Source organism: Acartia tonsa, chromosome 14, assembly GCF_053477335.1.
Source record: "Acartia tonsa isolate MP-2025a chromosome 14, ASM5347733v1, whole genome shotgun sequence".
In the NCBI taxonomy this organism is placed as follows: domain Eukaryota; kingdom Metazoa; phylum Arthropoda; class Copepoda; order Calanoida; family Acartiidae; genus Acartia; species Acartia tonsa.
The window spans coordinates 26,756,980-26,828,045 of NC_137273.1; the positions used below are offsets into that span (position 1 = coordinate 26,756,980).

Below are 71,066 nucleotides of genomic sequence, written 5' to 3' on the forward strand. Positions count from 1 at the left end.
TCTAGGGGCGTAGCCGCCAGTTTAAATAAAAATCATAAAATAAATACCAGTTTTGTTAAAGCAGCCCTTCGGCCCTACGGGGGTACAAAACAGGTTTTAATCTTATAATATTTATATCCGCGGAAAACTGTCTATAATACGATGCGATAAATGACTATTACAGTATTTTTCATATGTTTGATGTTATTGACGCATATCTCAACAATATTTTAACACATTTTTGCCTCTTTTTCTATTATTGTAATATCTTATAACTGATTTTCTTTATAGTTAGACTAGGACAACCAAGTATAAGGAAAGGGAAGCTTAAAGAAATTAGAGACCTTCTTGTAAATCCTTTTTTTTTTGCTTATGTAGTTATTTATCACGTCGTATTATAGACAGCTTTCCACGGATATTGAAAGGAAAAATTGTAAGATTAAAACCGGTTTTGTTAGCCCGGGTCTACAAAACTGATATTAATATTTTAGATTTTACTATTCGTATATAAAATTGTCTATAATACGATAATGATTTTTCAGGATGGCTGAGAACCGTATATAATCTTTTGCGGATATTAATAGGTTTCGAAGCTATACTGGAAATTTCTAGCAAACTTTTATTTCTCTGATTCAATCTCATTATACGAGCAATCAATTTTTTGTCTCGTATTCATTTGAATCCGGTGGAAAGGAATCTCATCCATACGAAAAAAACTATGTCTAGCATCGTATTATATCCAGTTTTCTACGAATATAGAAATGTACAATCATAAGATTAAACTAGTTTTTTTTTAGCCGGTGCCTTCGGCACCACGGGGCTAAAAAAATAGTTTTAATCTTATAATTGTACATTCTATATCCGCGGAAAGCCGTTTATAATACGATACGAGAAATAACTATTCTAAGTTAAATATTTGAACTCGGAAATTTAACTAATTGTAGGTGGCTTTTTAAATGAATAATATGGAAAATCATCCCACAATATTCCTTCATCACTGTGATCCTAATGGTCCAAAAACTTTCTATAATACTAAAGGAGGGAGGGAACATTGAGCTGTTTAGTGTTTAATGCAATAGACCCCAAAGTGTCATAAAAACGTTTTCTTTTTTGCTGGCTTAACAACTCTGGGAACCTTTATTAAATTTTGATTAGTTGGTTCATTAGGTTGAGTTTCCTCACGTTTCGACCACTAATTGTAATCTACCGAAGGGGTAATTTTGTGGATGTGCATTGTCTTATCCCTTTAGATCCCTGATAATAAGTTAAGTAGCTTTGCTAATAAAATGCACAATACAAAATATATTAAAAATTTATTTTAAAGTACAATAAACATATGTATTTGTCAAAAAATAAAAAAATAAAAATAACATTTTTGGCTATAAATAAGTCTCGTAAAAATACATAAATTCTAAAAAAAATCTACTTAAATTAAAGCTATAATTTTTTAATATAATTAAAATTAGTCTGAAACAAAGAAATAACTATTGAGTTTTCTAACTAATATAGTCAAAATATAAAAAAAAATAGTCAGATTAATTAAACAAATCTTTAGGTTCTATACAATTTAAGTCATTTCCTTCTTTTTTTCTATTGAAATTGGTATCTATATAAAATTTGGGCACAGAACTGAATCTTTGATGTCTGAACCTAAAACAAAAAAAGAATAAATATAAAAATCTACAAATTGAAAATTATATTTACGTCCTTGTTGATATATGACAAATGTAGGAAGTTTAGATTGCAAAATATTTTAAAGTGGCTACCAACGTCATTCTAACAAGCTGTGAAAAACTTTCTGTTACAAAAATGGGAAGTTGCACGAAATGCATTTGAACTTGAATTTAGTGAACCACATATCTTTTCCACAAAATCATTTAACGGTTCTCTTCTACAAGAACCCCTAACTCGTTAAATGCACTTTGTGCAACTATCCCTTAATGTACAAAGATGTACTGACAGCCAGATGAGATCAAAGGACGTTCAGACAAAAACAATTTAAAGGCAGCTACGCTCACAATGTATGTATGTATGTAAGATAGGATTCAAATGCACGAGGAGATTGGAGGTGATAATACTTTGACCAATCCTAGATTGGTAAGCTTCGCGCACAGCTGAGTGTGTTCTATGTTACATTACAAGCTGACCCGCAATTCTCATGGAAACTACTCAATTATTACATCACCCTGGCCTAGAGTTTTGGCAGGTGTTCCATATTGAGCCACCCTAATTAATGACACCTCATATGAATGAGGAGCATGGACGAGAGAAAGCACGATTTCTCCCCCCTTACAACATAAGGGCATCACAGGGAAGGTTGCGTGTTTATATTCTGACAAATTGCAACAGCATTTGTCATCCAAGTGCAATATCTATGTGATGTGGGGACTTTTTTGGGGATTTTCCCAACCACAGCGTAGTGCGCTAACCACTACTCTATGGGACACCCACTCTCATGATATTATATGTATACGAACCTGTTGGTATATCTGCCTTCTTCACTAGAGCATGGGTGTATTGTCCTTCTTTTGGGAGATCCCCCTAAAACATATCATCTTTATTATTAACAAATTTTTACGATGCACAATGGGACAAAGACAGGACTACACTAAGTTTTTATCAAATTGAGGATATTTATTTATTTTTTAGATTAAAAGTCAAACTTCACCCAATTCTGCAAGGATATTAGTTTTTGCCAGTAAAAACAAAATAAAAAATGCATGAAGGGACAAAACAGTTTTAAGTAGATGTGTGTATACGTTCAACTAAAGTTTTTTAGTGTTTGGACCTAAGTACGAATGAAGTAGAAAGAATGAATATACAATAAAAGGATATTTAAGATTCTCATTTACATTTAATTTTTCTCCCAGTTTGATTATATAACCATAACATTCACAATTCCCCCCTCCCCCCACCCTAAAAATTTACCCAATCCCCTCCCCTTGCCATTCAGGAACAAATTGACCAATATCTGAGGACTTTATTAGCAACATAAATTCCCGACTCCAGTTCCTCTGTCACAATATCCACGTATTCAATATCCATTGTAGGAAGATATAATTTTATTAGCCACTAGGGCCAGTTCAAGCTCCACGTTCAAGAACATTGCAACTTGACACAATGTCACAAGGAAGCTGTTTCAAGAAGCTAAAAAGTCTTAGTTACCTCCGGCCCTTTCAAAGCATACTTTCTGATAAAATCTGTCACTGTAGAAGATTCAACCTATAAAATTAATACAAATTCATTACATAATCCAAAGTAGAATAACGTCTGTCTGTTAGAACATTAAAAACTCAGTAAACACTGAACTTACAGGGCTTTGCTTTTCAGGGAATAAACCACTGGTAATATCATGGTTTTAGGCTATTTTCCAAAAAGGTTTTGAGGCCCCCCCCCTTCCCTAACCACTACAAAATCCCAAGGCCAAAGATTAGGTCACTTATTATGCATATCTTAAATATACACAAAAAAAAATCTGTAATTTTATGACAGTTGAATCTTAAAAGAACGTTTGTCTGACTCTTGACACTCCCTAACTATATGGTAGCTGAGCTACTTAAATCCTACCTCTGATATAAGAAGACGACATCCCCAAGCAACTAGCGCCATTGGCTGAAAATAAAAATAGAAAATTAGGTTTATAACAACTTCTAAAATTGCACTAAATGCTGAAATATAAAATACCAAGGTTTTATTGCAAGAGCAAAATATCTAAGATGTTCTTATCAGGATAAAAAATCCATTATAGGTGGTTTTTGACTGTTTTTCTACTAAATCGATAGGTTATTACTTGGATGTTGTACCAGATTTTTATGGACACTGATAAAGTGATGCTCGCAGCTGGCTAAAATAACAATTTCCCCAACCACTCCCTTTACCCCATCCCCTCCCCTCCTACTGTATGAACGAACTGACCAATAAATGAGGTCAATATCAGAAAGCTTATTTGGTGATAAATTTTGCCTTGGCAATATATCCATGTGTATCCAATATCCATTTTCTCTCCCCTACCTCCAAGCTTTATTCTTTTAACATTGAAAAATATCAATTTTCTTTGTAATTTAGTACAATTTTTACACTTTGACCTTATAGAGATATTTAATAATGTTAACAATAAAAAAGTTTGGATCCGATCCGATGACAGACTTATTTTTAAATACCATAGCATTGGGGATCCTTTAGTCCAAACTTACAACCATAATTTTTTCATTGGTTGTAAGGGTTAAAAACATCACAGTACCTTTTCTTTAGTAAGACCATAGTGGGGAGTAATAACGTGTTTTCTTATACAACCAGTCACCAACTTCCTAAAAAATATGAACTTTATTTTAAATATAAGCATCCTATTACATAAAGTACCTAATAGGTTTTTGTTGTTGTCTGTAGTATATGATTTTGACAAAAAATCAACCGATTGAATGTTTCATTCTGGGAAAGTTTCACATAGATTCCTAATAGTTACAGGCTATTTTATGGTCTTTGAATACAAAGCCTATATATGCAAGGGGCACAGCCGTTAGATTAGTAAAAAATGTATGTCAGTTTATTGAAATTATTTTTATTCAACTACACATATTTTGCAGGATAAAACTTCACGGTTAAGTTATTCAAACAATTCTTTAAAATTGTTTTTTAAGTTGAGTTTTCTTTTGTAAAGAAATTATCACCCCCCACCCACCCCCGGCCCCCAATTTAAAAAAATAAATTGAAATAATAGGGATGGGGTTTCTTTTCTTTGTTTATTACTTTAAGTTATGTTATGTTGGGACATAGTCACCCCCCCCCCCCATTTTTTAATTCATTTAAAAAGTCGAATATAATTTTTTCCTTTAGATACATAATCCTTTATCCTATACTTTGACAATAAAAGAGACCACTTGTATATGATGCTCTTGTCAAATGAACATAAAATCAAAGAAACTATTTAAAGAAACCGAAAAATAAGCAGCTTATGATTACATCCAATACTAGCTAAGCTGTTAGAAAAGTTACAAGTTCAACATAAAACATGAATGAGAGTGTGATGGGAAGGAACAAAAAGAGAAGGGTAAAGGAAGGGAAAGTTAAGGGAAGTATAGTATTATGTGAGTAAAAGAATATTTATTTTCGCATCGAATTATAACCAGCTTTCCGCGGATAGTAAAATTTAAAAATTTAAGATTAATCCTAGTTTTATTTGTATTATCTCTAATTCGATACAATATATGATTTTTAAATATAGCTAAGAACCAGTTCTGATCAAGCGGGCGTTAATTTGATTCGAAGCCATACTTGCAAGTTAATTATCTACACTTCTAAAAAGACAGCATTTACATTCAACAACAAAAGGGCAAACAGACATAAGAACAGACACAAAACTTTATAGAGTAGCTTCACTACTAAAAATCAATTTACTGATACAGGTGAAATTGTAAATATACAAATAAATAATACAGCAAAACTAATGTACAAGTCTTCCGTATAAGTCTGTTTGTAATGTTCAAAACTAACTTAGAAGCCACGGCATTAGCATATAGTATTAGGTACCTAACTTGTCGGCTTCCTAAAGGTCAGAAAGGTATCAATTTCGAGTCAGGAGCACACTGTACGTGTCATGCTAACTAGAAAAAATAGTACCCATTTCTGCTTTGTCAGGTACGTGATATCGATGGTAAGAGTAAGTAAAATGCCTTACCTAGCCAATTGACAGACGCAACTCATAATCATTCACATAGTCAGAACTTCCTTTCAAAGGTCGTGCAATTAAAGGGTTGTTTGCTTGTTGGGTGTTACCTCAACCTACCTTAATTGTTGTTGTTTGTTGGGTGTTACCTCAATTTACCTTAATTGTTGTTGTTTGTTGGGTGTTACCTCAACCTACCTTAATTGTTGTTGTTAGTTTGGTGTTACCTCAACCTACCTTAATTGTTGTTGTTTGTTGGGTGTTACCTCAATTTACCTTAATTGTTGTTGTTTGTTGGGTGTTACCTCAACCTACCTTAATTGTTGTTGTTTGTTGGGTGTTACCTCAACCTACCTTAATTGTTGTTGTTTGTTTGGTGTTACCTCAACCTACCTTAATTGTTGTTGTTTGTTGGGTGTTACCCCAACCTACCTTAATTTAAGGGTAGTTTGTTTGTTGGGTGTTACCCCAACCTACTTTAATTTAAGGGTTGTTTGTTTGTTGGGTGTTACCTCAACTTACCTTAATTGTTTGGTGTTACCTCAACCTACCTTAATTGTTCAACAAGAGTGGGATGTGTGCAAGGGTGGTAAAGCATGACTACTGCTCCGTGTTCTATGTTGTGTAACCATCTCTGCGTCGGCACAAACTTATAAAAATAATATATAAATATTATTCAACCGTGTCTTATGTACTTTTTAAATTTGCTATGTCTTATTTCTATCCTGAAATTAGAGGTTTCGTGAATTTGTAGCTGTGATAATATTGAAGATTCTTCAAGATTTCAAAACAAATTTAATACAAAGTTGATTGTTGAACCCCATAACTTTTTATTTTTAAAACATGATTCTTGTCCTTGCAGAAATAGTCTAATACTAAGCCTAACCTAAAATAAACATATACATCCCTATAAAGATAAAAAATACCTATTCCTTAAGTAGGTTGAAAGGTTTAGAAACCTAATGATTGGAAGCTGTGTCGGTATGTAATTCTTGTATTCCCCGGCAAGTTCGAACCCATTAATCCCTTTTTTCCTTACACCAGAGTTCCCCAGAGAATGAGTGTGTTACGCGGCATTCCTAACTATCTCCGCGCATGGCTTGTAAACAAACAAAAAAGACGCGCACTTTTCCTTTGATGATTCCCATGTGAGGAGCTACGTGAATGAAAATAATGTATTGCTTGAATATACATGCGCTCTAATCCGTGGAAGATCTCAAATAAGCCTTCCTGCTTAGTTTGACATCATATGTGGTAAGAATTTATTTTTAATTCTTGAAAATAAGCGTAGAATGGTACAATTTTATGAAGAAATTTAAATCATTAATTTTTCAACAAATAGACCATTTAACTGCTAAGTTTTGATATATGAATATTTTCCTTTATATTATTGATTATTTTATTCTAAAATTATCAATTTCTGATGCGATTTAATATGTTTCGTGCCAATTTAAAGTTTTTTAGAAAATTCATATTTTTTATTAAATTGAAATCACGCAACCTTGATTTTACAAAAATAATAACCATTAATTTTATGTAATTAATTCTTATATTTTTGTTTTAGACTTACTGTTTTCATGGTAATAAATACACATTCGTAAACTTCACTATGTTGGTCATTCGGAGGGCTTCGAGATAAGATTTCGAGAACGGCTAGGCAATGCCTAACAATGAAAACAATGAAAACAAGACCGAACAGATGCAGCTAAGAAGAATCTGTGAAGTTTTGTGAATGTGTTGGTTGTGATACCTTACCACACATTATTATAGTCATAATCAGTACAGTTAACTCTAGTGACAATCATGGGTCCTAAAAAGAATAAAGGTGATCAATTGGCAAAGCGGCTGCGCCCAGCTGTTGAGGCCCTAACCAGTGAACTAAATAGAGTGATGAAGTTGGTCAGTGATTCTTCAGAACTTGATGTTAGACATTTCACTAAGGAATCAATCCTTGTCCATGACAAGTTCGAGACATTCGATAGCATCATGGTCGGTTTTAGCAAGCTTGGTTTGAGAATCCAAGAGCTTGATGAGTTTAGTGACATTTATTCTGATATAGTTACTGTGCAAAAAGACTATAGTGCTTTGAAGGATGCTCTTGATGCTATAGAAGAGCTTAGTGACATTCAAAGTGTTGTTGATTTAGTTGGTGATAATTTGCCTGACCATAAGGCTGAACTATATGATCGATGCTTAGCGATTGTTAAAGTTATTAAAGGGTCATACTTTCCCTTACCTGAACCAATTATAAACACTTTGTCTGCTTTGATGAAACGGCTGGCTGAGGTTAAGCTTGAACCTGTGAAGCCACCCACAACGACGGCGGGTGCCTCGACAGCATTGCCATTTGTGTCACCGTTTGGCACACCACAGTTCGGCGCCGGTTCTATGTTCACGCCAGGATATATGAATCGTGTCGACGAACGTTTACTTCCCTCCTTCGACGGCCAGGAAGCAGCCTACGTAAGTTTCAAAGACAATTTTAAAAAGCTTACTGTAGGACAGGACCCGTCATATTTACAGTTATTGTTGAGCAGTGAAAAGGTCTGTAAAAATAAAGAGCTGAGACTCCAGTTAATTCAGATTCAATCGCATGAATCTCAGTGGGCTTACCTTGATGCGAGTTTCAAGTCCAAGACACGTCAGATGCTCTGCCTTTTCAACCAATGGGAGAAGAAGTCTAAACCGTCGGACTCCAACCAGATTGTGACTGTGTTAGCAGAGTTTGGTGGTGCAGTTAGCCAGCTCGAGCAGCTGACTAAAGATGATGATGATGATGAGGTTACCACAAGCCAGTGGTTGACCGTGATCCTTCTGGAGATGTTATCCAAGAAGTTGCCCCGAGATTTTCAAGATAAGCTCAACCTAGCGTTGGGCTCGATGGATGTCCCAGATGTGCCAAAGCTGTTGAAGATTATTGAAGAACAGCGGGGCGCCATTTTGATGAGGTGCTCGACTGATGTAGACACCCCCTCCAAGAAGAAAGGTAATCCTGCGGCCGCAGCTACAGCCGTAGGTAAACCTGGGTCTCCAGCTAAGACCAAGAAGAAACAGCCTTGCCCGTCGGAAGGTTGTAGTTCTGAACATTTGTTGTTTAAGTGTTCCAAGTTTAGGGATCTGTCTGTTCCTGAACGTAAGAATTTCATCAAGAAGATAGGAGCCTGTTTGTTGTGCTTGCAAAAAGGGCATAGGGTTGCTGATTGCCCCAAGGCCGACAGACTTGGCAGCTGTACCATAGACAGCTGCAACCAGCCTCATAATAGTTTAATTCATGAGTCTGTTGCTAGTGGACAAGTTGCGGCAGTTTATGAATCACAGTTGTTCAGCAAGAACAATTATATGCTGATGTTGCAGCAGCTCCCAGCATTGGCGGCTGACAAACGTCAAGTCACCGTCAATGCTATGTGGGATTCTGGAGCAAATCTCACATTGATTTCTAGAAGTATCGCCAAGAAGTTAGAGTTGCCATCAACTGGTCGCACAGCTACTATTTCTTTGGCAGATGGAAAGAGCCAAGCATGTCCTACAGTTAAAATCTGCTTGGTTGACCGCAACCGGAATTGCCATATTCTGGAGGCAGCGGTAGTGCCCAGCATTGGTACTGAAGAAGGGTTACGTTCTATTGATCCTGCAGCCGCCGCCGAAATTTTTGATATGAAGCCTGATAATTTCTCTAAGGTTGACGGTAAGATTGACATTCTTATCGGTCATCTTACACCAGCTATGTTCCCGTGTGCAGATAAAATGGTTGGTGATTCTAGACTGTACAGAAGCTTATTTGGTACAGGTTATCTAGTTGTGTCTGCGGACGGCAGGACTGTTACTAATCCTGTCGCTTGTAAAGCTACTAAGTTGGAGGTCAGCAAGATAGAGTTCCTGTCTACAGAAAGTTTGGGGATACAGCCGCCATCAATGTGCAGCGGTTGTAAGAACTGCCGTCATTGCGCCGCCATTGCCGCCGGGCAGTCCGCCTTGGACGTGCGTAAGCGGCAGCTGATTGAAGAAGGTTTGACGTTGGATCTTGAGAGCCATATCTGGACGGCCTCATATCCTTACAAGCAGCCGCCAAGTGTGTTGTTTGATAATTCTGAGCAGGCGTACAAGATTTGCCTGCGTGACCGGCAGAGGATGGTCAAAAAAGGCGAATATGACACCTTCTGCCAAGTGTTCCAAGAAGCTGTTTCTCGTGGCGTGTATACAAGAGCGTCGCCAGAAGATCTGTCTTATACTGGGCCTGTGTATTATTCGAGCCTAGTCTGCGCATATAAAGAAAGTATTTCCACGCCGTTGAGGATATGCGCCAATTCTAGCCTCTGCTGCAAGGGGCTAAGCCTCAATAGTATTATGATGGAAGGGCCAGTTCCATTATATTCCCTGATGCACAATCTTATTCGGTTCAGAAGTTACAAGTGTGCATTCGTGGCTGACATTCAGAAGTTTTATAATAGTTTGTTAGCTACCTATGAAGATTCTCAGCTGAAACGTGTTTTTTTCGCTGATACAGTTGATGGAGAGCCGGAGGTTTATCTCACCAGAACCATCAATTTTGGTGAAGCCTTGGCCGGCGATATGGCCATGACCGCCCTCAGACTCACTGGTCGTATTTTTGGTGGAAGATCCCTGCAGGATGTCCAAGATGTTTATGGATCTGAGAAGATTAGAGGTTCTGATGTTGTAGCCAGCAAGATGTGTGGAGAGATGTTCAGCAGCCCCTCAGATCTGAATTTGTTTTGTATCAAGATCCTCCTTCGGTCAAATTGGAGACTTGTACTTACGTGGATGACTGTTTAAGCGGTCATAACAGTAAACCTGAAGCTGTCCAGCTGGTCCAAGAGCTGGAGCAGATGATTGAACCTGGAAATTTCAGATTTAAATCTGTTATTTATTCTGGAGATGATGTTGACAGTGTGAAAGTTTTGGGCATTGTTTGGGTCCCTAAACAGGATATATTGTTCTTACCTGTCAGAGCCAACCACGGCGCGAAGATTAAGGGTAGAAAGCTGCTGGAGGACCTGGATTTGGAGGATCTCTGGAGAAGTCTACCTGAGACGGTAACTAAACGAGAAGTTTGGAGAATCGTGCAACAATTATATGACCCAATGGGTCTTGCAGCACCATTGCTGCTTAAATCCAAGCTATGTCTGCGCTCAGTCTGCATACATGGCTGCGACTGGGATGATTCCATACCTGGAGAGTTGAGGTCAGAGTTCGTGAGCAGCCTCCAGGACCGAGCGGCACTTGGAAATGTGTCGTTCAGACGTTCGATGGTTCCTGATAAGCCATTGGGGCTTCCAATGGTTGTTGGTTTCTGTGATGCATCAAGCTCAGCCTATGCAGCCATCACCTACCTGAGATGGCCAGTTGCTGAAGGTTTTGATGTAGTTTTGTGTTGCGCCAAGTCACGTGTCGCACCAGTGAAGATAGAGTCTATACCAAGGTTAGAAATGCTTAGTTGTCTGATTTTGGCAAGGCTTGTGGATACAGTTGTCAGAGCTCTACCTTTCAGCATTTCTGGCAAAGTATTTTTTAGTGATAGCAGCTGTGCCCTGGCGCAGTTATCCAGTGACAGTGTTATGCTAAATGTTTTCAACAGTCATCGTGTTTCTGAGATACAACAGTTGACGAGCCCTGAAGATTGGAGATGGGTTCCAACCCAACACAACATCGCCGATTTGGCTACGCGAGGTTTGTGTACAATTGAGGATGTACAACCTGGATCTACATACCAGGAAGGTCCAAGCTGGTTGCGCCTGGAACAGGACCAGTGGCCCGTTAAAACGGCGGGTGAGGTTAATGCATCTATCCCCGAGAGTGAGCTAAATCCAAAGATGGCGAAGCTCAAGGTAATGTTCACACAAGCAGTGGACAATGATTTCTGGAGGTCCCTGGCTAAAAGGACCTACAGGCAGGCAAGGAGGACTGTAGCCGCAGTTCTTAAGGCTGCAAACTGCTTTAAAATGTTGCTTGTCAAGAAACGTGGTGTTGCAACAAATGAGGATGGTGTTAGCAACAATGATAGTTCTAGGTATTATGAGAACTATACTTTCACAAACACTTACATGGATTCTGTTTGTGACCTGTTTTTGACATCCTTCAACCAAGAGAAGGAGATGACCATGGATGCCAAGGGGAAATTCGACTCCCTTCAACCCTATCATCACAAGGTCCAGGTTTGTTGGCCCATAGTGGGTCATGATGGATGTTTTCCTATTCGGTCATTTACAATACTGAAAATGGCCGCCAGAGGAGATGAAGCTCTTGAGGCCGCAGCTGGAGGCCCCAGGAAAGTTATGAAGGACAGCCCTGGTGTTGTCTTGCTTAGCCGCCACAACAGGCTGGCGAAGCTCATCCTCCAACAGTCTCACGATGAGCTGGGACATGGAGGCCATCGTAAAACATTGGCGCAAAGCCGAAGGTATGCTTGGATCACACATGGCCGCATGGAGGCTATGAAAGTGGTCAAGAATTGTGCTGCATGTTCCATTGAATATGCCAAGCGTTCGAGTCCCGCAATGGCTAATATCCTGCCAGACCGTGTGGAGCCGTCAGTGCCCTTCCAAGAGGTGCACATGGACCTTGCGGGGCCCATAGAAGTTGTGAAACCTGGCGTTGGCACCAGGAATACCAAGACTAAGTACAAAGTCTGGTTGTTGATTGTAGCTTGTAGATTTACACAGGCTGTGTTTATTGATGTGTTGACCGATTATTCAACTGAAGCCGTGCTGGTCGGCTTGAGAAAACTTCAGGCGTTTTATAACATGCCTAGAAGAGTTACTACAGATCGTGGTACCAATATGGCTGGTACCAAACGCATTCTAGATGAACTTTTGAAGGATACCAGGATGCATTTTGAATGGCATCTTGTGCCCACCGCAGCACATTCGTTCGTTGGCACTGTGGAGAGGCAGGTTGGGCTGGTCAAGCGTGTGTTGAACAAGAAGTTGGCTGGTGCTACTGTAACCTTCAATGATTTATTGGTGTTGTGTGCTGAGACCGCTAGAGTGTTGAATTCGAAACCATTGACGTATGCCACTGCAGGAGAAGACGTCAATACCTGGAGGATAATTTCACCTGCTGATCTGTTAGGTGGCAGGACAAATGATGCAATCTGCACCTTCGAAACAGGTTGCAAGGAGCCCATTACCAGGAGGCTGGAGAACTTGGAGGAGTTGACCCGTCAGTTCCATCAGGTGTACAAGGAGCAGCTCATGCCCGAGCTACTCAAGTCCATCAAGTGGCGCCGCAACGAGGTGCTGCTCGAGCCAGGAGACGTGGTGCTGGTTGATGACAGCACAAGTTTGATGAAGAAGTTTAGATTGGGACGTGTTGAAGAAGTGCGCCCAGGTGGAAGGACCGTGGTTGCCAAGTATAAATTGTCAGATGACGCAGCCGCCACGAGTAACGAGACTTCCGCGAGACGACTGTTCAAGATCAATCTACCCAAAGCTTAGTATAAGTATCGTTCTTGTTTAACTTTGATTTTTTATTTTTACGGTAGATTTATCAGATTTTTTTCGAAAGACAAAAAACGCAATTTTTGATACAATTTCGTTTAAACTTTCAAATCGACGCAAGATTTTTTCATTTGAAATGCAAACTTAAGTTTTTTATACGTTTACGCAAGTTCTTTCAATTATTTAAGTCTTTCCGGGACCAGGGATTTTTTTCGCGGAAAATTTCCTAGGTACCTACGCAGATATAAACATTTTTATCCTTGTTGGATTGAAATTTGATATGATAAGAAATTAACAAAATGAGATTTTTTACATCATTTAAATATTTCTTTAAGATTTATTACAATCACATAAATAATTTAATATTACATGCATATTAAAATTATTACTATTTACCTTTGAACTGATGTACCTAAAGAAAAAATGCAGATTTTTTTTCGCCTTGAATTAAGTAGATTCTTTGAGTATCGTAGAATTAAGCTTAATAAGACCGCTTTATGCCGTACCTAAGCTCTGTTTCCTCGGCCAGGCATGACACAAAACGGCAAAACTAAAGCATAAGATAATTTGTTTTAATTTTGATTTGCTTTGATTGACGATTTTAAAAGTTTCTTTGAATTATTTCATGATTCTTTTTATTTTTTTATTTGAATTAAACATCACTAATTATGTTTGTTTCAGTTGATGCAGCCCTGCGCCAGAAATCCTGTTAGAAATTATGCAGTATCAAAAGTTGTGATGGAAAGTCATAACGTCCAACAGGATAGCTGGAACATGGCAATTATTAATATTTGATGGATATGTTAGTTTGTATCTTGAGGGATTCATTCTAACTGAGGCCCAAATTGCCTTTTATTATGACTGTATGAATATGTATATGTTGCTTTCTTCTTAAAACAGAGAGAAATTGCAGATTCAGCATTTAGAGAAGTTCTTTTCTTATATTGAGCTTTTGTTTTATTTTGGTAAACTTAATTTGCATATTTCAATTGCAATTTTAATTTTACGCAATTTTGATTCACGAAGATTTAAAATTATGAAATTTTAATTTTCCGAAGTTTGATGATTTTTTTGCAGTCATATTTTATTTAGATTTAAGTATCTATTTTATTAAAACATGTTTAGATTTAAGGATCTTACTTATCTTATCTGAAAAATGTTTAGATGTAAGCAAGTTATTTTTCTATCGGAGAAAAATTCTAATTATTGAGAAGTTTTTTATGCAATTTTACTTTTCTTTTCTAGCAAAAAGATTTAGTAGAAAAAATGTCATTATTTAATCTTTCTTTCTTTTGATGAAAAAAGTTTGAGTTGATTATTTAATTATCGATGCGATTTTTAGTATAAAAATCATTACCTATATCATTATTTAGGTACCTAATTGAAGTTTAGGTACTATTGATTATTAATTCATGTATTCGCAATTACATGGTCTGTAATTCTAATTTTATTGAGATTATGAGGCCATGATATAATGAGATGTGTGAGTGGTAAATGTGCAATTCATGAATGTTGAATGCTTTTCCCATTCCTTATTCCTGTCCTTATGTGGTAGCTGAGGCGGTTTGAGTTATTGTGGTATTCGTAAGTTACCATAATTAATTTTAGGCCTTATGGCCATAACATTTTAAACTCTTGTGGTTTATGTGTTGTGAGATTGTGATTTCGTGGACACTGTCTGCACGTATATTGCAAAGATGAGTATTGTGTTCGATTCCCAGTGAATAGACGGGTGTGTGTCGGTATGTAATTCTTGTATTCCCCGGCAAGTTCGAACCCATTAATCCCTTTTTTCCTTACACCAGAGTTCCCCAGAGAATGAGTGTGTTACGCGGCATTCCTAACTATCTCCGCGCGTGGCTTGTAAACAAACAAAAAAGACGCGCACTTTTCCTTTGATGATTCCCATGTGAGGAGCTACGTGAATGAAAATAATGTATTGCTTGAATATACATGCGCTCTAATCCGTGGAAGATCTCAAATAAGCCTTCCTGCTTAGTTTGACATCATATGTGGTAAGAATTTATTTTTAATTCTTGAAAATAAGCGTAGAATGGTACAATTTTATGAAGAAATTTAAATCATTAATTTTTCAACAAATAGACCATTTAACTGCTAAGTTTTGATATACGAATATTTTCCTTTATATTATTGATTATTTTATTCTAAAATTATCAATTTCTGATGCGATTTAATATGTTTCGTGCCAATTTAAAGTTTTTTAGAAAATTCATATTTTTTATTAAATTGAAATCACGCAACCTCGATGTTACAAAAATAATAACCATTAATTTTATGTAATTAATTCTTATATTTTTGTTTTAGACTTACTGTTTTCATGGTAATAAATACACATTCGTAAACTTCACTATGTTGGTCATTCGGAGGGAGTGGGGACAAAACACCTAATTTAAAAATACCTAATTTAAAAATGCCTAATTTTTATAAATGTCTAATGTGACAAAACACCTAATTTATAAATACCTAATTTAAAAATGTCTAATTTAAAAATACCTAATTTTAAAAATGCCTAATGTGACAAAACACCTAACTTTAAAAATGCCTAATTTTATAAACACCTAACTATAAATACCTAAGTTTAAAAATACCTAATTTTAAAATACCTAATCTAAAAAAACCTAATTTTAAGTATATCTTAAAACTGTTGTTAAATTTATTAAACCGGCGGTTACGCCCCCTAGAGGCCTCTAGGGGCAATTGCAGTGCGGAGGGGAATTCAATTACATCTTTGGGGGGAGGGGGGGGGGATTGAGGGTCCATGACCCCCCCCCCACTCCAGAATTTAAAAGGTTGAAGGACAAGGAAACAAATGAATTTTAATTTTTTTGGTTTCTTCCCTAACCTAAGTAGCCGTAGCATCCCTTTTTTTTCTTGGGGGGTGATAGTTAATCATCCCCCATTTTTGTTCTAGTTTGATAAAGAAAGATTGAAGAAATATTAAAAAACGGAGGGGGGGGGGGATTTTTTCAAAGGGTGATTTCTCATTGGAAGGTGTTGGTAACCTCCCCAAAACCTTCCCATGACATACGGGAAGCTTCATTGTAAAAATGCAGGGGCGGCAAAGCTTTTTTTTGGGGGGGGAATAAAATTTTTTTCAGGGGGGAGGTAATTTGTTTTTTTTTGGGGGGGGGGGTAAAAAATTGATTGTGTGGGGTAAATACCCCCTCCTAAATGGTTGGGGTAAATTTTAAATGGGGGGGGGGGGTAAAATGAAAAAAAATTTGGGGGTGCCTACGACACCCCCAAATTCGTTTGGGGGGTGGGGTAATCCCCACTTTATCCCCCCCCTTGGACGTCTATGTAAAAATGAACCATATTGGTTCATCGACTATCAAGATCCTTTAGCAATAACAATCAGCCAATTGGATTAATGTTATCAAAATATTAGGTATTTTAGTGAAAATATTTGATATTTTAGAATTAGGCATTTCTAAATTAGGCGTTTAGATAGTTTAAAATTAGGTATTTTTAAATTAGGCATTTTTAAAATTAGACATTTTTAAAATTAGGTATTTTTAGTTAGGCATTTTTAGTTAGGCGTTTTTAAATTAGGCATTTATAAATTAGGTGTTTTTAAATTAGGTGTTTTTAACGTAGGTGTTTTTAACATTAGGTATTTTTAAACTTAGGTGTTTTTAGTTAGGCATTTTTAGTTAGGCATTTTTAAATTAGGTGTTTTGTCCCCACTCCATTCGGAGGGCTTCGAGATAAGATTTCGAGAACGGCTAGGCAATGCGTTCCGAAACAGAAGCAACTAATTAGAATTCAATTAAAAGTACACAAAGTTTTTATGCAAATGAATAACATCAAGGGGGGGGGGGTGGTAATGCAACCATCTCGTAATTAATGATTAAATGGCACTTATAATTCGAATTTCGATCTGAAATTTTGCATGAATAATCCTTTGTAGGTCTATTTTCCCTAAATCGAACAAAAAGTTGGAAAAGTAACGGATAACGGCTCAGCCATTTTGCCATTTTTTTGTCTATCTTAGGAGCAAATTAGTCACGAAACCTATCTCCACATAATACTTTTTGTTGCTCAAAAACCTTATCAAACGGTTCTAGCCGGTAGCTGTTGGTACTGGAAATTTAAAAAATGGTTATTGCTATCATTTAACATGAATTAAACCAAAAATACTAGCCGTTACTTTCTTCAACTTTTTGTTCGATTTAGGGAAAATAGACCTACCAAGGATTACTCATGAAAAATTTCAGATCGAAATTCGAATTCTAAGTGCCATTTAATCATTGATTACGAGATGGTTGCATTAACCCCCCCCCCCCCCTTAATTAACTTTGGGTACCATTGTAATTTCAAGTACCTGGTATTCTCCAAACATTGGCCAGAGAGGTCTGTGGTCACCATGGGTTGGAATAGGATGGGAGTACTAAAAGTAAAAACATATCAATAACAGGAGGTTTTAGCCCATAATCCATACCCCCCCCCCCTCCCCCGGGACGTCCTTACACATTTATTTCAACCTTACTTGAGAATTATTTGACTAACAACTTATCTGTGACTTTAATAATTATTCAGTGTTTAATTGCACGACATTTTTCATTTTTGTTACCTATAAAAACAGGGTGTTTTTTTTAATGGAACAAAAGTATTGCTTGATTTAACCAACTTATCATTGATCATTGACAGAAATTAAAATTCTACTTATTTAATGTCTTCATTGACGTGGGCCATTTTTTACTTTAAATTGGTCATTGTCTCATAACCTTAAAAAAAATAGGCACTTTGGAAAAAACGGTTATTAAGGCATAATTTGTTGAAAACCATGAAATATTTTTCTCTGATAGAAAATGTCCCACGTCAATGAAGAAAATGAGATATTGATGAATAATTTCTGTCAATGGTAAGTGGGTTAAACAAAAAAATACTTCTAAAAAAACACTGTATAATAATAATATAATATAATAATATCGTTCCCATTAGGTATATAATTACAAAACCTTTTCTCTAGGTTCTATTTGTTTAACGTGAAAGATTCTTATTCCTTGATAAATCTATTTGAAATCCATCTCACTTTGGCCTTTTGATTTCAAAGCCTTTGTCTATGTTTTTGTATTTTTTACCTGTAATTGTTGATTCATACAGAAATGATTTGGATAATATTTGTCGGGAATTTTATCACATTCTAGTAATGGCCTAAAAATAAAGAATATTAATTCCAAACTTTTCATTTTATTCGTAAAATGTAGAAAGCGCAGCGCAGCATCTCTAAAATCATTACAAAAAGTAAGTATATTCAAGTTAAAAGGACTCTCCACAGAAAAATCAACTTTAGATTTTTGAAAATCTAACCTGAAATTATTATTCTCTGTTCAATTTTAGACATTTTTTGTTTTTGTGGCATCGCGATCGAAGCCCTTTGAAATTTTTTACCTCCTTTAAGTGAATCCTCCCGCCATTTAATTTGTGTTGCTTTAGTGATTTTTAGCTTCTATTTTTGCCGCCGTTGCCGCATTCATCGCCCTTCTCCGCCGCTACTCCGCTGTACGTCGCTTTTTAATACATGCTCCCCTCTCCCTTGTTCAGAAATTAAATGGAGGCTGGGGGTGTTGTGTATAGCTACGTACGCAATGTATAGCGGAGTAGCGGCGGAGAAGGGCGATGAATGCGGCAACTGCGGCAAAAGATGGTTATATTTGGCGGAGGCGAACACAAAATGGAGGCGGCAGGATTGTCCAGTCAAGGAAGAGGATAAATCGTAGAGCGGCCGGTTGCAATGGAGCAAATGTTCTTTAGCGGCGAACACATATTGAGTGGAGGAAAGTGTAGTATATATTGTTATAGCGGCAGTACAAATAGGCGGCGGACAAAATTTTCAAAGGGCTTCGATCACGATGCCACAAAAACAAAAAATGCCTAAAATTAAACAGAGAATAATAGTTTCAGGTTAGATTTTAAAAAATCCAAAGTTGATTTTTCTGTGGAGAGTCCTTTTAAACATACTATTTCTTTTCATATGTTTATCTAATTCAATGAATTGTTTTATTATTGTTTCATAGAACCATTAGGTATTAGGTAATAAAAGAAGCATCTCTAAAATTAAGTATGCTCAATTCCACATTAACATCCTGTATTCAAAAAAATTTAATTTTGGTTAAGACCTATAAATAATGTCTAGCATATGTTAATTGTGTTGTAACTCTACATTTATAAATGTTCGTTTGTCTGACCGTCGTATTTGCTACGATTGATGTAATATTGATTGCATACCTTGATTTTATTGGTAAAAATTTATTTCTTGGATGATAGCAGGTATAGTTTCTAGGGTCATCCAACCAATCTATTTCAAGATTATACCTTCCTAAATATAAACATTCCAATTATTTTTGTATCACCCAACTTTTCCACCAATAATTTTAGGCTACAGAAGCGTTAATCATAAATGGGGGAATATAAATCGATCTTTAATTGTCTTATCCCTTAAGATCATTAGGGTAGACATCATCCTACCCAGTGTTCATACAACACAGCACAAAAAAAACCTACCCAGTGTTTATACAACACAGCACAAAAAAAACCTACCCAGTGTTTATACAACACAGCACATAAAAACCTACCCAGTGTTTATACAACACAGCACAAAAAAAACCTACCCAGTGTTTATACAACACAGCACATAAAAACCTACCCAGTGTTTATACAACACAGCACAAAAAACCTACCCAGTGTTTATACAACACAGCACAAAAAACCTACCCAGTGTTTATACAACACAGCACAAAAAAAACTACCCAGTGTTTATACAACACAGCAAAAAAAATACCTACCATCATCGCACTGAGCATTCTGTACTCCCATCTGAACTCTTCCTTTATGGTCTTTCATTAGGTTTTGCGGATAACTAAAATTATTTAAAAAAATATTATTAGGTATTATAACATTGAAAAATACTTCTTTTTCTTACCCCCCCCCCCCCTTATATATTGCCTTTAGTATCTTCACCCTTCGCATATGGAACCGAAGTATTCGGTGGGTAGTGGAGAAGACATATAAAGAGTTTAAAACAAGACAAGCTTAATATAAGAGTAGATTTGTTACTTTTAAACAAAAAGTATTCATATACCTTGTTTCAATAAATATTGAAAGGAAAATAAGTGTCGCACATAATCTTAAAATCATTTTAAAATCTGAAAAATAGAGGTTTTGTTTACAATTATGTTAAATTAATGAGATTCGCCGGTTATAGATGTTGTCATTCTCGTCTAAATATAATCTAACTCTTCTATTAATGTTACCAAACGATACGCCGATCTAACAACCTTCATAGTTGATTGAGAATCTTCACTTAATTAAAGTAAAATGACTAAAACTGAATATGATTTTTTACATAACTGATTTAACCTATTTACATTGATAAATTTTCTAGATTGTACCTAATTGTTCTAGGAATTCCATCCAATGTTTGAAATTAATAGGCTAATTTTAACATTCCTAGATTAACGCTAAAAGATATCCGTTATATACGGACAGACAGACACTACACTTGAAAAGCTTTTATCATATCGTAAAAACATTTGTAAAACAAAAAATGTTTTATTGAAATCAAAATTACAGCTGGAAAACAAAAAATATAAAAACAATAACAGTTAAGTCCAAAAGTAGCTATAGTATATAAACGTGCAGAATGGAGATGTAAGGGGTGTATCCACCCACTGGAAAATAAGGGGTTTTGATGAAGCACCCCCCTACAACCCCCTAGGTGTCCACCCCCCTCAACCTTCTTTAACAAAGGTCTTAATTTTATTTCAAGGTATCAAAAATTGTAAGTGGATAGCAAAATTTTCTAGTTCGCTTCACGCATACTCAGGCAAAACACTCTGCACGCCACTGAAATCCATAAAAATGGTTCGACAAAAAAAACAATCATAGAAATTTAATTTAAGTAAATTATAAATATGTTATTTGTTTGAAAATTGTTAAATTGTAGTAAAATTGTTTTCACTCTGATTTCTCTGAATTAACTGTAAGTTAAACAGTGAGAGAGTATTAATAAACATTATGGCCAAAGACACAGATAATCATTACAAAAAACAGGATATATGTATATGTCTAAATGTACCAAATGATGTCACTGAAACCGATAAGGTTCTCCTTTACAGTGTAGCTTTTTACATGGCGCCAAGGAGGATTTATGAAAATTTTGACGGAGAGTACCGCGACGACACTTCAAAGAGATATCGCCCCAAGAAAAAATTAACTTATAAAAATTAAAAAAAAAAATATTTTTGTAAAAGTATAAAAATAGTTATGGATGGACAATTAAAAGGACAAAGTAAGATCTAAAGCAGATGTTCAGTTGTCATAAAAGAAGAATAAATATTTAATAATTCGTAAAAAAAATCTACATATTGTATCTATGTATTTTGAATTCAGACCGTCAGACCAAGTAAAATATATACTTTGCAGGAAACATCACCAAGAATTTAATAATTACAATACAGCAACCGAGAAAACAATATTAAGATATCATTACGGACGGACTGACACTTACATAGTTAGTAAATTAAAGAGTAGCATTTTCTAAATTGTACCAAGAATCGCCAATTAAAAGTTTATTTTTAAGTGATCCTAAAACTAAAAATAAAGAATAAAAAATAGGTAAAATTTAATAATTTGTTGAATAAATACAACATTTAAAGAAATAAACCAAATATTACTTGCAATATTACACGTATACGTTCACTTTCAAAAGAAACTGTAAATTTTGTTTTGGTATTATGGTTTCAACCATCTCAACAAAAAACAGCTGATTGTGAAATTTCTAAAGTCGTCTTTGTTTTATTATCACAGCAAAATTTAAGTCTAAATTGTAATGTGATTTTTGCAGTTTATTTCTCTAAGAACCAACCACCTTCTCTTTCATTTCTCCCCTCTCTCTCTCTCTCTCTCTCTATCTCTCTTTCAGTCTCATTATTATCTACAAGCAGATATGCCCATAGAGGCCTCTAAGGGCACTTAAGGAGGGGGAGTTGAATACTAAAACTAGTTTTTTTAAAGTGAAAAAAATTGTGGGGGGGGGGACGGGGTGTTTATTTTTTTAGGGCCGGTTTCTCTTGGGAGGGTGATGGTACCCTCCCCCAAAATAGTTATAGACCTTCCCGGGACCTATGAGAAGCTACCATATTAAGGTGAACCCGATCGGCTCAGTTCGGAACAAACTGTTAGAAACGGTCTAGAAAGCGTAGCAACTCTATAAACGTTACTGGAAAGTCCGTACGCCCATTAAAAGTAGAAATTTTTATCTTTTGTCAGCTTTTTTGGAATGATATAATTATTTTTTTCATCTGATTTTGGGAATAATGATTCCTAGGACAAAAAGGTACAATTTATTAACTTAACCAATTCCTGAAAATGTAAGGTTCCGAATTCATGCAATTTTGTAACAAATTTACATACAATTTAGTTTAGACTTATATATTTATATTGCTTTTTGAGCGCTGACACTCTACAATTGTTAATATTTGATTGTCCTACCTAGTTTCCAAAACTTTAACGAAGCATTAAAAATTTAATAATAGTTAGTTTTCCACTGGTTTAACAAAACTGGTGTTTATCATATAATTTTTAATTTTATTTTTTTTATTTTGTAATACGATGTTATACATGATTTTTAAGTATGGCTGAGAACCGGTTGTAATCCAGCATATATTAATCAATGTCGAAGCCATACTGGAAAATTTTGAGGGTCAAAGGTTACAAATTTTGTACATATTACATTAGAGGTCTTGAATTATTAATTTAAAAAGGATGATAACATCCATAAAAGCGAAGCTCTGAAATGGTAGGACAAATAGTGTCAAGAGCTGAATGTAAATTTGTTGCAAAACTTCTTAAATACAGAATACTGTTTAAGGACATACTGACATTATTAGAACTTGATTACACAGATGCTTTGCTTATAATATTGTACCTTAATGTATTAGGAATCAGATCAATCAGATGATTGTAAAACATAAAAAAATGTTATTAAAAAAGTTAGAAACAAACATGTTTAAAATTGACGTACGGACATTCTGGCAACGATTATAGAGTTGCTACGCTTTCTAAATCCTAACTAACTACTACAGGAAATCGATAGGACAATTCTAACAGGCCTAAATTAACGAAAAAAGCTAACCGTTATGGACGTACGGACGGACCGACCCTAATTATAGAAAAGCTTCGCTTTTAAAAATAATCCTTAATGGAGAGAAAGAACATTTAATTGATAGTATAAGTGTAGGTATAATTAGTATTCTTTTGTATTTTATACTATAATCATGAATATTTTGGTGTTAAGCATTTTACTCATTACAACATTTTTAAGGTATTCTGTCTGCCCAATTTTTACATATTTTTTTATAAGCGAAGATTTTTATAATTAGGGTCAGTCCGTCGGTGACGGATAGCTTTTTTCATTAGTTTAGGCATGTTAGAATTGTTCTATTGATTTCAAACTTTGCATGATGATCTGATTTTTGGAATACTGATTCCTGGGACCAGGGGCGTCCAAGCTTTTTTATTTTTTTTGGGGGGGGTAAAATTTTTTGAAGGGGGGGATAATTCGTTTTTTTTGTGGGGTTAAAATGTTTACCCCGGGGGTAAAATTTGCTTGGGGGGGGGGGGTAATTACCCCCCCCTGAAATCTGTTGGAAGGAGTAAATTTTGTTTGCCCCCCGCCCCTAAAATTTACCCCCGGGGTAAAATTTTTTGGGGGGTAATTTAAATTTTATCAAATATTTAGTATTAAAAATGTGCGAGATTTTTGTTAGAGATTTTTTATTTTGGGGGGGGGTATTTACCCCCCGAAAATTGTAAATACCCCCTCCTAAATGTTTGGGGGTGACCCCCAGGGAAGGGGTAAATTTAAAATGAGTAGGGGGGTAAAATGAAAATTTTTTTGGGCACCACCAAATTCGTAATCACCCCATTACCCCCCACCCCCCACCCCCCTTGGACGTCTTTGCCTGGGACGACAAAATACAATGTTATAAGTGAATGTAAAATGTAAGTATGTCCTTAAACATTATTCTGCATGTTAGCAGTTTTTCAACAAAAATTTTCGCTACTTATGTATGTTGTCATCCTTGTTGAAATATTTTTTAAAAATTTTTTTACTGAAGGTCCATAGAATGCACAGTTCAATTGTCAAGCAAAACTTTTAACAAAAAATCTATTGCTGCTGTAAATACTTTAACTATTATGTCAAAAGGTTAGTTTAGTATATCTTTAAAAGTAAAAGGATCACTGTTTGAATCGAAGGATCTCGCTAACCACTGAACCGAGATGGTTCTCCTTTACAGTGTAGCTTTCATAGGTCCTGTGAAGGTTTATAACTATTTTGGGGGAACGGGAAGATACCACCACCGTCACCATTTTTTTCTTTTTTAAAACTAAAATTTAAAGTATTGGGGGGGGGGGGGGGTTGGCAATCTCAAACTCAAGTGCCCCTAGAGAACGTAGTCGCTAGTCCTATTATAAGTATTTTTGTCTTGAGTTTAAGATATCAATAACATTAATAACTGAACCAACAGGTCTCTTTGATTCAGGTAAATTTCCCTTAGGTCCTGTGAAATAAGGTCTATTTACTTTCAGATTTAATGCTTAAGATTGTTCTAGGCTATTTTTCTATTCCCTCACTTGAATACAGAGCCCCTTAAAGCTGGGCGTAGCCTTTAGATCTTTAAAAAGTAGGGTTAATAAAAAAATCAGACCGAAAAACCGAAATTTATCATATTAGATCACATTCTTTAAACCATCCAAAACATTAAAACAGTTGAGGAACGGATTGGCAATATTAGAAAGTGTACATATTTTGGCACGAAAGGGTAGTTTGTTTTCATTTAATTCGCATAATGAGTCAATAATCGCATTTCTAAGGACAAGGCATAAATTAGTCAAACTTTATCGAGTAAAAGTATATTTCTCGTATAATGTGAAGCATTAGACAAAAAATATATAATTGGTAAGCTACGAATACTTGAATTTCTTAGAATAAAGCTAGCTTTCTAGAAATTATATTATTGAACAATTTTGTCGCTAGTATTATTGAAATGAATCGTATATAACTATAAATGAACAAAATTACTTGACGGATTATAAAACCGGATTGACCATCTCTAGGAGGAATAGATAGTGATGTATTCTGTGGAATTCAATGCATCAATCATCCAGGTTAGAAATTGGTTAGTTTGCTGGTTTCCTGGCATCCTGCAGCTACATCACAGTGTTAATAACATATTTAAACAATTGCAACAGTCAGTTATATAAAATCACAAGATTTTTTATATCTTTTAAACATAGATAATCTATAATACAAAGTAGAATGATGTCTGTCCGTCCGTCTGTCTGTCCGTCTGTCCCTTAAGATCTCGGTAACCACTGAACCGATCGAATTCTACTCTTTAGGGCATATACCTATTGGTCCTGTGGTGGTTTTAAGCTATTTTCTTGGGGGTGGGACAACCCCAAACCTCCCAAAAATGAAAATTCCCCCCCCCCATAAAAAAATTCACACATATATTATTAGCAGCACCAGAATTTTTTTAAATTTTTTTTAATAATTACAAAGCTACAAATTACTAGAGGCTAGGGGCGAAGCCGCTAGTGTTATTATATAACACTAGTTGTAAGGTTTTGATGTCTACACCTTCAGATTTCGCAAACAAACATATTGTGATCTGTGTTAGGTAAATTTCACATAGGTTATTTTTATGCTTTCTCCTTTCACCTTCAAATAGAGATACCCTAAATACTAGGGTTGCAACCGCTATTTATATATAAAAATACTACAGTGGGATGTGATTAACTCCTCCCCCTTTTCCCATTCCCGACCGTTAAGGGGTTATACATACGATTTTTTCATACATCAACAGTTTATCATAAACAGGTTGTGAATTGTTTGAGCATGATGTAACGAGACAATTATGTGTTTTGAAGACTTTAAAGTAAGTCTTTAATAGCAAAGCTACTCTTTAATTCACTTTGTCTGTTCGTCAGCCCGTAACGTATGGGTGAACGTGATTTTCCTGAGAACTATTGAAGATAGACAGAAGAAATTTTTGTTGAAGAATAAAATTTTTTTTAGATTAAGGAAGAATATTTCAACAAAATCACGACATCGTCCCTCAATGCTAAATTCAGAATACAAAAATGAAAAATCAATCAAAAAAGATTATATAATATTAATAAATATTACTATTTGATATTTCTACTCTGCCTTTTGTTATAAAATTTAAATTGTATCCATGATGTTAATCGATTTATATAATTACATGGATATTGCACCAGATTTTCGTTCGCTCCAATAAATCCAATACCCCTATACATTCCCTTTAACTAAACCCTTCCTAAACTGTAGAAACCTGCTAGCCAATATATGAACACTTTATCAGTAACCTAAATTGTCGATAAAATTTGCCCTGTCATATATACATTATGATGTTTCTGTATTATATTTAGTGACAAAGATTTGAGCTACAGAGACAGTACCACAAAAGATTATTGGAAGTTGACAGGTAAATAAATAAAAAAAGCTTGATTTATATTATGAAGGAAGAGCAGGTGTCCACCCGATACTCCCCCCTGACAATGATCTACATCCCACTGATAAACCCCCCTAATAGAACCAAGGGAGGTGTCGCAACCCTTTAATAAAAGTATATTTACCAATTGAGCAGCTAATACCAACAATGAAATTAATTCAAAAAAAGTTACGAAACCTATACCTGATTTCAGATATCGTTGGGGAACAACGCTTGAATTGACGACCTTTACATCTGACCCCCCAAAATATTTTAAATTTATTTCGCTTGTTGGTTATAACTTATTCCTGGATGCTTGTTTGACTTTTAATTGGTTGGGTGGACATTGACACCTAATGGGGTGTAACCACCCCCTGACACTAAAAAAACTCGATTTTATTTAAAGGGAGGTGTCAATATTTTCAGGTGCGCCCTTGACAAATCCTGTGCAGGTAGTAAGAATTTTACAATTTTATGCAATTTTGTTACAGGAATCGGATGTGCAAGGCCCTCAGATCCTCTAAATGGCCACTGGTATTGTCAAATGAATATTAAAACAGGTATTTTTGTAAAGAAAGTGTATAACAAAATTTTCTTAATGTATGGTAAAAATAAACTTTAAATTCCCCCAAAAAAGTTATTTAAGGGTCTATTTTTGAAAGGCTTAAAAACAGTTTAAAAGTTCAAAAAATGTACAATCTAAATAATAAAGTAACAGTAAATCTGTCTGTCTGTTTGTCTGTACCAAAGGATCTCGCTAACCGCTGAACCGATTGGGTCCTCCTTAACAGGGTGGCTTCTCATAGGTCCCAGGAAGGTTTATAACTATTTTGGGGGAGGGTACCACTACCCTCCCAAGAGAAATCGCCCCTAGAAAAAAATTCCCCCCCTAAAAATTTTTTTAAACTAAAATTAAAAATTGGGGGGCACCCTGTACCTTCCCCCCCCCCCATAAAAAAAAATGTTTTTTTACTTTTTCTTTCAAAATCTGAAAAAAGAAATTTGGTTATCAAATTCGACTCTCCCCTCCCCAACTGCCCTTAGCCGCTAGTAATATATTAATGTAATTATCCGACTATAAGGTAAATGGTGAAGGTCGCTCAAAAATTAGACATGTGACCTCAAATGAGTGATTATCCAACTCTTTTTTAGGGGGTTTCTTTCCCACTCCTCCTCTCATCTCCCTCATTTTTATAACGTCACATTTAACGACTTTTTCCATTTAAGTCTATAAGATCATTAACAATACATTATTGTACTTATACTTTATAATAAAGGAATCAGGGAGGGAGGAGACATTGACTGTTTATTACTCTAGTACCAAAGGTTTTATAGTAACGTTTTCTCATTTGTTGGCTTAACAACTTTGGGGACTTTTGTTGGAATTTTATTGGTTAGTTGATTAAGTAGAGTGTCCAGACCACTATTTGTCACCTACAGAAGGGGTAATTTTGTATATATTCTCATTGGATATGTACATCAATTTATTTACCATTGTCTTATCCCTTTAGACCCCTGTAAAGGAATACTTTATGAACTGTAAAACTTTAACCAATACAAAAGGAATGAAATATAAATTGTTCAATTATTGAATTAATTAATTTAATGATTTCTCAAATGGGCCCGCTTAACATAATTATATTTCTAAAGAAAAATTTTATTTTATATTAACCAGGGAGGGAGGGGACATTAATAACAACAGTCTCCAAAGTTTTATAATGTCGTCTTTTTATTCTTAACTTTGCGGACTTTTAGTTAACTTTGATTGGTTGGTTCATTAAAGTTGATTGTCTAAACGTTACAACCACTAGATGTAATCTACATCAGGGGTTATTTTGTGTACAATCATTGTACTTTATGTAATCTATTAGCAATTGTCTTATCCCATAAGTCCCTTACTGTATCTTTCAATTTTATTCTAACAAGAATGACAACATCCATAAAGGCGAAGCTCTGAAATGTAAGGACAAATTAACATTAACACTTGTAGAGTGTCAGAACTGAATAAGCAGAATATTAATGAAGAAGTCTAAACAAAGTTTTAAGTAAATTAGTTGCAAAATTGGTAAATACATGTTCTAACCTGTTTAAATTAACAAAAAGAGCTAACCGTAACGGACGGATTTACCCTAATTATAGAAAAGCCTCGCTTTTAATAATTATAAAAATTTATTAAATAATAATTTATATTTTTTTAATAATTAGAAAAATGTTATCTGAATTGTGATCCTGGCTATGGTACAAAGGAGTTTGGTAAGATTCTATTCCTTAATTGCTTCCAAACCGATTAATATCCAAAGGATTAGAACCGGTTCTCAGCCATACTGAAAAATAATGTATCGCATCTATGAATATAAACATGTACAATCATAAAAACCAATTTTGTAGCCCGTGCCTTTGGCATATCGTGGCTAACAAAACTGGTTTTAATCTTGTAATTGTACATTTTTATATTCACGGAAAGCTGTTTATAATACGATGCGATTAATAACTATTCTTGTTTAATAATTTATAATCCATTTTCAAAATTAATGATCTGTTAATCTATATCTAGGAATACATTGCCCACTAAATACAAAAACAGGTTAATCGCAGAATTTACTAAAATCCTTATATAAAAGTAGCAGATTGTCCGTCTGTATGTCTGTGCCGAAGATTTTTTTATTGACATGGTTCTCATTTCTTCTCATAGGTCCTTGGAAGGTTGATAACAACTATTTTGGGGGAGGTTACCAGGTTACTCCCTGAGGTTACCACCAAAAAATTGAGAAATTGCTCTCAGAAAAATACTTTACTTTACTTTTTCCTTAAATATGAAAATTAATAAAAATGGTGGGAGTGACTTTCTCCCCCCCCCCCCTCTGAAGTGCCACTAGAGGCCTATATAGTATATATTGTATATTATCAGGAACATATGCCTGGGATAGAGACTTGAGTTTGTTTACATGTAAACCAACAGTTGCAGTCACAATGGGCCCAGTAAGTACAAGCAGCTTATAGTACCTTATAGAAAAAATGACGTCATACAAAACAAATGATCAATGATAGACCAATACACAGACTAAATTACAAATGGCAGGCCAGTATACACTTTAATTTACTAATAGTAGGAGAGTATGACGTCATATTTTAAAGGTAAGCGTCCAGTAAGTACAAAATTAGTGCTTAATTTAACCCACTTACAACTGACAGTAAATAATTATCAATATCTTATTTTCTTTAGTTTGGAGAGTTTATTATCATAAAATATCAATATTGTTTTCAACATATTATGCCTTATAAAACAGAGGTGGATTCTTAAAAACTTTTTGGCTCACTGGCTCACTAAAATCAGTGAGGCTCGCTAAAAATATTTGAAATATTAATGGATTAAAACCAAATTGCAAGGTGATTATTTCCTCAACTTTGCAGGTTTAAAAACGCTTCCTCTGCATTTTACTAATTGTTTATTTAAGATTTCTTTCAGACCTTTAAAAGCCAGTTCTATTAAAGTTATTTTGTTTAAACAGTAACCTTGTAATTTGGTCCTGATTCATTAATATTTTTAAAATAAACAGGTTTTTAAGGCATAATTGGTTGAAAACCATATACTATTTTTTTTCTGATTCATAACTCCCCAAGCTAATGACAACAAAATAGTTTTTCAAGGGCAAGTGGGTTAAATTAATATTTATTCCTTAAAATAATGTTATATTATTAAATAATTTAATACAATTTTTTATACTTTTCATTTTACCTTTGAATAGTTAGCACAAGACATGTATAAGATATCCCTAGCAAGAGTTGAAGAATTAGATAAATATTTTTATCGTGATTCCCAACAAGCTGATGATGGAGTTATGCAATATTTCAGGTAATCAAATTACTATTAAAAATAATTTAAAAAGTGGGGGGGGGGGGGCCTGAAAACTGAATGATTGTGTAATTTCCATTTCGGGAGGAAATAATAGCATGTAAAGCTGACATTTTTTAACTATTCAATTTTTTTTACCCAATTGGGGTAATTACAGCAGATATGATTTATTTTATATTATTTTAGAGGCTATGGATATCTATTTTCTGAAATACATTTGTACCGATACAACATCTTAAAAGGAAATCAATAGTAATTTTTAATTATGTAATTTGATTTAATTAAATTTTTTTTGCTAATTTTTTAAAACTAAAAATAAAATTGCCTCTAGAGATCTCTAGGGAGAGTTGACCTAGTATGTTCTTGAGACAATGATTTATGAATTACTATTGCTTGTTTACAGACAATCATAATAATAGATCATATGTAAGTTCTTTATTAAAGCCCCTTAATTAGAATAATGTCTATTCATGTAATTGTATGTATAGTATAAGTCTTGATTATCTGCCTGAAATTAATTTTTCAACAAGAACAGAGGGAAGGTGGGGTGGGGGGGGGGGGGGGGCAAAGAAACCATGGCCCAAAAATCCTTATAGAAAAAATAACCACTCCTTTCTAAATTAATACATGGATAAAACTAATTCTGTTTTGATATTCAATTTTTTCAAGCATGTAATAAATTAGTTTTGAAAGTCTTCTAAAAGAAGGTTACTTATCAAAACAGCAGAAAAAATAAATTGTGATTTCACAATAATAATTTAAGATTGGTGGTATGACACAGCGAGGGTATGGACCAACAGGGGCTTTGGTTATGGACAGATGGTATATTATAGGTTAGTAAAATGCAGGCAAAAGGGAATGTGATTCTGACAAACAATTCTAAAGGAAAATTTCCCCACAACCCCCTTCCCTTTTTCCTACCCTTCTTACCCACCCCTGTTCAATTACATAAAAAAAATATACCCCCACAAAGGTTTTGTGATTTTTCGTAGAATTGATTGTTAGAATAGCTAGGCCTGGCCTGGTCTGTATTCGTACTCTCTAAATTTGCCATTAGAAAAGCGTTGGAGGAACAATCCGGCCATATTGTTGGTTGGAAAGTTTTTTTAGTAAGAAAAGCAGTTATTTTTTCATTTCAGTGGAATAATGCTTCGACTATAAATTATCGCATTTCTCAGGATAAAGCTTTGCTTGGCTAAATCATATCGTGTATTTCTTTAGATAAAGTTAGCTTTTGGGAAACAATATTGTCAAAAAATTTTGTTGCTCGTATTATTGAAATATAAAACTATAAACAAACAAAAGTTTTTATCTATTAATATAAAACTATAAATAAACAAAAGTTTTTATCTTATTCAATTTAAATTTAACTAAAGAATTGTTAATTTGAAGACAAATTTTGTGAAAATAAATATTGTTATAGGTGGCAAAGGTGGTGCTAATCCAGTAAAATACATGGATGAAAGAGGTCAGAGTTTTAATTTTAACCCGTGATCATAGCTCAATACGTAGCGCAACCACTCTAGGCTGGGGAGATGATAGGTTGGAATCTCGGGCCGACACCGCGTCGTAACTAAAGACGTTAAAAATGGTTACTACTGCTGCTATGACAGGTGCGCGACAAAAATAGTAAGAGTAGGGGAAATGCCTTGGCCCAAAAACAGGCGCAACTCACTACCATGCACAGTTAGGACTTCTCAGACAAAGATTATGCAATCAAAGGGTTGGTTGTCTGATGGATGTTACTTAACCTAATATCTTTGGGTGTCACATTACATCCATTACACGTGGATGATGCTTTGGATTCTCCAGGGAGAATCCCGCCCTTACAAGGTAATGGTAATAGGGGTTTTTATTTATTCCTTGATATATATCTGATATAACTTTAGCAAATTATTATTTTATTACTTTAAAAGTAAAAATGAAAATAAATGATTGTTTTTTTAATATACCAGCAAACTTTAGTATCCCTTACAGCTCATCCATAGAATGTTGGTTACTTTACAGTATGTCGCCGGTTCTAACCTTCCCCAGAGGGAGGAGGTGGTGTTTTGTAGTTGTTAAAATTGGGAGTTCCTGTGAAATAAATGTTGTCGCAAATATAGGTATGAAATAATATGTTTAGATAATAAACTCAGAGTTATTAAGCAGAAAGAGTTATCAGGTGTGTCTAACTCTAAATGGGGCTGTTCTGTCAGGTTAATATTCTAAATTTGAAAAGAAAGATGAACAGGAAAGAAAATCAAGCAGTGGCGTACAGAAGAGTTGCCATTGGGGTGTGAGCTTCAGGGGGTTTATTTCTAGAATTAGGGTGGGTGTTTTCAATCATTCACTCAAAAGTCAAATAGTGCTCTTCAATTAGGAAAGTTTTATTAGGATGTTGCAGACCCGTTTCCATAGAGTATGGGGGGTGTTTCCACCCCACTTAATTTTTCTAGGGGGATACGCCTTCTGCACGCCTTATCTTTAAAATCACTTTTGTAAATCCTTCCTTTAGTAGGTAACATTTACATAACATATTCTTAAACTATTTCTATTAAAAATCTATATACCCTAGTGTTTATTAGTTTTTAAAAGCAAAGCTTTTCTATAATTAGGATCGGTCCGTCCAAGACGGATAGCTTTTTTCGTTAATTTAGGCATGTTAGAATTGTCCTATCGATTTCAAACATTGTATGGTGATTTCTGTAGTAATTAGGTTCGATTTAGAAAGCAAAGCAACTCTATAATTATTACCAGAATGTCCGTACGTCCATTTTAAACATGTTGATTTTTTTAACTTTTTTTATCAATGCTTATGTTATTTAAATATCCGATTGATCTGATTTTTGGCATACTGATTCCTGGGACAACAAAGTACAATATTGTAAGCAAAGCAACTCTATAATCAAGTCCTAGAAATGTAAGTATGTCCAAAAAACATTATTCTGTATCAAGAAGTTTTTCAACAAATTTACTCACAATTTTGCTTTGACTCTTATAAATATTATATTCTGATTATTCAGTTCTGACACTATAAAAGTGTTAATGTCCGTTTGTCGTACCGTTTCAGAGCTTCGAATTAATGGATGTTGTCATCCTTGTTTTAAATACATTATAAATATATCATAATATTTATTTACAGATTAAAGGATACAAGTTTCATGTATATTGGCGTTCAGGGTGCTGTGGAATATAATGTTTTGTCCGGTACTTAAATCATCTAATTATTAACTTTTCAGTATTTGAAACAATTGAAATAATATTTTTGGATATTATGACAGGGGGAAAAAAAGTAGATGGGGGTATCATTATATAGAGTAGGCGAAAGCTTGGTCCAACATCCAAGTAATTATATATCTCATTTTTGAAAAACACACTGTTATTTTTACAATATTTTCTAAAATAATCATAATAACATAGTAATTACATTAAAAACACACGTAAAGTATTTAATTATATGACAGAAGAAACAATCCAACTAGCAACCCCTATCACTAAAAGAGAAGGATTTGGCTGTGCACTTTTTAAGGTATTTTTTCTACATAAATTTAACAAAAGGTAAAAAAATGTATAGGGTCATATCTCTTGGGAGGGAGGTGGTACCCTTCCCAAAAATAACTATAAAACTTCCCGTCACCTATGTTACCTGTATAGGAGAAACATATTGGTTCAGCGGTTAGCAAGATCCTTCTGTTGACACAGACTGACAAACAAAGAGACACCCTGTTACCATTATATTAGGATTGATTAATGATTTAATTTAGAACAAGGATGATAAAATGAAAGTTTTAATAGCTGGTGGTAAAATTCCCAATGGCCATGGTAATTTTTATACAGAATCAATTTTAAAAATTATTGTAAATTTAGATCTAAAAATTTGCTATGATTTTTTATATTCTAATTTGATGGAAGAACCTTTTTCATTTACAGTAGCGGAACTTTTCTTTAATTCACTTTGTATGTCTGTATCAATCTGCAAAGCTATGTGGGAAATGAGAAATTGGCAGTTGATATTTAAGATAGATGACTAGATTTTTAGTGAAGATTCCCAAGAAAAAAATACACATCTACTCTATACTACCCGTCTGTCTGTCGTTCATGCTTCGGTTCTTACGGATGTTGACATCCTTGTTTCTAGCTGTAGGAATGAAATCCAGTGAGGTTTATGATATATCATCAAACACTTGGAAATCTGCAAGTAAACTAAATGAGAAAAGGTACACACAATCTTTACTTTTTAAAAGCGAAGCTTTTCTATAATTAGGGTCAGTCCGTCCGTAACGGATAGCTTTTTTCGCTAATTTTGGCAAGTTAGAATTGTCCTATTGATTACAAACTTTGCATGGTGATTCCTCCAGTAGTTAGGTACGATTTAGAAAGCGTAGCAACTCTATAATTAATACCAGAATGTCCATACGTCCATTTTAAACATGTTGATTTTTTTTACTTTTTTAACAACTAATTTTTATGTGATCTAATAATCCGATTGATCTGATTTTTGGTATACTGATTCCTGGAACAACAAAGTACAATATTATAAGCGAAGCAACTCTATAATCAAGTCCTAAAAATTTAAGTAAGTCCATAAACATTATTCTGTATCAAGCAGTTTTTCAACAATTTTACTTACAATTTTGCTTCGACATTAAACATTTATATTCTGATTATTCAGTTCTGGCACTATACAAGTGTTAGTGTCCGTTTGTCCTACCGTTTCAGTGCTTCGCTTTTATGGATGTTGTCATCCTTGTTTTCATTTCATTTTTTATTACAAAGAAGTTGTATCAACTTTTTTTTTATAGCTAGCCGGTTCTTTTAGTAAGTAGTAGATGTAAAATTTTTCATAGAATTCAGATATGCAATCGGTTTTTTTTGTAGACCTCTTATTTTTTAAGTAATTTAAGTTTTTAAAAAAAATAATTAAGTCGGTTTTAAGGTACTAAAACGCAACAAAATAAAAGAAGAAAATGGTCAGTAAGAACAAAAATAGTAAGATCTTTAATTTGACACCTTACTTTTAAAATTCTGTTGAGTAATTATTGAAAAAATCTATTTTTTTAACCTCGGTATAATAAAAACTTTAGACCTAAATATTTTCTCAAACAGACATAAAAAACATGGGTTCATATATACCATTAGAATCAGAAAAATATTACGAATCCATTGTAAGCAAAATTGAAAAAAATTAAAAAATTACAGAAATGGCCAATTATTTTTTTTGTTCAGACAACACTATTGTCTTCCCTTTTTTACCCCCTCTTTACCCCCTCTTTACCCCCTTCCCATTTTTATACTCAATTGAAGAATTAAGACGTTGCCTGTACAACATAATATGATATTTTCATATAATTCCTTTTATTGTAGTTTATATACTATATTGTAAACTTTTTTTTTCAATTTTGCTTACAATGGATTCGTAATATTTTTCTGATTCTAATGGTATATATGAACCCATATTTTTTTATTTGTGAAATAATAAAATTAAGTTCAAAGTTTTTATTCTCGTGGGTTTAAAAAAATCGATTTTTTCAATAATTACCTGACAGAATTGAAAAAGTAAGGTGTCAAATTAAAGATCTTACTATTTTTGTTCATAATGACCATTTTCTTTCTTTTTTTTGTTGCATTTTAGTACCTTAAAATCGACTTAATTTTTTTTTTTTAAAACTTAAATTACTTAAAAAATAAGAGGTCTACAAAAAAACCGATTGCATATCTGAATTCTATGAAAAATTTTACATCTACTACTTACTAAAAGAACCGGCTAGCTATAAAAAAAATAGTTGATACACCTTCTTTGTGAGTAAACTGTATGTCACACTTATTATATACCTACTTATTACAAATGTTTTTAAAAAAACTAATAAATATAAGATGCTTTTTAAAATTCCTATAAAAAATTTTAGGTATAATCTTAAACTGGTGACAACATCTGAAGGTATATTTGCCATTGCAGGAGCTGGCTTAGATTCAGTAAGTTTACTTCATTAATTAGTCTAGCAAGCTTTTTTATTAGTAGCGGGAAATATGTGGGGTTTTAAAGATTGGATTAAAGCAGGGATGCGGAGCCGTAGACGCCACATTTTGCTGGAGCCGTTATCTTCGTTAAATAACTGCTCCGGGTTAGCTAAAAAAAAAGAGATTTTGTATTAATTATAATTTGGTAACTCTGCTATGTCGTGGGCAAATGCCCCTTTTAAGTTTTTTCAAGTCCATTTTTCTCAACCTTCAAGTAAACTTTTAAAACCTTCAAACGTAAAAAAAGACATAGAAATTTTTTTTGTTGAGTTATTCTTGATTGTAGGTCGGAGCCAAATTCGGAGTCGTTATTTTCAGAAGCTGCTCAGCATCCCTAAATTAAAGAATTGTAGTCTAATGTATTATTCTTAATTTTAAGAGGATGAAATAAGGAATTTAAAGGTTTGAGGGGAGTAGACACCCTTTTCAATACCCCCTGGACGTCTATGCCACGTTTTTAATATCAGGAAAAAGCGAAGGCTGAATTTAAAAAAAAAACTTATATAAAATGCACTATTCCTATTTATTTAGATTGAACGATTCAATATTGATGACTGGACTTGGGTAGACACAGGTGGGTTTTACCTAATAAAATCATTTTAATCAAAGCCTGAGGACCTGTTTAAAGCTTTCCATAGTAGAATTACTCAAACTTTTCAGTAGTTATTGAAATCTTAAGCTTCAGACATAATAAAACTTTCTACTTTATATAATAGGATTGAGCAATGTACATATATTAATTTATTTTTAAGTTGTTGTTACAGTCCTCATATATTGGTCAATACGTTCCTCCAATTTCGGGGGATGGGATAGTCATTGGATTTCGTTATATTAGCTATCTACGCTGAGAGAAACATTTTTTCGGGGGAGAATCTATCACGGTATGCACGTATTCTATATCCATTGCAATGCATGCATTGGTTGACCTACGGGGATCAAATAGATTTTTTCAGTGTTGAGTTGAGTTTAACCAATCTAAATAATATTTTTAAAAGCGAAACTTTTCTATAATTAGAGTCGGTTCGTCCGGAACGGATAGCTTGTTTCGTTTATTTAGGCATGTTAGAATTGTTCTATCGATTTCAAACTTTACATGGTGATTCCTGTAGTAGTTAGGTACGTAGCAACTCTAAAATTATAAACAGAATGTCCGTACGTTCATTTTAAACATGTTATTTTTTTATAACTTTTTTAACAACAAATTTTTATGTGATCTAATTATCCGATTGATCTGATTTTTGGTATACTGATTCCTGGGAAAACAAAGTACAATATTATTAGCGAAGCATCTCTGTAATCAAGTCCTAAAAATGTAAGTATGACCATAAACATTATCCTGTATCTCAAGCTGTTTTTTCAAATAATTTACTTATATATTTTGATTATTCAAGAGTTAATGTCCGTTTGTCTCACCGTTTCAGTGCTTCGCTTTAATGGATGTTGTCATCCTTGTTTGTTTAGGATTAACCCTACCAAAGGCAATAGCCAAGTTTGGAGCTGGGGCAATTCCAGTGAATGCTTTTCCATAGATATAAAACCCCTAGTGGTCCAAGTTATATGACGATTTAAAAAGTGTTAATTTTTCAAAAATACTCATACTTTTCTTAAAACAACTAAAATAAAAGTGCTATCATTAGTTTAATTTTAATATGGCAATAAATGTACATAAAATTGATGATATGTATTTGATTTAACAAAAAAATTCAAGTTTAGTTTTTGTTTGTTTTAAATTTTTTTTTTGCTATAGTCAAGTAGTTAGAAATTATCTACTATTAATATTTTTGTACATCCAGACTGGCCAGCCAATTTTGAAAATAAAAAACGTACATAACGTACACCAAAAAAATACGTTACGTACATAAAAAAAAGTAAAAAAACGTACAAAAACGTACATTCCTAATAAAAATAAGTTAAATAATTTCCTAGTTACCTATTATCAATACATTTAAGTCTACTAGCAGCTACCTGTAAAGGAGAACCATAGCGAACTGACAGACACAAGATATCCTCTTACTCTATTTAAAAAAACTAGCGTCTACGCTCCTAAAGGCCTCTAGGGGCACTTGAGGAGGGGAGAGTTGAATTCAATAAAAAAAACATGGATGACAACATACATAAGTAGCGAAGCTCAAAAGTTATTTATAGACATCTGGAAAAAAATTAACTTAAAATCAGTGAGCAATTAAAATTCATTTTTGGGGGGAGGAGGTAGTTTTTTTTCTAAAGTCAATTTCTCTTGGGAGGGTGGATGGTGACACTCTTCCCCAAAATAGTTATAAAACTTCCAAAAACATACGAGAAGCTATCCTGTTAAGGAGAACCATATCGGTTCCGTGGTTAGCGAGATTCTTTGGTACAAACAAACAGACATCCTGTTATTATGTACAAAGTATATCCTATTATAAGGACCAGCGACTACGCCCTTAGAGGCCTCTAGAGGAACTTGATTAGGGGGGGGGGGGGTAGTTGAATTTAAAACTCATTTTTTTTATTTAAAAATAAAAAGTAAAAAACAAGGATGACAACATCCTTAAGTAGCGAAGCTCAAAAGTTATGAATGGAAATCTGGGAACTATATAAACTACTAGCGGCTACGCCCCTAGAGGCCTCTAGTGGCCTTTAAATGTTTTTTTTATTTTAAATATCTAATTTAAGAAATAACTTGTCTATGTTTTCAATTGTTAAATTCATGCGTCTACGAAGCGAGACTACGTACGTATTGCGACAATGCTAGCGACACTATGCGGCGGAAATATTTATTATTTTTGATTTTATTGTGATTTCTCTTGGGAGGGTGGTGGTACCCTCCCCCAAAATAGTTATAAACCTTCCCTGGACCTATGAGAAGCTACCCTGTTACGGAGAACCCGATCGGTTCAGCGGTTAGCGAGATCCTTCGGTACAGACACACACACAGATACACACACAGACACACACTTGAATAGAAGTCGAGAAAACCATGAAAAAAAGAAAATCTAGGAATAGATCTTCTAGCACCCCAACCAAAAGGCAAATCTCAATGAAAATATGTAGAATGTGAACTTATTCAATCAAAAAACAGGAGCCGAGATGGTTTTAGGCTATTTTTCTACCATTTTGAATACAGGTTCTTGAAGGGATATGGAAAGACAGAGAAAATAGCCTACAACCTCACAATGATCATGTCGGTTCAGCAGTTAGCGAGATTCTTCGTTACAGAAAAAAAGGATTTATAGGATAAATATATAATAGGATATAGGGTTATTTTGTCTATTGCTAAAGATCTCAGAAAATACTAGTCTTTAATACAAAGTAAATCAGTGCCTGTCTGTCTAAAGCTTAAGATCTTGGTAACCACTGAACAGATTGGGTTCTAATCATCAGGGAATATATCTACTGGTCCTGTGGTAGTTTTAGGCTATTTTCTTAGAGTGTGGGAAACCCACCCTCCAAAAAAAATCAACCACCCCTCAATTTATTTTTATAAACTAATGCAAATCAGCGGGGTGGAGGAACCCCCACCGCACCCTGGGGCGAAGCCTAAATGAAAAAAATAATCACAATCTTTTTTTATATTTTTTTTGGACAAATTTCCAACAAACGATTCTATAAAAGAGGGGACGAAGCCTCTAGAGGCTAGGGGCGAAGCCTCTAATCCTAGTAGAAAGTAAAAAGCTTTAAGTGTCCCTCCCCCAAAGAAAAAAAAGAAAAAAAACATCACAGGACTATTAGCTATATTCCATGAAGAGTAGAGCCCAATAGGTTCAGTGGTGGTTACTGAGATATTAAGCTTCTGATATACAGACGGACAAGCAGACGGACAGACATCATTCTACTTTGTATTATAGATAATATACTATTTTTGTAAGACTTTTTGTACAAATACAAATAAATATACAAATACTTTTATACTTATATTTGATTCTTATTCTTTAAAAACTGAAGATACCAAAAAATAAGACTTCGTAATCCTAAACTGAGCACCATATGATATCTCGGAAAATTTACCCAAGTATATAAAGAATTTGAAAAAAATTATCGTAAAATCTATTAAAGGGGTAGTTGCATGAAATGCATTTAAACTTGAATTTAGTCAACTGCATATCTCTTTCTGTTCAATAGTTTAAACTAAATCTATAGGACATATATTTCAAATCCATAAATTTAAACTGTAAGTTTTAATAACATATATGCATAATTTACCTACATATTTTTGTTCTATGAAAATTTAAGATAATATTGAATTTATTTAATATAATACACCTATAGTTTTCGTACAAAACATACAAATTACTTTTCTGCTAATATTTGATTCTTATTATTTTAAAAAAAACGTAATACGTACAAAAATACAAATTTCAAAATACGTTACGTACACATATCAAAATAACGTCCAGAACGTACACAGATTCGATGCGTAACGTACAAAACGTACAAAACGTACACTCTGGCCAGTCTGTTAACATCTCTACTTTTAAATGTAGTTCCATGAATTTTATGCTACTTATCCCATAGAAGGCTTGGAAAACTATTTTGTTTATTTGATCATAAAACACGAAAAGTACTGATAAAAGTGACTTTTAGAGTAGCTTACTTTAATACTTAAAATGCAATAAAAACAGTATGCAAAAAAAATAATTTATTTCACGTTAGTTACATAGTAGTCCACAAAAATTAAAACAACGGTCTATACATAAAATTGAAAAACTTCAAATTATAATTTTCGTTATGCTATATAGGTAGATTTTTTTTCATAAAAATAAGTCAAACAAAAGTTAATAAAAAGTTGAAAACACGATAAAATGGTCTTTTTTGACGATTGCTTACAGCTGAGCTCCACTGATCCTTAAAACAGTTGTCTCTTACTCTTATAGCCTGAAAATATAAACATTTTATAAGTAAAAGGGGGAGGTAGGTTGGGCTAAAATTCCTTAAAGGTGTGAGAAAACAGTAGTAGAACGATAAAATTTATGTTAACTTTTTAAATTTTTTGTTGTTGTCTAGGTATAGTTCTTTTCAATAAGGAATACACAATACACATATTTAGTGAATATTATCGTTCTACTACTGTTTATAAGCCTTAAAAATCACACCTTTACGGAATTTTAGCACAACTAACCTCCCCCTTTCATCAATATCTGGATGGTCCATCTGACCCCATTTTCCGTCAAAATTTAAAAGGGATTTTTCCATACAAAAACCTTTATTTACTTTTTGTAAAATATATATCTATGTATGTCGTCTAAATGACGCCAGAGATCGATAGGCTGTTTAATGGATGGAAAACACTTTTATAATTATCAAACATTTTATTTATGTCGATGTGCTCTCAATATGGTCCTTGATATTCACTGGATTAGAACCGGATTTAGGCCACGCTGAAAAATCATATATAGTATTCTATTACATTCAATTTTCTACTAATATATATATGTGTAATCATAAGGTTAAAGCCAAATTTTTTAGCCTATACCTTCGGCATCTCAGAGCCAGCAAAACAAAATTTATATTTTTATATATTATACGATGCGATAAATGACTATAGGCTTGACAGACACTTTGTCGGAAAGCACTCGATATTTCTCTAGGGTACCTGGGAAACACAGTAATAGTGTCTGACTGATTATGACGTAACAAAAAAATTAGCCAATGAGAGGATACTATAAATTTTACCATTGGTCAATAACGGCCTCTCATTGGCTAATCTTTTTTTGTTACAACATAATCAGTTAGACACTATTACTGTGTTCGTACCTGGGGGTGAGGCACCCTCCATAGATTTCCTCTTTCTCACAGGTTGAATTCCTAACTCTTGCGGATTCTTGAAATCGCCTTCTATTAAAATTGTAATATTTAATAGAAAATAAAAACGATTATAGCCAATAGAAGCAAACAGAAGCGAAATTTGCTATCATCTTTTTTGTTGATATCCACTGCTGAAGAATATCTGCTAGACGCTGCCTTATCATATATTTATAAAAGATAATTAAAAACTTAATTAAAAGTCAGTACCTAATGAACAATGGTAGATAAAGGATCATCAATATATAAAAAATAATTCTTGTACCCTCAACTTTCTAAATTAAAAACCCCCGCCAATTATGCCATTTTCAAACAAGGCCATCTGTCAAACTTAGATAAAAATGTTATTATCATCAAAATAGAAAAAGTAAAAATAAATAACTTTAACTTCATACCTACTAAAATTTAAAGACTTCACTCCCCCCCCCCCCCCCCATAAATATGCAAACTAACCCTTGTTGCACGTATTATCAGAATCAAACTCCGAGAGAATATCACCCTCCGCTGATGGGATACAACCTGGACTCATGGATTAGTAACGATGTTTAAAAAATCATAATTTACATATAGATGATCAGCTAATAGTGCCTATATAAATTGACGTCTTAAAATACAAATTACCAATGATAGGTCAGTACATTTTACGCTAAGTCAATTACAATACAATGTATACTGTCCTATCGTTGGTCATTTATATTGTATGTCGTTATTTATTAGGTACTATGAGCACTTCATAAAGATCGAATTATAAATTAATCGAAAAAATCATTAAGGACGATTACGTCCATTATTAACATGGCTGTTTAAATGGTATGCTAGACAAACATACATTGAGCGAAAGAAGGATAGAGAGTACAAGATTAGTTTAAATGAAAACTGATGCATTTTTTTAAATGAAAAATTAACTGTTCGTTCATGAACATATGAACAAATATAGGATTATTTTCCAAAACTTACAAGCTATGAAAATTACTATTCTGCTGAAATAAAAGCCAAGATACAAAAATAAAAGTCATAAATAATATATTTCCAACTGTAATAATATTCCATGCCTTCATTGACACTTTCATTATCATCCCCGATTATCTCATCTTCTACTTCTTTAATCATAGCACCACAACCTACTTCTGAATTAAGGACAATAAGTAGCGAAGCATTAAGTTAATAATGACAAAACAAAGAACAAGAAACTGAGTCCTGGTGTGTATATTCTGCACAAGATTAATTTTTTCCCCAAGAAAATGTTTCATTACTCCTTATTTTACTCATTTTTTTACACCTCTTCCACCACATATTTTTTTATTTTTTCCCAAGGAAAGGGGAAAAATTGAAATAAATTCCCGGTAAAATTTATTCCCCTAATTTACTTTTTAAAAAAGCCTTTTAAAATATTGCTAGAATCCGGAATCCGTCAAAAAAAAACAAGAATCTGGAATCTGCGGGGAATCCGTTTTATTTCCGAATCCGGTCCAAAAATTGAATTTACCTGAGACAGTATTTTCAGTCATAGGAGTGATCTCAATTGAAGGATATAACTTATCTATACTAATGTCATCATTATTCTCAGTAGTAGCAGTAATTTCAATGGAAGTAAAGATGTTTTCCATATTATTGTCATCATCATTGTTGGTGTCACCAAAATCATTATTCTCAGTAGGTTTAATGATCTCTATGACAGGCATACACTTGGATGGGGCTACAAAATTTAGATCAATACAATTCTTTAACATACAAAGCGTGTTTTAAAAAGTTGTGCATCCCTTTATATGTTTGTATGTTTTTTTTTTATCTAGAAAACGCTTAGATTACTTTGTAAATAAGTTATTTATTCAGTCAAAACAGTTTTGAAATGCACATTAACCATAAGAGCTATCCTTTACGAATGAAAGGACCTATCCTCAATCATTATAGAAAATATTTAACAACTATGGAAAAGCAGAAATCTATGTTCTCTAATATTTTCGAATCAAGACTTCGAATATAATGCTTTTGCTTAAGTAATATTTTAAAAAGGTAAAAATTGTATTATTTTCCTTTCGCATTAGTAATTCTTGGATCCAGCAAAAACCTTTTTTCCTCCTCTAGATCCAGAGTATCACAAGTCCCTAAAAAAAGGGCTAATCTATACGGTAGTAAGCTTTATTTTGTCTGTAGCGAAGGTTCTAGCTATCCGCTGAACCGATATTGTTCTCCTATATTACTACTGAACAGTTGGTGTTTTCAATTTTAAGGAAGTCTCAGGTTGGTATTAGTCAATTTTTTATATTTTTATAATATAGTTTTTAAAGCTATTTTGATGCTTTTGATCCCTTGCCCTTCAAACCGCTAAGTCATTTTATTTTACTTTATATTTTTACCTACCTATTTCACTAAAAAAAGTTATAAAAAAGCTCTTTGAAAAGTCTAAAAATAAGAAAAATATTTTGAAAAATAGTAATCATTCCAGAGGAATAATCCATTTTTACGGAATTCAACCAAATGTTATTCTAAAAGCCATAAACAACATGCAAATGATAAATTTAGTCTTTACCACTTGATCTGCTGGATGTTTCATCTGTGCTATCTCTTGGAGCCTAAATTAAATAAAAACACATATGATGTTTAATCGTCAACCAAATATTAACAATTAAATAGTGACAGAGTTTTTATTATTAAAGTAACAAAATTATGAGAAAAATGATTTAATTTAAAAACTATTTGAGGAAGGATACCGTCATGATTCAAACATAAATCACCCCTAGAGGCGTAGCCACAATCTTAGTATAAATAATTTAAAGAACTTTGTTGTTACAAATTCAAATTGATTTTGGTAAGTAGTACCACCTAATTGTTATAGAAATCCCCGAACAGGACTTTCACTAAGTTAACAATTACCTGATTCCTTACATAGTTGTTGATAATATCTGACATGATATCCTGATAAAGCAACAAAATATACATCAGGGATCAAAAGGGATAAGACAATGAACGATAAATTGATGTAGATCCTCAATAATATAATATAAATTAACCCTTCTATACATTGAAATTATTGGTTTAAACGTTTGTACACTGATAATTACCTAATGAACCAATAATTAAAAATTTAATAAAAGTAACCTAAACAAACTAAAAAGATAACTTCATTACAAAACTTAACTGGTGTTTAAAGTCCAATGTCCTCTCCCTCCCTAAATATAGTTAACGGATTTATTTTAAGGCAATTTGACCTTTAAGAGCATTTGAGAGACAAATAAAATCCTTTTCTAAAAAACCCTAATTTTGCTACATAGAACTTAACAAAAGGGCTTTACATAGGTAATTATTTTTTTTATTTGCCCTACTGAACAAAGAGAACCGAATAGAAGGCAGCATAACAGACAAGTGGAAGAACACACATAGAAGATCTCATGTCGAAAAATAATGTGCTTCTACTAAACTCTACATAGCAAAATTAACTCTTAATATATTTACTGTATATTTAATTTCCTGTTGACTGATATCAGCATCCTCAATGTCATCATAATCCAGAGTAGCACTAAGAGACTCATCAACAGTATCTGCTAGAGCTTCATCATTAACCATATCGTCAAGATCCAGCTGTAACTCTCTGTTCACTTTGTTCATGTCCAGTGGTGAGTAAGCAGAAAATAATTCCAGTCTTTTCTTTATTTTCTCTTCATTGCATTCCTTTAAAAAAATTATACAGAAACGCGACAATTACTTAATTCGAGCTAGGTTGCTGACTCTAACGCTGCTCTGACTTTAGGTCCAACAACCCTGGATAACTAAGGGGAGCCAATTATCTTCTTTTCCGAACAAACACTCGGAGTATTAGGTTAAGTAACAGGCCGCCCGATTGCCCAAAAGGGTTCTAGGCAGGTTTTGGCCGCCCAAAAGTTGTTTTGGACACCCCTTTATGCAAATGTCGTAAAGCGCATATTTTTACTTACAGAAAACACTTATAGGTCAATTTATATAGTATCTAATCAATGTATAACAGTTCCTATTATATGGACCATTGGACTTACAAAGAAAAGAAATGAAAATATGAAATGTTTATTATATAACAACAATAATTTGTCTATGTTAATATATTTCCGATGCAATTATATTTTGTCTATGGAGTTCGTCTGCTGCTAAGATCATGATTAGCTGACGTTCCATAATTTTCTTCAATCTAGCCTAAGACCACCTCAGGACCTGTAAGAAGCTTCACTGTAAAGGAGAACCATATCGGTTCAGTGTTTAGCAAGATCCTGCACAGGAAAGGAGAACCATATCGGTTCAGCGGTTATCAAAATCCTTCTCAAGACACAAGAAAAAGGCTTACTTCTTATATAATATCACCAAAAAAATAGACCCGCCCTCCTCTTTTTCACCCCCTCCCCTTTTTTTCATCCTCCCCAAAACGGGGGTGCCCAAATCTGCCCAAAAGGAGCGATAAAGGGCGACCTAAAACCGCCCGCCCGATTCGAATTTCGTGCCAGACCAACCCAGCATACCAGAAAACGAACATTGATTGCACGACCTTGGTATGGAAGTCCTAACCGTGCTTTGTAATGAGTTGCGCCTGTTTTTGGCCAAAGCATTATGGCCGTACCTGACATAGCAGCAATAGGAACCATTTTTAACGTCCTTATTAAGAACGCGGTGCTAAGCCGAGATTCAAACCAATCACCTCCTCGACGACGAGTGGATGCGCTACGTGTTGAGTCACGGTCGAGGATTTAAAAACAGCGACAACGAACGAGAAACTTTTCTTTCAGCAATCGATTATGATCATCAAATTACCCCTTTTTGGATTAGGGAGGGTGGGGGGAGAAAGTGAAGAGAAAATTTCTTATTCTATTATCTTTTTTAACCTTCTCTACCTAATTCCTTTTAACAAATTTTAAAGATTAGTTTTTTAATAAAAAGTAAACATACATTTGAAAAACGCAACGGAATTCGTTGATGCATTTTTTCCAGTCACAACCCCCCCCCCCCCATTTTCTTCCTACCCTGCTTATAAGCCTATTTTGAACTTCCCCCTATTAACCTGGTTCTCAGATTCGCCAGCAAAATCAGATTCTCCTTGCATTTCCTCTGAAAGTTTCATAATTTCATTTTTCTTTAGAGGTTAGTTTCTTTCAGTATGTTTGTAACTATGAAATTGCTTTTTTTAAAATAGTTAAGTAGTGCAGTTGCATTTATTATGCCATCTTGTGAAAAACACACAATGACTGAAAATCTGAATCACCTTTTTATGTGTGTGTTTTTTTGTGGCGGGGGGAGGAATCAGCAAATTTTTGGAAGTTTTTACGAGATTTTCTTATGCTAGGAGCGAGATCTTTTTGTTATAACGGGCTTTGGTTCCTGCTTATTCTGATTCCTTTTGCTTTTGTAAAGGTAATGTTAAATCCTAAATGGCAGCCGAGAAAATCACATATTGCCCATAGATTTTGGGACTGACCGACAGACAAGATTTGAGTAGCTTCGATACTAAATATTATGAGTTCATACCTTCATAACTAAAGTCCTCCAAGTTTTCGACCACACACTAAATTTAAAAAAATGTTTTGTTTCTTTGTAAATAATGGATATAGAATACGTGGATAATGATATATTGACAGTGGAAATTTATAATTAAAATTCGACTTATTTTTTCCTCTGGGGATTTGAAACCGATTAATATCCGATGGATTAAAACCGGTTCTTAGCCACACCAAAAAATCATAAATAGCATCGAATCAGAGTCAATTTTCCACCAATATTAAAATAAAAATCATAAAATTAATACCAGTTTTGTTAGCCCGGGCCTTCGACCACTCAGGGCTTAATCTTATATTTTTTTATCTTCATATCCGCGGAAAGCTGTCTATATTACGATGCAATAAATAACTATTACCAACTTATACTCTCCATTAGTGAAGAAAGCGTCTGCACCTTCCTCGGCCATTGTCACATTTCCAGATCTACATAATTGTAATATTTTTATTTTAAAGAAAACTTGGCATTAAATAAAGTATTAAGGTATTTTTTGTTTGTCAGTTAATATCGCGCTAACCACCGGAACACCAAGTTAATTCTCCATTTTAAAAGTCCCATTATGGTTTTAGGAATTGCATCTTTAGATTTTAAATATTTGAATGGATTTTAGCTATTTTCCTTCCCTCTGCTAGACGATAGGGGCGCAGAACAAAGTCTCCTTAGAACTGTAACTTACATTAATTAATGTAAGAGTATCTATCAAAAACTTTAAAAAAACATACATAACTTTATGGGCTATCTATCTGTTATATGGGTAATATTTCTGCGCTACTTTTAGACATCATAAATACGTTTTCTTGTATATTTGTTTGGAATCAAAATTGTATTAAAATAAAGGACGTTATGGATGGGATAGGATATCAACCACCCAATATATCGGAAACGAAAAAAAAAATTTGCTGCTTCGCACCAGTTCAAAGAATATACTTCGATAAATTAGGCGAATTTTAGACAACTCAATCAAATCCCCCCCTCCACCTCCCTCAAAAAAACGTTTTGATGTCAAACATTGATATACAAATATTTTCTCTATAAAATGAATACCTGATTTTAGATTGAGGATTCCAGCCGGCCTAAAAAACAGTTCTCATTTTATACAGGTTTTTTTTTAACATAGAAGTGTCTGCAGAAACGTAGATCAAAAAATCATAAATAAAACTGGCGGTAAAAAGACACAGACAAAACAACATAGATCAAGCACTTGAATTATATTTCAAGCATTTTAAGGGATAAGACAATGGACGATAATTTAATGAACATCCCTAATCACGATGAACATAATCAATTTATTTATTTAAGTAACCAAAATTATTTTTTATAACAAATAAGTTTTTTGTTAAAAATAGGATGTTCTAAACTGAGATCATTTATTGTAATGAAACACTTACAGTAAGACCATGATGCATGGTTGTTGGGCCAGACAGCTCAATCTCATTATCTTCCACCAAAAAATCCTAAAATTTAAAAGTTATTTGTTGTCCAACCATAATGTTGCTTTACATACATTACATTCATAACTGATAATAAATGGGTGAATACTGCATACCTAGTGGGTTTCGATGTTCCAACCTAAAAATTTTAGACTCGGTGTTTCTTAAGTCTAGACTAGCCTAGAAATTTTCAGGGGTTTTTGGCTATTATGGAAAGCTTGATAATTGGCATATTCGCGAATTTCTGAAAAAAGTGACGGATTGTGGCTGACGCTGGTCATGTTTTCTCAGGAATACTCAATACAGGGATAGTATAATGGAAGATAAATTATAATAAACAATCTTTGGTAAATCAAAATCATATATTGTAGATTGTGGACAGAGGAAGGAAATTTTTAAAAATCATATTACAGTGTGTTTTTTTAAGAGAACTTTTTTGAAAGCAATTTTACCCCACTAATAGTTATCAGAATTTATTGATTAATGGCTTATTTTCTTCGTTTTTTAATGCAATTAATGGAACATTAAAAAAAAATTCAGTTTTTTTTATTAAAAAGTGCAGAAAAATCTAAAATTCAAAACTTAGGTGACAACATCTAAAAATGGGTTTAGCGCATTTTTCTTAAGCTCAAATCTTCTTCAAGAAAAAAATTGGATTTTCAGTAGTTGACTTTGGGGGCCAGTACTCCCTCCCTGATTGAGATATGGCCTTCAAACTTTGATATATTCTAGTAAATGTCTCCAATAGTATCTGTATTAATTTTTAGCTCTATATCTCAACATTTTGTAGCCATTCTTGCAAAAGGTAGAAGATTTGAACATAGAAAATGCGCTAAAACCAAAGTTCTCATAAAAAAAACACACTGTATATTGTTCTATTCCAACCTTCCCCCCCCCCCTTCACAAAAGACTGTAAAGTGATTCTTTTATAATCAATTATCCTATCTCTTTTAAGTGTTTACCTGTATGAAAGAAGGCTGGAAGCTTGGAGGGTCATAATGATCTGGAGTACAGGGATGATACGTCAACATAGCTTTCATGTAACACTATAATAGTTATTTATATCATCGTATTATAAACAGCTTTCCGCAGATATAAAAATTCATAATTATAAGATAAAAAAACAGGTTTTTTAGCCTCAAGATGTCGAAAGTGGTTTTAATTTTATGAATATGATTGTACATTTTTATACTCGTAGAAAACTGGATTTAATACGATGCTATACAAAATTTTTCAGTATGGCTGAGAACCGGTTCTAATCCACTGAATATCAATTGGTTTCGAATAAATACGAGAAATCTTTTTATATAAAGTAGTAAGCGTTTTTTGTCTGTCCCAAAGGATCTCGGTAACCGCTAAACCGATATTGTACTCCTTTACAGTGAAGCTTCTCATAGCTTCTCATAAGGTTTATAACTATTTTGGAGGAGGGTACCACCACCCTCCCAAGAGAAATCACAAAAAATCTAAATTTTTTTCACGCAGAGACTTGAACGCAACATAGATAGGTATCGTATAATTTTTAAAATGAACCAAACATTTAAAGTGCCACTAGAGGCCTCTAGGGGCGTAGCCGCTAGTACAAATATAAGAGACAAAGACTATATGTCTATCTTAAACAATGATGACAATATTAATAAAAGCAAACTTCTAAAATTAGACGGTAGAGCAAACGAACAATAACACTCACAACATAATAAGCAGAATACAATTTTTAAAGTCAAAGCAAAATTGTATTTAAATTTGTTGCAAAAGTGATAACATACATGATACTGTTTAAGGACATACTCGGAATTCTTAAGACTTGATTATAAATAAAGTTGCTTCACTAATATATATATGAGTCTTTGGATGTAATAAGTAAAGATTTATTTATTTTTCATCAATCTATACCTGATCAGGAAGAGGTCCAAGCTGTTCCAGAGAAGAGTTTAGCCTGCATATAAAATGTTCCAGCTTGTACACTACTCGGGATTCTAGATCCTGCGTCTACAAAACAATATTGGTTTCCATATAGGTATTAATAATGATATTGTTTGTATTAAACTAAAATCAAACAGAAGTTTTTTTTTAAATTGCTACTTTTTACATTTATACCTGTTTTCGGCCTTTTTTATTCTCAACTCCGCCGATTTTAGAACCATACGGTTTTTTTAAAATATTTTTTTCTTTAAATCAAATACTATTCTTAAGTTAAGGTGACTCGGCTTAACAACAATATGTACCAATTTCTGTACAGAATTAAACGCAAAAACGTCCAAGCTTTTAATAAATCATTTCTATGCTTCAGACCAACCCTCAAACGTACTTAGATAAACGGTTTGTTTTTCTTGTAATAAAAAGATGCAGGTCACGTACGCAGTACATGGTAAAATGTTCCAGGTAACGAATACTAAAAATCCATGAATTTTAAAGGCTACTAATAACTATTCCAGATCATTTGTACGCCTGGTAAAAATTTTGTGCGAGCATACGTTCCACCGTTTAAAACTTTAAAGTTCACATATTTTTGTTGATATTCGTTACCAGGAACATTTTACCGTAAACTGCACTTAAAAAGTCTGTCCGTCTGTAATGTTAAAATTCTTTTATTTAAGTTTACCTTTATACTGATATACTTATCCTTTCCATGATATCTAAGCAAAACAAAATAAATTAGTCAGCAAAAGTATACCTAGTTTATTTGTCTGAATAAAAAAATATTTTACAGCGAAGTACAGTTGGTTTAACAAAATATGCACAGAAACTAGCACAATAAATTACATAAAGATAATTGAGTGTAAATAGTAAAAACGTTTCTATTTATGGAAAAGCTTCGCTTTAAAAAAAAATAATGGTCCCAACAACGAAAAACTTAAAAAAAAACAAGAAATAAAGATTAAAACCATAAAATCACCATTCATTGACCTATGTGAAGCTTCCCTAGAGTGGAGAACTTAATCAGTTCAGCAGTTCTTAAAATCTTAAGCTTCAGACAAAATAAACTTACTACTTTATAAAATAGGATTGGTAACTAGGACCCTATTGTAACTTGAGTTATGGAAAATTGTTTTTAAATGATTTTTTTTAAGAGGGAGAGATTTTTTCACAGCTACAATTTCTTCCGGGAGGGTTCAGGTATATTGTACTCTTCCCCAAAAAAAGTGATAAACTTTTCCAGGACCTATAAGAAGGTTAACATCCCAACTAGTTTCTTTAACGGAATAAAAATTAACCAACTTACCGGAAGCTGAATTTATAGAATTCATGAACTGATTCCAGAGGATCCTCCTAGAAAAAGAAATTTACAATAAAGCAAAGAAGGTTGAAATTACAAATAAGAGAATAAGAACACAGGTTAAAGAAGTTAACCGTTTTGGACATTAACGATAAAACATGAATTAACTTTAAATTTTACTTAAATAAATAAAATCTCCGCAAAGGCTTTTTTTCCGACTAAAGAGCAAATATACCTGATTTTTAATATAACACTATTCTTAAAAAATCATAACTTCAACATAAACATAAAATTTTGTGTATAAAACTTTACGGGATATATATTTATTATCCATTAACCTATCTCTGAGTCTCAACACTTACCTCATCAGTGTAGAAAACAAGAATAAAATCTTTGAGAAACCTCTTCTCTATAGCCTCAAAAGCTCCTGGAATAATAAATATATTATTACATGGATGTTGCACCAGATTTTATGTACTGAAATAAAATAATACTCGCAGCAGCTTGCTAAAATGACCACCCATCCTAACTCTCCTCCCCTCCTACTGGATGAACGGATTGACTAATAAATGAGGTCCAAGTTAGCAATCTAAATTGACGACAAATTTTTCCATGTCTTTATAGCCACGTATATTCTATACCTATTGATTACTAGAAGAAAATATTTATTTTAAAAAAGGAACAATCAAGTTCATTAGTGGCGAAGCTGTATGATGTGGAAGTAATGAAAGAAAAAAGAGAGAAAGACCGAGAGTTTAACGCCTAAAATGTAACGATTAAGATTAATCCGATCGGATTAAACAATTAGTTATCGTCCAAATGTCCATATCTTCGTTAAAAAAACAAAAATAATTCATATGGTACCTTCTAAAATGGTTGATAAATTGGTATCGTTTGTGTCAGGTTTTCTCAGAACTCTATAAAACATTTTTTTTCATTTTAATATTGATAAGTAAAAAATGTGAAATATATGATTGTCCTATCAGTAGGGGCTTATTCTATTTCTACTATTAGTAAAAGAAAAGACACTGTTATAAGAAAATAAATCAGAAGTTATAATGCGAAACTTTAATTGTAGTACAATTTCTGTGACCAAAGAAACTAATTTAGCTTTGACGTGTATGTTAGATAGTGCTTTAATTTCGCCTTAGGTGGAAAGTATACCCCATTTATTGTTGTTGTAAAAATCGTGGAAAGGAATATTTCATCATTTCGGCCATATTTGTAAATGGGGTGGCTAACTTACCTTCCAACCAAATAGCCTAAAACCTATCCTAGACAACAACTAAACATGCATAGAAAATGTTGAACGATCTAAAGAGCTGTTAAAGAGATCTTAGCGGACAACATACACACACATTTATACTTTGCCATAAGATTGGAAAATTTCATTCAATATTCTTGTCCTTAAAGTTTTGTTTCGATAATTTTTCTTTTGTTATTAAAATATGAAAACTGACCTGATGTTGGCGCGACCAATACTGGCTGCTTCGTGGTAATGTCTTTCAGATAAAAATCCTCTAAATAAAAACAGTATAAATCCGCGTTGATTAAGTTGTTAAAATACGTTTGTCGTCAACGTTAAGATATATATAAAAGTAACAAATTGTTTGTCTGTCTGTCTTAAGCTTAAAATCTGGCTAACTCCTAGACCAATATGGATCTAGTTTAAGTTGAAGCTTTTTGTAGGTTCAGGGAAGGTTTAACCAAAACTACACCTTACCAGGAGTCTAGGAGAAATCAACACGTAAATTGTTGAAAAGTTTATACACTAATCAATAGAAGTACCCAAAGTTTTTACAGTCCAATGTCCTCTCCCTCCCTTGGTAGACCTGACGACGTTTTAATTTGATTAATTCACGTCAAATACTTTACTTAAGTCAAGGTAACAATAAATCGCCTCTTAAATCTTTATAAGATAAAAAGGATTTTAAAATTCCGAAATAAATATTTTGCAACATTAACTATTTGTGACATCGTAACAAAACTTATTTAATAATAATAGCGGCTTCGCCCCTAGCCTCCAGGGGCTTTGACCTAAGAGGTTTGATCAAACTAATTTTTCGTATTTAATTAAGATTTAAAAAAAAAAATTAAACTTTTTTTTTTTTTTTTGGGGGGGGGGAGGGTGGTTAGTCGACCCCACTATCGACAGACAGACATCGTTCTACTTTGTATTATAGATATGTTGAAATTCATGCAGCAAAGCCTCTCTTTAATTTTCACCAAAAAAAAAGATCACTACGTTTTCTCGTATTGTTTCTTTTAAATCACATTTTCATATTTTTGACATGCATTATTTTTATGGATGTAATTATCTTAGTTAAAAAAATTACCTTATAAATAGTGTATTTGAGACACTAATAAGCAGAATTTTCTTCATAAGCTTTGAGGATTCCTAGAAATTAGGGTTGGCAATCCGTCTAATTTTAGGACTGGATTCGGATTCTGACAAGATTCCGTCCAAAAATAAAACCGATTCTTATTTTTTTCACGGATTCCGGATTCTAGCAATATTTTAAAAGGCTTTAAAAAAAAAATAAGGGATTAAATTATACCGGGTACTGGGAAGAATCTAAAGCTGCGTTTATTCATATTTTCACAGAAGCTTTTCTCCTATTTCTTGGTGGTGTAGGTGGGTTGGGAGAGATGGGGGGGGGGGGGATCTTTGCCTTCAAAGAGGGGGGGAGGGGGGGAGGGGTCGAAAGAAAAAACTCAAGACGCTAATTTTATCCTAACAATTAAGAATCCGAATCCGCTATTAAAAAACGGATTCCGGATTCGGATTCTGGATTCCAAAATTGGCCAAAAATTGAGCGGATTCCGGATTCGGATTGACAACCCTACCAAACAATGGAGGCGTCTTTATAAATATGGTCCGTCAGTTTACAAATTCAGCTACTTTTTTTTACTAGGTACACTTATTTTTTATTCCAATGAGTGCTTTAAAATAATCGAATCTTTTACTCTAGCAAAAAGGGATAAATAAGCTTGAACTAAAATATGTTTTTATTTTTGAATATTATTGTTAGATTGCTATTTCTGTGGTACTGACAATAAAGTGATTTGTTTTAGTTTGTAAGGGGGAGGGGGGTATATTTTGACACATTTGCGTAAACCTGGTGTATAGGCTTTATCTTTGGACTGAGAGGATAGGTTATTAAAGATAAAATCATTCTTATATGATGAATTTTCACAATTTTTCAGATTTTTTGGATAGGCATACTGGTTTAGGAGCTGCAGGCCTACAATTGGTCTCTGGACAGGTAAAAAATAAATTTTTTTAAAAAAAGATTTAGAGGTTAACTTAAAGAACAAAATTTGCATTTTTTTTTTAATGTTATTTACATATTTGAAGAAAAAAGAAGCATATATTTTTTATAAGCTGGCCTCTATCTCTTAAAAAAATATTTTATTTCTTATTTATACCTGTACAGAGACCACCTGGAGGCCTGCAGCTCCTGAACCTGGAGGTTTACGCAAAGTGTTAAAACTCCCCCCCCCCTTACATCAAAAAGAAAAAGCTATCTTTTTACATTTGAATTTGGATATACGAAAGGCAAATTTAGAATCCATGCGTTTACTTGTACTGTAAGCAATCTGCTATTTTAGTTTTGTAGATCTTGACTTCCAGATTATTTGTAGGCATAGTTTAATAAATCTAATTTATTAGTACGAACATGGCCAGCCCTTTAGCCGTTTTTAGTAAAACATACCTATAACCAATGAAATAAATTACTTATAAAAATTTACCTCTTCAGAGTTAACCTTTGATAAAATGTACTTGAACTCAGAATCCAGATTTGAGAACTTAAGCTCATCATCAGTAGCAACGTTTTCGCTGTCGATATTTTCGTTATGATCATTTTCTTCAGTTTTAGTTAGTTTGTCCAGATCATTTGAGTCTACTTTTTTACATTAGCAGATAAAAAAAAATTGTGAGAAAAAATCATTAAAATTGTATTTATTGTGATATTATTAGGGTAGATAACTTTGATTTTAAGTATTAGTTTAATTAGATATTTAAAATAACTTACAGAAATGATGAAAAATAAACCGTTGAAGGCAGTATATTCCACACTTATCTTTTTTGACATCCAACAAAATATTGATTTTTGTAAGGGTAGCGAGTTCGAATCTGCTTTTTATTGAATTGTACGAATTCATACCTTGGTACCTAGAATTTTTATATTAAAATCCCTTTTTTATTGAAACAAATATTTTGTTAAAGTCAGATATGAGTTGTCTTATTTTAACTCAACATTGTTCTAACAGCGGTTTTTATCTTAATATCTGTTCCTGCTGCCGCATCTTCCATTCCTTGACTATTATCCTTCTTGGTGGGGGTAAGATTTGGTTTATTTCCATCCTTTGAGATATCATTCGACTTAGTTACAGTATTCTCTGAGTTATCATTTGACGCAGTTTCATCAGACTTGTTTTCTGTAATCTTTGAACTCTTCTTGATGATTTTATCTTTAGGTAGATAAAAGTAAAAGTCTTCGTTTTCGGTTTCTATTCAAATTGACACTCAATTATCGTTTGAAAAGCTGGCAATCTGTCAAATTTTTGGACCGGATTCGGATTCTAACAAGAATACGTCCAAAAAAAAAGACGGATTCCCGCGGATTCCGATTCTTATTTTTGGCAGATTCCAGATTCAGATTCTGTATTCTAGCATTTGGAAAGGCCTTTTTTAAATTAAAAAATTTAAGTGCTTCATATGTCCTAAAAATTAATGTTCTTGGTGTTCTCTATAATTCACTTCCGAGAATCGAACCAGATTTTAAAAGATATTGTATATAATGATGATAATCTTTGCCTTCAAAAAGGCGGAGTTGAAAGAAAAAACTCAAGATGCTAATTTTAGCCTACCTATTAAAAAATCCGAACCCGCTACCTATTAAAAAACGGTTTCCGGATTCAGATTCGGATTTCAAAATTGGCTAAAAATTGGGCGAATTCCCGATTGCCAACCCTAGGTGGGGGATTAAAATCAACATTTTAGTAAAGTCGATTTTTGTAAAAATATTTTGATGAAAAAAATATTTGAGTGTTCCTTGGTTATCATGAGCTTGAGAGTTGAGATTTTCAGTATTTACTTTTTGCGCTGTTTCTTCAGTGGCATTATAATCTTTATTTGCAAGATTAGCTTGATTCTCATTTAAGTCTTGATTTACATTGGCGTTGTCATCATGAACATCATTAGCATTTGCTCCTGCAATACCAGACTTGTTGCCTACAGCAGCCAATGGCTTCACATCATTTATAATTTCATCATGGATATCTCTCTTAATTTCAACCATATAATGATCATCATTTGAGTGCTCAGTGGCATCTTTTTCTTCATTTGGAACATTTTCTGACTTCTCTTTTTTAATATCTTCGACAGGAAAATCATCCACTTCGTTTTCCTCCAAAATTATATTTTTTTCTTCCGTAGATTTTTTTACTTCCACTGCACGTTGATTGGTTTTGTCTCTAGGGTTCTAAATTTTAAAATTTTGTTTAAAAAGGGAACTATCCACGAACGAGAGCAAGTGATTCTAAGCACCTTCCAGCATTGATCCATAGTATTTTTTAGTGAATATACTAGGTTTATGTTTATTATTTGGTTTATCAACTTTTTACCATGGTTTTATATGAAAAAAACTTTGAAATGTAAATCTTTTTTTTGTTGATGCAATATCTTTTTGAATTTAATCAAAATATAAACAGTTTGAACTCATCAAAACATTTGAAGATATTGCACCAAAAATGATTTACTTTTCAAAGTTTTTATATAAAACCATTGTGAAACCTAACTTTTTAGGTAGTCGATAAACCAAATATGAAACATAAACATAAATTTTCAAAATTGAAACAAACAAGAGGAGAACGCCAAGTTATTTTATACCTCTTCAAACAAAATAACAAACTTATTAATTGGATCTTACACCAGACTAGCATGTACTCTAATAAAGTGGAACTCGTAGCTGAATAAACTATAGATCCCACCTATACTAGGGTGGGTCGAATTTGAACATTTTTTTTCTGAGACCAAAGCGGGGATCTGCAAACGATTTTTATGAGTATAATACACCTCTGGATGATTTAAAATTTATCCTAAGTCTTAAAACCGCTGACGACCAGACGTTCAATTGTATAGCTATTTGTAAATGAGTGTCGAAAATTTATTGAATCAGAACTATGGCTTCATGGTGCTCCCAGGAAAGGCATTGAGGAGTAGAATCAGGAACTTTTGACCGTTTAAAAAAATCTCGTTCCTAGCCTTAGAAAATCTCAAAAACCTCTACAAATTGGACAATTCTCAATTAACAAAGAAGTTTTTTTGGTCATTTCTAAGGCTAGGAATGAGATATTTTGAAACGGACAAAAGTTCCTAAAACTACTCATCAAGGCCTTTTTAGGGAGCACCATCATTCTGATTCAATAATTCTTTAACTCTCATTGACAAAAAACCTCAATTTACGACTATTTTTCACCTGTCATATTATCCACGTTTTTTTTAATACCCATTCCTATAATTTACTTTGTTTTAACTACTAAAAATATGTGAAATAAAGTGTGACGCCTATTTTATTATAACAGCCTAGCTACATGGAGGACAGACGGACAAGTGGACTTTTATAGAAAATATTTTTAAACATTCAAAACTTAAATAAAATGCAAAAACATTTATATAAATTGAACGAATATTAAGGATTGATAATGCACAAGAGCTTTGATCCCACAAAAAAAACACTAGGTATGTATTTCCCTTTTACAAGTTTTACCTTTTCAGATGAAATGATAGCATCAGCATGATTTACTTCTTCCAAGATCTGCTGATCAACAAACCTTACTCCAACAGCTTCTATCTCATTGGTAGCAGTTTTGCGCTCAGTGCAGTCATCAATAAAACTGGTGAGTATGTTGATATTAGTATTATCCTTGTCATTATCCTCAAAATGGATAATATCTTCAAGTAAGTCAGCATTACTTGGGTCTTTCTTAACCTTGTTACAATCGTTATCTGAAGTAATTTCAACTTTAAAATCATTGACTTCATCAGTAGCATTTTCATCCAGAGTTTTAGTGAGACTATTTTCAATGGTCTCATAGTCAAATGTGGCAGCGGAGAGATCATTTTCGATGGCTTCTGATTCATAGTTGACAGAAGTATTAATGGTATTAACACCGTCATAGTTGTTAGCAGAAAGGTCATTTGCAAATAAATCAAAATTGACTGATATATTGGTATCAAGTTCATTACTGATACCAGTAGGAGTATGCTCGTTAGTAGCATCAACAATTTCAGAATCTGTATTTTCTTCTAGTATTCCAAGGAGAGGAGCACCAAACATAACATTCATATCATTGGTGGTGGTATCAAAGTCATCAAAGGTGTTGGAATAAAAATTGTCTTGCTCACTGCCGGTCGTTTCAACCATTTTTAGAATTAACTTATTTACCTAAACAACTTTACGATTTAAAAGATAAAAAAAATATATTTAATTTTATAATCAAGATTCCTTAACGAGGAATTTATTAGATAGTTTTGTGTTCAAATAATTCCTAGGATCTTATTATTGACATACCTCATGACAAAACCGTCCCTAATTTAAAAATTGACTTAAACTTGAAAACAATAGTATGTTTAAGAACACATTCTAATACTAGCGGCGTTAACAGCAGCCTTTAAGGGGGGTTGCTTTAGTTAAAAACAGTGGTATAGGTAGGTATAGGTCTAACCAACAATTTAATTTCATTAGAAGAAATATTTCGAAATTACAGCTTTTTTAAGGGGGAGGGGGGCGGCTACCTTAGGTAGATACGGAAGATTTTTTAATTCAAATATATTTCGCCATAGTGCTGCAGTAGTTATTAATTTAAATGTTATGATTGAGAAAGAATTAATTCAGCTGTACTGAATGAATGTGATAAACTAAGAATATCGCTTAAATAGAACAGTGCTTATAGTAAGCTTTCCTGAAATATATAGGGGAAAAAAAACACAATAACCAATCATTGCTGAGATCCTTTCCAATTCAGAAAACATGTCTTTATAGGATTGGATAAAAATAACTATTCGTTTACAAAGTTAAAAAATCACACAAAATATTCAAAATAAAACTAGAAAATTCGGATACATTTGTCATATGCAAAAAAAGGTTCCAGGACAAACGCAGGAGTCCCAAACGTTTGAGTGGACAAACGCAGAAGTGTTAAAATATTAATTTGATTCATTATTTCTATACAGATTAGGGTAGTCATTTAAAAAACCTATTATATAGTCTAAAATAAGATTAGTTTAGATTAAGTGTTCACTCTAACGTTTGGGACTACTGCGTTTGTCCAAGGGCCGCAAAAAAATTTAATCATCATTACTAGGTATAAATTTTCATAATTCATTTATTTACAAAACAATAAATCATTAATTTTCGTATAAAAAACATGATATTACAATGAAAGATCACAGAATTAGTTTGATTTAATAATAATATCCATAACAGTCGTTTATAAATGTTAAATTCTTAACAATTTTAGGTTTAATAACACTCATTAAAGCACGTAAAACAATTGCTTTGTTTGAGAGAGAAAAAATATTAAAATGCCGAAATATTAACAGAATAAAAAAAAGTAAAGATTCAACCTCTATATAAGCCCTGACCTCTTTTAATATGAATAATAGCTTTAGTAATATAACTTGAACGGCAATTTTGAATAGGAGATCAAAATTATTACAGACATCTAGTAATCAAGGCATGAAAGATATTTTCAAAATCTAGAAATGTATCTAATTTCTTCTAAAAAGTGAGTGTGTTGTCCAATTGCATATCTTTACAACTAATAAACCGTTATTTTTCGATATTTTTCGCCAATTAACAAATGTTCAACATCTTAGAAGTTACTAGAGGTTGCACCCCTAGCATTTAGTTTCTGCTTGTTTGGAGAGGTAGGACAGAGCAGAAAATAGCTTTAACAAAACAAAGATTTAGATCTAAAATCAAAAAAGTCTAAATCAAACCGGTACATATGCGAAGCTTTCCTAAAAAGAAGAACTCAATCGGTTCAGTAGTAATGGAAATCTTAAGCTTAAGACAAAAAACTTTACTAGGTATCTATATCATAGGATTATACACATTTTCAGCTTTCTAAAATATTTGTAAATGTACTAGATGCTTTGATTAAAAGATTGATACAATAATCCTTTGTAAACTAACAAAACATAATATAGGTATTTGATGAAAATTTTAGAAGTTTTCAATGAGATGATTTTCTTGGAAGATCTTGTTTATATCAAATTAATTTTTCAGTCTTCAGCCGACAGGAAAGCATGCTTGTATACGTCTTTATATTCTTCTGCAAAGTAGACTGTGACGTCATCCTTGATCAGCTGTGGTAGGTCATCATAGTCTTTCCTAAATAAAACACATATTTAGTTCATAAACTCACCGCAAGATGCTGCTACCAAATATTAAAATGTGAGATTAGCTAGGGATTTAAGAATAGGACAAGTGACGAAAAAAGCTCTTCCCTCTCAAAATAAGAACTTAGCAAAACGATGGTCATAAAATAATTTTTCAAAGGGCACAATGATGCCCATAGAATTTCAGATTAAAGCGCTTTGTCATTTTTAACCCAGCAGCTTTAATAAAATTGAGAACACGTGGTTATACAAACTAACAAAAAACTAGGGCACTTTCTCCCCAAAAGTTTTAAACCTTTACAGTAGCTATAAGAATCCACACTGTAAAGGAGAACCATATGATATCATATCGGTTCACCCGTTATCAAGATCCTTCGGTAAAAACGCACACAGACAGACATCCTGAAACATTTATGTAATGATAAATAAACAAATAATTGTACACAAACCTATTGTCTTTTGGTAGTATAACTATTGTAACTCCCGCCCTCTTGGCCGCGATAACCTTCTCCTTGATGCCGCCGACGGGCAGCACCTTGCCTCTCAAGCTCAGTTCTCCGGTCATAGCCAGGTCAGCACGGATTGGCCTTCCGGTTGCCAGGGACACTGAAATATTCAATCTATTAATTATTTGTTAACAAAGAAAATATATTGTACAATAAAATACCCAATGATGATAAATAAAATTACCCCTTATGTAGATTAAATTTATTGGTTGAAAACTTTTGAAACTAGTTTTTGTTTGATAAAAGTACCTTAAGTATTTCGCCAACTAATAGATAAATTGATTATAAAACTTTGGGTACCCGCGTAATTTACAGTCTAATGTCCCCTCCCTCCCTGTTATGTATATAAATGAAGAAAATACAAAATTTTCACTGGATAAATTTACCAGGTACTAACACTTTTCTATCTAACCGTTTGTGTATCAATCTTCAATCCAATAAGCAATCAATCAATCAATTCCAATAATCAATCCACTTGTGAAACATACCTAAAGCTGTAACAATAGTGACACCCGCGCTAGGACCGTCTTTGGGTGTAGCTCCCTCGGGTACATGCAGAAATATTCGGTTCTCGTTGAAGTAGGTGTTTTCCTAAATTAAAAAGTATTTGTATTAAAGCAAACTTTTTTTTTTTACATATTTTTATAATGCAACATACTCCATTTGGTTACTTGGAATCTGTTATTGTTTTATCCCTTTCACTGAAGAGTGCAGCCTTTGATTAATTTGTTTTTATAACTCTAAAATTGTTAAGAAAAATACACAAAAAAATCGGGGAAAATATAAAATACCTTTTTCATTTTGTTCAATTACAACTTTGGCATAAGTTCAAATCTAATTTTTTTCTGATATTGTAATATTAAGCCAGGAAGTATAAGTATCAATGAAAAAAGGCACATAAAACTTAAAAATTGAGGAAATTACAAGTATGAAAATATTACCTTTTCATTTTGTTCAATGAAAACTTTTGCATAAGTGCTGGCGATTCTAATACTTTCTTTCATAACATCTCCGAGGTTTCCTGTGAACTCCAGAGCTCCTCCCTGATTAGCTTCCCTGGCTTTCATACCTAAAGGGTGTTAAAAAAAATAACCAATCGCTCACAATTTGAACCACCATAAGTACTTCAAATCTTGGAGATAGGCCCCGAGTTTTAAATGGGGCACGTAAAGACCTTTCTTTAGACACCTTAACAAGGTTTCTAATTCAATCTATGCAAATTTGACATAAAAAAAGACATTCCCTTCCAACTTTAAGGCATGACGGCTCTGTCTATTCCTAGTTCTTGAGGATTGCCAGGTCTTTCTTTTTGATGCCAAATTGGCTAAGATTGTGTTAGAAACCTTGTTAAGGTGTCTAAAGAAAGGTCATGCCCCATCAAAAACTCTAAACATTATGGGGTCTATCTACAAGATTTTAAATACTTATGGTGGTTCAAAATGTGAGTGATTGGTTTTTTAAAAGACAAAGGGAGAGGTAGGTTTCTGGTAAAATACGTAAAGGTTATGTGTTATAAGTTAAAAACAGTAGTAGAACGATAAAAATTTATGTTAACTTTTTTTATAAAAAATTTGTCTATAGTTCTTTTCAATAAGAAATACACATATTTAGTAAATATTATCGTTCTACTACTATTTTTAAGGCTTAAAACACACACCTTTACGGATTTTACCCGAAACCTTCCTCTCCCTTTGTAATAAAATATGCACTTTCGGCGTAAGGCAAATTTCTCTGCAAGGGCTAGGTCTTAAGATCTAGGGCTCTGGAAGGGTGAGTAGATTCAAAATTCAATATTGTTTTCTCATTGTCATTGCTTGGGCATGAATTGTATTATTTTTTATTAGATTTGGACCAAAACTGTAAGGTTTATATGGAAAAAAGTGAAGCGATTGGTTTTTATTTAAACACCCTTTAATTAGGTAATGGTAAATATTTGTAATGTCACAGAAAAATATTTACAAAAAAAGGATTGTGCACAAAGACTAAAAAGAGCAAATGATTTTTAAAAATTATTCTAAATATAGATAAGCGAACAAATTAAATAGTTTAAATTAACGAACTTCTACAACAAAAAAAATTCGAAGATAAATACATCAAATGCTTTGCAGACTTCAAGGTGTCATTAAATATCAACAAAAAAAAGACGCGACAATATTGCTAGAAAAGGTAATTATTTAAAACATCCAGCCACTCCCCCCCTTCCAGTTCTTGCATGCTCCTTTCTAGGGAGGGAGGGAACACTAGACTTAAAACTTGTGAGGAATTAAATCTCGATTGGGTTTAACAACCTATTCCATCAATAATAATCTACAGATGGGGTTATATTGTTAAATTCCTCAACATCCGTATTATAGCCTATTTTTTCTAAGAATTTATTTTATTTGACAGTCAGACCTTGATGGAATCAAAATTTACCTATTGTTTCAATGTACAATGAAGACCCGCCATGCGAGGTCCACGCTAATCCCATGGCAACTCCAGCCTAAATGAAAAATTTATTTCAACTGGATGAATGAATCATATCGAATTAAAGACAATTTAAAAAAAAAAAAAATTATTCCCTGTTTTGTTGGGCAGGGCCATTAGCCCCATGAAACCATTAAATTAATCCCATAATCCTTTAAATTTACTTTCCGCGGATAACTGTCACAACTCATAGGTGATTTCAAAATTTATTATAATCACTTAACTCTTTGTTCAAAGCTTGAAATCGATAGGACGAGGCTACTAAAAATCAGTCCTATCCGATACAAATACATATTGTACAGTCTAATTATATAAAATCCTTGGTTCTACACAAAAAGATCTTACCGGTGTAGTATCGTACATCTTATCGGACGTAAAAACTGGTTTTCCAACAAAATCTTGCAAATTTTTCTCAGAAATCTCTATGCTCTCTTCCTTATCATTAACAACCTGAAATAAAACAAATAAATCCGCAATCCGTCCAATTTTTCATCCCAAAATCCGAATCCGCAATTTAAATAACGGATTCGGATTGTTAATTTATATGACTTTTGTGGCACTTAATAATTTTTTTATTTAAAACGTGGCAGACGAAAACCTAAAAGTACTTAATTGTTTCTTAACTACAAGTAATATGGTGGGTAGTTTTTTTTTCAACTTTTCATGCTTAGTTTAGGTTAGGTTAGTATAAGTAAGGGTTAAAAAATGTTCGCTGTAGGGGCTAGCATTTTTTATATATAAAAAGACCTTTTAAAATATTACAAAAATCCGCAATCCACGGATTAATCCGCTTTATTTTTTAACGGATTTTTGTAAGGATCCGAATCCGACCCATCGGCTGATTGCCAACCCTAATAAATTTCTTACCTTGAACGCAACTTTTCTGTATATCTTTTCTATTTGTTTTCGTAGATTTCTTACGCCAGACTCTCTAAAAAACGTAAACGTTTGGCAAATATACTTTTTTCAGTATGACTTTGAATTCATTCGAAATCGATAAATATTCGCTGAATTAGAATCGGTTCTTAGCCGGTATAAAACTTAGGTATGTATATCATCGTATTACAAACAATATCCCACGAATATCAAAATAAATTATAACCCGGTTTTGCTAACCCGGGCCTTCGATCCATCGGGTCTATCAAAACTGGCTTTGATCTTATTATTTATCTGATTTGTAATTGATTCATACATAGAAGGGACAATGAAAAATGTTTTTTTTTAAAGATTCTCTCCCCATTCATACCTGCAATATGATTTGATCAACGTATTGAGACCCTCGTTGGTAACAGTTATTTGGCTGGAGGTCAATCCGGTTATATCTTCAACCTAAACACAAAATATATTACGTTGATGAAGATCTTGGAAACTGCAAGTAAGAAAGAACGAAAATTTTCTATTAAAATAATAATAATACATGCATACGACTGTACTCGAAGAAAAACGCCTTTACCCAAGGAGGGAAGATTTATGAGTCATCTCAGAAAACGCCTTTGACTTGCAGGCAAAGGTTGTATATTTATAATGAAGGATTTGTCAGTTGGATTTTGACCTTATCCTATTATATATAGTAGTTAGGTGTTTTTTTGCCAATAAAAACAGAACTGAATGGGTTCCCACGTTATTGTAAAGTTTCAGATAAGTGGCAGTATGATTTTAGGATATTTTTCTTCATCTTTCTAATCCCATTAAAACAGAGCCTCTAGAAGCTAAGGACACAGCCGCTAGTATCTCAAATAATACCTGAGGAATAAGATATTTCTGTGCAATGGCCAACTTTTCCTCGGCTACATAGCCAGAGATATCAATCATCTCCATTCTGTCTCTCAATGGCTCGGGAATGGTGTCAAGAACGTTGGCAGTGCATAGGAATAGAACCTAAATAAAACAATCCTATGAACATAAGTTTAAGACAAAAAAAATTAACAAAAATCATAAAAGCAAAATTCACTTCACAAAAAAAATCAATTACAAACTTTTGAACAAGACATGCATCTTGAAGATTATAATTTTCAAATTCATAGATGAAAATTAAAATCAGATTACATTTGTATTAAAGCGGCATAAAAAGTGGCTTGATTTACAATAGACGTTAAAACATAGAGTGGTTTTGCTACACTAATTTAGTAATTGTAGAAAATTGGCAAGTTTACGTTGTTGAGTGAACAAACCCTATATTAGAAAAGCTACGCTTTAAAAAACAACAAGGACAAGTTTACCTTGGAAAGGTCGATAGGTACATCCAGGTAATGGTCCATGAAGGAGGCATTTTGTTCAGGATCCAACATTTCCAGCAGAGCAGCAGTGGGATCACCCTAAACAATAATTCAACTTTTATTTCACTACAACAATTTAAAATTAAACTTCAATGTGTGAGAATAGTAATTATCAATTTATCGCATCAGTTTTCCTCGGATAGGAACATGAAAAATTACAGGATTAATTGCAGTATATTGTTGGCAATGGTCAAAGGCCGCGGCTAATAAGAAACAGCGATTATTATTTAAATTTAATTTTCGTAGAAAAAGTCCTATAGTACGATAGGATACATGATTTTTCAGTATTGTTTTCATTCAGCGAAAAACAGTCGGATTCGGAGCTGTACTGTTATTAATTAGGTACTTTTTTTGTAGTTATTAATCAACGAAGTTAATCATATCTTTAAAAGCATATTGGTTCTAGTTTCTAAAACAGTAAGTTTATCTTCTGTACTAGCACTGGTTTCAGAACTGTAGTATTATAAACTGACCTGCCAGCCGCGACCCATCTTGTCAATTTCATCAATAAGAATGACAGGATTTTCTATCTTTGTCTTCTTCAGGGCTTGTACTGCTTTGCCTAAATATTTGTCAAGTTTAAGATAGATGACCTATTTAGGTTATAAAACCTAGGTATGGAATGCATTCTGAATTTTCACAACAAAAACATAGATTTTATGAGGTAGGTATTTTACTGTTTTTATCTTATTTCAATTCATCGGCTAATATCCTATTCCTTTAGATCCCTGAATTAAGTTAGCTCTAGGTGTGGAAATAGTTATTTCTCGTATCGTATTATAAACGGCTTTCCGCGGATATAGAATGTACAATTATAAGATTAAAACTAGTTTTTTTAGCCCCGTGGTGCCGAAGGCACCGGCTAAAAAACTAGTTTTAATCTTATGATTGTACATTTCTATATTCGTAGAAAACTGGATATAATACGATGCTAGACATAGTTTTTTCGTATGGATGAGAACCGGTTCCTATCCACCGGATTCGAATGAATACGAGAAAGAGATTTATCAGATATCTATTTTACATAGAAGAAGTGTATATCCAATTTTACTTTATTTTATTATTTTTAGACTTGCGAACATTAATTTTAGGGTGGCTGCGCAGTGCGCAGCTAGAACTATACATACCTGGCATAGCTCCAACATAGGTTCTTCTATGCCCCTTCAACTCGGCAACGTCGGACAACCCACCAACAGAAAACCTATACAAAAACAAAATTAGTTTTCATGAAATATTTGATGTCTAAAATGTTATTTTCAAACTAATATTTATTTTCTAATAATTATGTCCAGTAAGAGAGTTCAGGCAGGACACATATGAAAAAATTTTAAGGCATGCGCAACTTGCAAGCTATATGAGTCATGGTTGGTCTAAAAACTCACCCCCCCCCCCCCCCCCCAAAGGATTTGGCCCGTCCGGCATACCTATGGATTCGTCTTGCAATTTAGTACAAGGGTATTGAAAAATATTATGACCCTCACACTATGTTTTTTGTTGTATATGATCCCTCAAAGTTGCATGGGTATATTTTTTAAGAAAAATCACGCAACCTTTCCATTTTAACAATTTTTGGGGGGTATTTTTCTAAATTTATTTCCCATGTAAAACCTTAACCAAATTTAAAATCCTTTGGGGGGGTGAGTTTTTAGACCAACCATGACTCATATAGCTTGCGCATGCCTTAAAATTTTTTCATGGGTGTCCTGCCTGAACTCTCTTAATGTCCAGTGAAAGATATATTGTCCTCTTAGCAAGGAGGAAGGGAGGGGACAAAGGATCGAATATTTAATATTTTAAGGGTCTAAAACCTTGGGTACCAGCTTAAAGTATTCGTGAAGGATTTAGGCTGAATTTGGGGACTTTGGGTACTGGCGCAAAATTACCGCGGAATTTGTTATAAATATTGTTTGAAATAGTAAAAAAATTAACATTAAAAAAATATGAGGTTTACGTAGCACAAAAAGCTAAATATAACTATTTACCTTTCTAAGATGATTCTTAATTACCTAAACACTTAATTTACGGATTCTCTGATTAGTTCCTTCTTCCCTTTTATATAGATCTTAACAATTACTAGTTCTAAAATGAAAAGGGAAGAAAAACGTAAGTTTCATTTTATCTCCACTTTATAATAGCAAATTAAGACACAAAATTAGTCAATTTAACCAACCTGAAAAAGCTTCTGTTGAGAGCTCTTGCTATGGATTTGGCAATGCTTGTTTTACCAACCCCTGGGGGCCCAGACAGGCACACAATTTTACCCTGGGTGCTTCCTACAGTTTACCAACATTCATTAAGCTTTATTAATTCAAGAAGCATGGCTGACAACCTCTATAAATAACAAAGCACAAAAAATATACAAGGTTGAAAAACGGAGAAAGTGAGTTATATAGCAGATATTTAGTTGTTATAAAAAAGAAGTACAACAGAAAATGTGTTATAAATCATAAATATAACAAAACCCTAATTAAAAATTATTTTGAAGTATGGCCGACAGACCAAAGTACAGCTAAGTAAATTAAATCTAATCGGTGCAGTGTAGATAATCATTTCCCAAAAGTTCTGTCGTATACTTAGAATATCATCCTAGAAAATCACATTTCTCCAATAGCTTTAAGGACTGACGTAAAAAGTAAATTAGAGTAGCTTCGCTACTCAAAAATAAATATATAAAAGCTTAATAAATTCCTTTAAGTTGGCTGACAGCAATAAATTCTAGAATTCTCTTCTTAACATCTTCTAATCCGTAATGGTCCTCGTCTAAGATTTCGGCAGCTTTCTAAACATACAAAATTACAATGTTACTAGACAAAATGCTCTGAGAAATCGTCACAAAAAAACATCCGTTTATCTTTTATATCCGCCAAGCCAGGTTTACTATAGAAATTAAATGGCGACTATAGTTTCCACGTGTCAGAAGGAAAAAAAACAGGTTAGGATAGGATGGATGCTTTTAAAATGGAAAAAAAATCAATTTCTCCTTTCAATCAATAATAAGTTGTCAAAATCTATGTTAACGTGTAATTTTATAAAATTGTCAAAGGCCTTTTTGAAGTCAAAATGCATTAAATAGGCCATTGATGCACGTTGAATCTTTTAAAATTCAAAATAAGGGGTGGAAGTTTCAGTGCTAAACTAGTTACGTTAAGCGAAAGCGCCATAAATTACTTAACTACCTTGATATCAAGATTCTCCGGACTAGAGACTCCCCAGGGAATAAGGGTCAACCAATCCAGATAGTTACGGGTCACTGAGAACTCACTCGAATTACTGTCCAGAAATCTAAAAATAATTTAGATTTAGAAACATAAATACTAGAGATCGTAAGGGATAAGACAATGGATGTTAAATCAATGAACATTTCATTGTTGATAAAACAAAATTATCATTTCTCTGTTGTAAAAGTTTTTGTTAAAAAGTTTGAACACTGACAGTTTGCTAGGTATACACAATCAAGATTTAACATTAGTATATCCATAGATAAAGATATCGAACAAAAATCAAACTTTAAAAACTGTGTTAACAGTTTAATATTTCCCCTCCCTCCGTCAGAAATATAAAATTTTTAAAATGGGTTAAACCTAGAATTTTTTTGACTTTACAATAACTTAACAAATGAAACAAGGACAGTTTTGTCCTTGAGTGACGAAATAACAGCCACCTAATAATATTTTTAATTTACACCAAATGATATTATTATTAGCATAAATCATTGATTAATAGAAGAACTTCAAACAGCAATAGTATGAAAGTAATCTAAGATACTTCTAAATAAATCTTATTACAACATTGTAGTGAATCTTTTAGTTGTGTTTTCGATGTACAGAACAATATGCAATCCTTAAAGAGTAGCTTTGCGTTTTTTCTGTACCTCAATTTACTGATCTCTTCATCAATGACAGTCTTAGTAGATTCCGGCACGTTCAGACCCTCCAGTCTTTTTGTATATTTTTCTATGATTGTGTCAGTATCATC

The 71,066-nt window shown here is 33.4% G+C and overlaps 5 protein-coding genes and 1 long non-coding RNA gene across 8 annotated transcripts in view; 1 reads left to right on the plus strand and 5 right to left on the minus strand.

Annotated features, from left to right (window-relative positions):
* Positions 1 to 1,277: 1,277 nt before the first annotated feature.
* Positions 1,278 to 20,327, minus strand: LOC145306669 (uncharacterized). Its single transcript, XM_080148970.1, has 11 exons — positions 20,201 to 20,327; positions 19,905 to 19,978; positions 19,348 to 19,438; positions 18,201 to 18,273; positions 17,441 to 17,506; positions 6,193 to 6,290; positions 4,220 to 4,286; positions 3,547 to 3,591; positions 3,145 to 3,201; positions 2,457 to 2,520; positions 1,278 to 1,629 (listed from the first exon to the last, which is right to left on the minus strand). Exons 1-11 carry the CDS (start codon positions 20,254 to 20,256, stop codon positions 1,586 to 1,588), a joined length of 735 nt encoding a protein of 244 aa, XP_080005096.1. The 5' UTR covers positions 20,257 to 20,327; the 3' UTR covers positions 1,278 to 1,585.
* Positions 20,328 to 31,916: 11,589 nt separating this feature from the next.
* On the plus strand, positions 31,917 to 33,681 carry LOC145306379 (uncharacterized). The gene is made up of 3 exons (XR_013875001.1): positions 31,917 to 31,960; positions 32,618 to 32,690; positions 33,617 to 33,681. It is a non-coding gene; the product is annotated as an uncharacterized LOC145306379 (long non-coding RNA).
* Positions 33,682 to 41,097: 7,416 nt separating this feature from the next.
* On the minus strand, positions 41,098 to 43,965 carry LOC145305642 (uncharacterized). Of its 2 annotated transcripts, none has more exons than XM_080147346.1 (5): positions 43,760 to 43,965; positions 43,326 to 43,397; positions 42,727 to 42,792; positions 42,226 to 42,306; positions 41,098 to 41,346 (listed from the first exon to the last, which is right to left on the minus strand). In XM_080147346.1, exons 1-5 carry the CDS (start codon positions 43,953 to 43,955, stop codon positions 41,318 to 41,320), a joined length of 444 nt encoding a protein of 147 aa, XP_080003472.1. In that variant the 5' UTR covers positions 43,956 to 43,965; the 3' UTR covers positions 41,098 to 41,317. The 2 variants fall into 2 exon arrangements, with proteins under 2 accessions (XP_080003472.1, XP_080003471.1); XM_080147345.1 differs by having other exon boundaries at positions 43,326 to 43,400.
* Positions 43,966 to 44,264: 299 nt separating this feature from the next.
* LOC145305643 (HORMA domain-containing protein 2-like) lies at positions 44,265 to 56,335 on the minus strand. Its single transcript, XM_080147347.1, has 18 exons — positions 56,185 to 56,335; positions 54,768 to 54,829; positions 53,892 to 53,951; positions 53,296 to 53,348; positions 52,794 to 52,858; positions 52,438 to 52,484; positions 51,817 to 51,850; positions 51,108 to 51,203; positions 50,177 to 50,260; positions 49,173 to 49,238; positions 48,829 to 48,857; positions 48,143 to 48,209; positions 47,758 to 47,794; positions 47,294 to 47,340; positions 45,740 to 45,942; positions 45,148 to 45,187; positions 44,804 to 44,846; positions 44,265 to 44,378 (listed from the first exon to the last, which is right to left on the minus strand). The coding sequence occupies exons 2-18, from the start codon at positions 54,812 to 54,814 to the stop codon at positions 44,299 to 44,301; spliced, it is 1,098 nt and encodes a 365-aa protein (XP_080003473.1). The 5' UTR covers positions 54,815 to 54,829; positions 56,185 to 56,335; the 3' UTR covers positions 44,265 to 44,298.
* A 439-nt stretch (positions 56,336 to 56,774) lies between these two features.
* LOC145305645 (uncharacterized) lies at positions 56,775 to 59,944 on the minus strand. Of its 2 annotated transcripts, none has more exons than XM_080147350.1 (2): positions 59,208 to 59,944; positions 56,775 to 57,845 (listed from the first exon to the last, which is right to left on the minus strand). In XM_080147350.1, the coding sequence occupies exons 1-2, from the start codon at positions 59,862 to 59,864 to the stop codon at positions 57,378 to 57,380; spliced, it is 1,125 nt and encodes a 374-aa protein (XP_080003476.1). In that variant the 5' UTR covers positions 59,865 to 59,944; the 3' UTR covers positions 56,775 to 57,377. The 2 variants fall into 2 exon arrangements, with proteins under 2 accessions (XP_080003476.1, XP_080003475.1); XM_080147349.1 differs by having other exon boundaries at positions 56,775 to 57,920.
* An 863-nt stretch (positions 59,945 to 60,807) lies between these two features.
* Positions 60,808 to 71,066, minus strand: part of LOC145305644 (lon protease homolog, mitochondrial-like) — a 15,844-nt gene continuing 5,585 nt past the window's right edge. The window contains exons 12-27 of the mRNA XM_080147348.1: positions 70,963 to 71,066; positions 70,268 to 70,373; positions 69,777 to 69,870; positions 69,262 to 69,361; positions 68,219 to 68,292; positions 67,565 to 67,653; positions 67,035 to 67,130; positions 66,559 to 66,693; positions 66,062 to 66,144; positions 65,683 to 65,746; positions 65,161 to 65,265; positions 64,765 to 64,831; positions 63,291 to 63,418; positions 62,838 to 62,940; positions 62,293 to 62,449; positions 60,808 to 61,835 (exon numbers count right to left, since the gene is read on the minus strand). The exon at positions 70,963 to 71,066 is cut by the window's right edge and continues 30 nt beyond it. Coding sequence (XP_080003474.1) covers positions 61,727 to 61,835; positions 62,293 to 62,449; positions 62,838 to 62,940; positions 63,291 to 63,418; positions 64,765 to 64,831; positions 65,161 to 65,265; positions 65,683 to 65,746; positions 66,062 to 66,144; positions 66,559 to 66,693; positions 67,035 to 67,130; positions 67,565 to 67,653; positions 68,219 to 68,292; positions 69,262 to 69,361; positions 69,777 to 69,870; positions 70,268 to 70,373; positions 70,963 to 71,066 — 1,614 coding nt within the window. The 3' untranslated portion in view covers positions 60,808 to 61,726. The remainder of the gene's footprint in view (positions 61,836 to 62,292; positions 62,450 to 62,837; positions 62,941 to 63,290; positions 63,419 to 64,764; positions 64,832 to 65,160; positions 65,266 to 65,682; positions 65,747 to 66,061; positions 66,145 to 66,558; positions 66,694 to 67,034; positions 67,131 to 67,564; positions 67,654 to 68,218; positions 68,293 to 69,261; positions 69,362 to 69,776; positions 69,871 to 70,267; positions 70,374 to 70,962) is intronic.

What these genes read in the sequence shown, in the direction of transcription:
- LOC145305643 (XM_080147347.1), bottom strand. Translation starts at nt 54,814, where the DNA reads ATGAAGAAAATTCTGCTTATTAGTGTCTCAAATACACTATTTATAAG. An exon ending in TTGTTTTCTACACTGATGAG is followed by an intron (nt 52,485 to 52,793) that starts GTAAGTGTTGAG and finishes TTCTTTTTCTAG; the next exon opens with GAGGATCCTCTGGAATCAGT. An exon ending in GGAGGACTTTAGTTATGAAG is followed by an intron (nt 47,341 to 47,757) that starts GTATGAACTCAT and finishes TGAAACTTTCAG; the next exon opens with AGGAAATGCAAGGAGAATCT.
- LOC145305645 (XM_080147349.1), bottom strand. Translation starts at nt 59,864, where the DNA reads ATGGTTGAAACGACCGGCAGTGAGCAAGACAATTTTTATTCCAACACC. An exon ending in CTATCATTTCATCTGAAAAG is followed by an intron (nt 57,921 to 59,207) that starts GTAAAACTTGTA and finishes TTTAAAATTTAG; the next exon opens with AACCCTAGAGACAAAACCAA.
- LOC145306669 (XM_080148970.1), bottom strand. Translation starts at nt 20,256, where the DNA reads ATGATTTTAAGATTATGTGCGACACTTATTTTCCTTTCAATATTTATT. An exon ending in GTATGAATCAACAATTACAG is followed by an intron (nt 17,507 to 18,200) that starts GTAAAAAATACA and finishes TTTTACTTTTAG; the next exon opens with TACTCCCATCCTATTCCAAC. An exon ending in ATGGTCTTACTAAAGAAAAG is followed by an intron (nt 3,592 to 4,219) that starts GTACTGTGATGT and finishes TTTTATTTTCAG; the next exon opens with CCAATGGCGCTAGTTGCTTG.
- LOC145305642 (XM_080147345.1), bottom strand. Translation starts at nt 43,955, where the DNA reads ATGCCTGTCATAGAGATCATTAAACCTACTGAGAATAATGATTTTGGT. An exon ending in TAATGAAAGTGTCAATGAAG is followed by an intron (nt 42,793 to 43,325) that starts GCATGGAATATT and finishes CCATGAGTCCAG; the next exon opens with GTTGTATCCCATCAGCGGAG. An exon ending in GGAGGGTGCCTCACCCCCAG is followed by an intron (nt 41,347 to 42,225) that starts GTACGAACACAG and finishes TTATATTTTCAG; the next exon opens with GCTATAAGAGTAAGAGACAA.